The sequence below is a fragment of the Triticum dicoccoides genome, chromosome 3A (genome assembly GCF_002162155.2).
Source record: "Triticum dicoccoides isolate Atlit2015 ecotype Zavitan chromosome 3A, WEW_v2.0, whole genome shotgun sequence".
Lineage (NCBI taxonomy): Eukaryota > Viridiplantae > Streptophyta > Magnoliopsida > Poales > Poaceae > Triticum > Triticum dicoccoides.
The window spans coordinates 84,106,194-84,178,282 of NC_041384.1; the positions used below are offsets into that span (position 1 = coordinate 84,106,194).

The following is a 72,089-nucleotide window of genomic DNA, read 5'->3' on the forward strand; positions in this document are numbered from 1 at the left end:
TTGGTTATTATTATATTTCCTTGTTCATGATAATCATTTATTATCCATGCTAGAATTGTATTGATAGGAAACTCATATACATGTGTGGATACATAGACAACACCATGTCCCTAGTAAGCCTCTAGTTGACTAGCTCGTTGATCAATAGATGGTTACAGTTTCCTGACCATGGACATTGGATGTCGTTGATAACGGGATCACATCATTAGGAGAATGATGTGATGGACAAGACCCAATCCTAAGCCTAGCACAAGATCGTGTAGTTCGTATGCTAAAGCTTTTCTAATGTCAAGTATCATTTCCTTAGACCATGAGATTGTGCAACTCCCGGATACTGTAGGAATGCTTTGGGTGTACCAAATATCAGAACATAACTGGGTGGCTATAAAGGTGCACTACGAGTATCTCCGAAAGTGTCTGTTTGGTTAGCACGAATCGAGACTGGGATTTGTCACTTCGTGTAACAGAGAGGTATCTATGGGCCCACTCGGTAGGACATCATCATAATGTGCACAATGTGACCAAGGAGTTGATCACGGGATGATGTGTTACGGAACGAGTAAAGAGACTTGCCGGTAACGAGATTGAACAAGGTATCGGGATACCGACGATCGAATCTCGGGCAAGTACTATACCCTTAGACAAAGGGAATTGTATACCGGATTGATTGAATCCTTGACATCATGGTTCATCCGATGAGATCATCATGGAACATGTGGGAGCCAACATGGGTATCCAGATCCCGCTGTTGGTTATTGACTATAGAGATGTCTCGGTCATGTCTACATGATTCCCGAATCCATAGGGTCTACACACTTAAGGTTCGATGACGCTAGGGTTATAGGGAAGGTATGTACGTGGTTATCGAATGTTGTTTGGAGTCCCGGATGAGATCCCGGACGTCATGAGGAGTTCCGGATTGGTCCGGAGGTGAAGATTGATATATTGGACGAAGGGTTTTGGAGTCCGGAAGTGTTCCGGAGGTACCGGGTGATGACCAGCATGACCGAAAGGTATTTCGGGAGCCCCGACAAGTGTTGGGGGGCTTCATGGGCCAAGGGAAGGGGGCAAACCAGCCCACTAAGGGGCTGTGCGCCCCCTCACCTATTCCGACATGATCAGGGGGTTTGGGGCGCCCCATCTAGGGTTCCCACCTCCTGGCTTGGGGGCCAAGTCACCCAAAGGGGAGATCCCATCTGCCCTGGTCGCCGCCCCCCCTAGGGGAAACCCTAGGGCGCCTCCCCCTCCCCTTGCCCCTATATATAGTGGAGGTTTTGGGGCTGCCCAACACACAAGTCTCTCTCTCCCAAGGCACAGCCCTACCTCTCTCCCTCCTCGTCTCTCGTAGTGCTTGGCGAAGCCCTGCTGGAGTACCACGCTCCTCCACCACCACCACGCCGTTGTGCTGCTGCTGGACGGAGTGTTCCCCAACCTCTCCCTCTCTCCTTGCTGGATCAAGGCATGAGAGACCGGGCTGCACATGTGTTGAACACGGAGGTGCCGTTGTTCGGCGCTTAGATCGGAATCGACCGCGATCTGAATCGCCAAGAGTACGACTACCTCATCTGTGTTCTTGCAACGCTTCAGCTTAGCGATCTACAAGGGTATGTAGATGCACTCCCTTCCCCTCGTTGCTAGATTACTCCATAGATTGATCTTGGTGATGCGTAGAAAATTTTAAATTTCTGCTACGATCCCCAACAGTGGCATCAGAGCTAGGTCTATGCATAGTTTCTATGCACGAGTAGAACACAAGTTGTTGTGGGCGTCGATTTTGTCAATTTACTTGCCGTTACTAGTCTTATCTTGATTCGGCGACATCGTGGGATGAAGCGGCCCGGACCGACCTTACACATACTCTTACGTGAGACAGGTTCCACCGACTGACATGCACTAGTTGCATAAGGTGGCTAGCGGGTGTCTGTCTATCCCACTTTAGTCAGATCGGATTCAATGAAAAGGGTCCTTATGAAGGGTAAATAGAAATTGGCATATCACGTTGTGGTTATGGCGTAGGTAAGAAACGTTCTTGCTAAGAAACCTATAGCAGCCACGTAAAATTTGCAACAACAATTAGAAGTCTAACTTGTTTTTGCAGCATATGCCATGTGATGTGATATGGCCAAAAGGATGTGATGAATGATATTGTCGGCGTTCTGGGAAGGGGGGTCCCCAGACTTGCCTACCTGCGGCCTGCGGCGTGGCTCAAAGGAGGCCCGACATGGCCCATCTTCATCAACACAAGACTCAAGACCCTCGCGAGGGGCCAAGCCTCGCGGGCGGACGACGTGGAGCTTCCTCAGGGGAGGCCTCGTCAGGCTGGCTCACGAGGAGGCGGAGAAATCAAGGTGGGGTACCTCGCGAGGTGCCCGTGACGCAAGCCATGACGACTCAGGGCGCCAGGCGGGTGCCAGCTCGCGCAGCGTCCTCCTTTCCTCTTTGGTGCAAAGGGAGCAAGCGCAGCCGCGGAGTACCGAGGCATCAGGCAAAGGTTGCCATTTCGGTGCAAGGAGACCAAGACCAGGAGGACTACGAGACGGAGATCACCGTGGAGCCCAAGACGACGTCATCACCAGAGCTTTGTGCAGGCGAAGACTACTTTTGTCAGGATAGCTGATACTTGTTGTCCCCCTTCAAATTAGCCCGCCATTGTTGGCTCCGTTCCCGCTCAATATTTGGGAAGAGGACCAGGGCCTCTATAAATAGGACCAGCCGCCCACAGAGCAAAGTGGTGGAAAAAAGGAAGGGGAGGCTCGATAGAGAGGTTGGAAGCATAGAGAGAGAGAGAGAGGAAGGTGGCTGAACTCCTCCCAGCAGTTCATTGCCCCAGCCAAGAGCTGACCCTCGCGAGGCTGTTCTTCCTTGTATTGTTCATCATCATCAGCCCCAAGAGGCAATCCACCCACCACACACTGGAGTAGGGTATTACACCACAACGGTGGCCCAAACCAGTATAAACCTTGTGTCTCTTGTGCAGTTCTTTCAGTAGTCTAGATCCTTGCGAGACGGAGAGGTAGAAGACGTAATCTTCGCGCGCACCCTAGAGTTCGAACCTTAAGGGTCTGCCGGAACCCGAAATCTGACATTTGGCGCGCCAGGTAGGGGTGCACCGGAATTAGTCTTCCACCGCTCCGTGCCCCGTCGCGTCGTCATCACCATGCCCGGCGACCAGGAGGGCAGCCCCGCCCCATGGGCTGCGTGGCCCGCCTGCGCGGAACTGCTCGCCTCGGCCGACCCCGTGCCCCAGGCAGCTCGCAGTCCGCAGGGCACTGCGGGCCGCGGGCGATGCGGACAGACTTCGACAACTCTTACACCGCAACAGGCACGGTCGGCAGCAAGGGCCTCCAATCACGCCGCGACCATGACGCCGTACACCCGCCGGGAGCAGGCGAACTCGAGGGCCGCGCTCACGGTGGCCCGAGAGCTGTTGTAGTGCAGACTGCTGGAGGGCCGCCACGACGTGCTGATGGAGCGAGTGGCGGAGCTCCTGGGCTTCGCCGCCTCAGGGGCTCACCCCTTCTCCACCCAGCTCCCATCTCAAGCCCAGGGCGACCCGCGCGGGGGCTCCACGCGCGCCCGCGGGCTCCAAGGCTACTCCGACGCCAGCAAAGCTGTCAGCGCCGTACCGTCGGTGGCGCTGCCCCCGCCCCCAGCCCGCGAAGAAGGACTCAACGCGACCCGCGGCCCCAGTGGGTGGCCGCGCTGCCACCCCGCAGTGGGCGTGACAGGCAGGACCGCGTGGCATGCGGGGCATTACGGCGTAGCATTTGGGATGACGGCGCCGGAGGAATACGTGCCCCTCATGATGGACCAAGGACACCCTCACGAGAACGGACAAGGCTCGCTCCTCGGCCCAAGCTAGGGGGACGAGGCACTAGAAGCTGGGCCTTTTCAGGAGCCCCAGAACGGTCCCATTGACCACGCTGGAGGCAACGATTATCGGGCACCGTTAATTCTTCAGGAGCAGGTATACGCTAATCATGGATCGCAGGAGGTGCAGGTCACCGCAGCAAGCAGCTGCCCCGCTCCCACGGTCTCCTACCCCTCGGGAGGAGGGCGCAGGGGGCTGCAGGAGAGGGGCTGGGATCCGACATCACCACCGCGGCGTTCGGAGCAAGGTGTTCTCAGGAGGTAGGCCCTCTACTGGGGAGGTGCCTCAGGGCCTGCCCCTGGCGGAGGACCCGTGGTCGTCGGGGGAACCGCTGGCGACCGCTCTACCCCATCGGGCGGTGTCCTGGGTTCCGGTCGTTGCTGATGGCACTAGAGTGTGGCGCAAGGCGGGCCCCTCGTCTGGCGATATGAAGCAAGGCCAGTACCTGTGAAGAAGGCCCGGTGCCTGTGAAGCTCGCCGCCCCGTGACACTCTCACGTAATAATGAGTGGGGATGTACACGCCCCGGAGTCTCAGGGGTGCCGGCCTCAGGCCCTGGGGCTCCCTCCCACGCCCAGTGGACAGCACTTAGCTCCGCGCTGGTGAGAAGACGTCCAAGACTAGATTAGGTGCCGGACGCGGCCTTTTGTCTGCTTTCATTGCCTTTCCCTTTGGCTGTATCTTTTCCCCCGCTGGATTTAAGTTGGATTCGAATTTGAGATTTGCGTGTGTTCGGGGAAGGGGTGCTTATTCTCGTTCGAGCCATTTCTCGCGTTCTGGTTACAGCTTCGCCACAGCTGCCTCCCCTCGCGGGCCCCTCGCGAGTTGGGTCAGGCCTGGCTCGTGCACAACCCAAACTGCTGCTGTTGCTCCCTCTCGGGAGGATATTCAAACACCTGTGAAGCTGTCGCATTCAGGAAAAGGCCCAGAGCCTGTGAAGCTGTCGCGTTCAGGAAAAGGCCCAGAGCCTGTGAAGAAGGCAAACGCCTGTGAAGTTGTCGCGTTCAGAAAAAGGCCTAGAGCCTGTGAAGAAGGCAAATGCCTGTGAAGCCGTCGCATTTGGGAAAAGGCCCGGAGCCTGTGGAAAAGGCCAATGCCTGTGAAGCTCCCCGCCAGCGACACTCTCATACCCTACGGATTCAACTAAAGAACACCGAAGACGTCACAGGCTGCTTCGGGGCTTGCGCGAAACAAAGGTAAACCAGCCAACCATCAGGAGCGGGCGCTCGTGCAATATGACAACTGCCAATACGATGAACGCCGGTTTTACATGAGGGGCTTCCCCTCCCAAAATGCTCTCACAGCCATCAGGTCAAAAACCTGAGTTCTATTCATGCAGGGTAAAAAAGACAGGAGCGATACACACTCGGTCGGACCAATCCCCCAATGCGTCCTCGGAAGCACCTCCCGGGCCGCCGCTGGCGTCGCTGGACTCGCCATCATCGTCTGCGTCGCCACCAATGGCGTCAAGACCGTTCACCGCACCGCCCTCGTCAGCAGCCACGATCACATCGTCATCATCCGAAGCGAAGGCCCTGACGAGGGCGTCCACGTTGTCTTCCACCCAGTGCGCCAGGTCGCCTCGGACGGCCTGGGGAACTGGGGCGATGACGGCGTCAAAATCGAAGTGGGAATCCATGTTCAGGAGATGGCTGAAGACACGGGAAAAGGCGCGCCCGAGCGGAGTGCGGCTCCTCTCTTCCACCAACCTGTCGGCCCTGGCCGACCGCGCCTCCAGTTGCGTCACCACGGCGGTGAAAAACTGAAGGTTGCCGGCATAGTTGACTGTGTGCGGCTCGCCAACGGCCGCCTCACAGATGTTGCCCAAGGCTGTGCTAGCTCTCTCCAGGAGCGTGGCGAGCATGGGGCCGTGCACGTGCTCCAGGACCTGCCGCTGACATATCTCATCCGCGTTCTGGCGCGCGACGACCTCAGCCTCCTCCACCCGCTGGCGAAGACGGAGCATCTCGGCCTGGGAGGCGGCTAACTCCCCTTGCACTGCCTCAAGGGCAGCCCAGGAGGCGTCGGCCAGCCGCGTCGCCTCCTCCCGCTTGGCCCTCAAGGCTACGGTCCTCCCTTCAGCTTCGGCCCGGATCAACTCCAGCCTCCCCTCGAACTCGCGCTCAAGGTCTTGGCGCGCCATCGCCACCCGGCGTCCGACCTCCTCCAGGACACGAGCTTCCCGTGCGGCGACATCGTCCTCCGCCTGCGTCACCAAGCGCTCCCTCGTCTCCAACCGCTCGTACTCGCGGGTGCGTTCGGTGGCCTCCAGCGTCAACGCTTCTGAAGCTCAGTTGGGTCGCCGGAGGCCACCCGCATCGACGCAAGGGCCAACTCGCGCAGCTCCACTTGCTCCTCCAGTGAGTGGCACCGGGCCAGGAGCTCCCGAGCCCGCTCCTCCGCCGCCTCTCGCCGTCGGTCAGCTCCCCGGGCCTCCTCGGCAGCCTGGGATCGGGCCACCCGAGAGGCCTCTAGCGATGCCTTCGCCTCTTCATCGTCAAGATCACACTGACGGCGTGCGAGGACAATGGCGGCCTCCAGCTCGTGCCTCCGTGCAGCCAGGCGCAGGCCCTCGGCCTCCAGGCGCGCGTCTTCGTCAGCAAGCTCCTCCCCAAGTAGGTTCACCGCGTCAGTCGCCCTTCGAAGGAACCCTTGGCGGCGAGTGCGGCACTCCCAGGCGCGCTCGAGCACGTCTTCCACACCATCGTCAGCCCCAAGCAAGCGCCGGGGGCCACGAATCATCGTTCCCCCTCCGGGCAGGGGCTGGGGGCTGGCACCCTCGCGACGGCCAGGCGCGCCGCACCAGAAGCCCAGCCTGGAGCCAGCCCGTCTCCAGATGAAGGGCGCAGGGGGCGCTTCAACCAGTCGCAGTCCGCGACCAGATGAGAAGCCCACGGCAGGCTGGCTATGCCTCGAGAGGGCCCGCGAAGGAAAATCGGGGGGAATGAAGGGCCGCGGTGCACCTCGGGGAGGTCCACCCCTTCGATCGCCCTCACCACAAGGGCAGAGCTGCTCGGAGCACTTGAGGACAGTAGAGGGGGTGAAGCCAAAGGAGGCGGCACCTCGGCTACTTCCGCGAGCTCGGGCCGAAGGGGCCTGCGGAGCAAGGATCAATGAAAGCAACAAGAGGATCAGGAACCAGAAAGGGAGAAGACTTACTCGTCAGTGGCGAAGTACTTCCTGCGCTTCAGCACGCGACAAGGGAAGTCATCACCCAGGGCCTCCCTTTTCCTCCGGAGGGCCTCAAAGTCCACGCGGAAGTGGCCCAAGAGAAGAGCACAAGGATCAACCTGCGACGAAGACGGAGCATCGAAGCGATCCGTGTCAGGGGCGCCTGCCTGGCGCGTGCCGCCAATCACCTCGCCAGAAGACGCGGCTGGGGCCTCAGAGGCCTCAGCCCCGGGCACTGGGAGCGGCTGCTTGCCACCCTCAGCCTCACCGGCACGGGTCCCAGGAGTTGTCCCCTCGAGAGCACCACCCGGCGCTGTCACCTCATCGGGAGCCCCCTCGGCCTCCGGCGCCGCATGCCTCCCTGCTCCGCCACTTGAGGAGGAGTCGCCTTGGCCGATTGGAAGGGCAGTCACCACCACTGGATTCTCACGAGGTCCCTGGAGGCCGGCGGGACGCAGCCCCCACTCATCAAAGACGGGCATCTGCTTCACGAAGTCGACCCTGCTCTGGCAGAGATACAGCAAGACCCCTTCCTGTTGGACGCTGCCGGGGTTGGGGTCCCCGGCCAAGGTCAAGAGCGTCGTCTTCAACACCTCAGGAGCCAGGTCCTCTTCCTGGAGCCTCATGTTATCCTCGCGCCCACGGAAGGCCCACATCCGGCGAGAGTGGCGCTGAAGGGGAGCAACACGGCATAACAGAAACTCCTTCACCACCTTGGGTGCTGTCACGCTAAGAGACCTCAAGAGCGCGAAGCGGCGCCAGACGAAGACGAGCCGGGGGCTCTCGAGCGTCTCCTGGCCCCAACCCGAATTGGGGACCGCAGGCGAGGCCGGCTCCAATAGCAGGGGGCTGGGCACCCCTGCGTCCACATACAGCCACCGCTCGCGGAACCCAACCGCGGGTAGGGGGAGCTTGAAGTCGATCCCAGAGGCCGCAGTCTCAGGCTCGGCAGCGAAGCTCACGCACGCCCAGCATTGGGTAGGGTCGACAAGATGCAGCGAGAAGAAGTGGCACAGCAAGGCAACCGAAGGAGGGATGCCCACCATGGCTTCGCAAACGAAGGCGAAGACCGAAAGGAGGGTGATGGACTCAGGACTTAGGTGCATCATGTGGATCTGATAATGGGAGAGCACGACATTGAAGAAATCGGAAAAGGGGGAATCAGACCCGCCCACAGGGCGTCGTCAAAACATGGGACCTCGGTAGCTATCCTGTCGATGGAGAAGTGGGGTGCGGGCCAGGCCGTCGTCCTCCCGCACTCATTGAAGATGGTGGCCAGAGCCAAGCTGACCTTGCCCAGGCACTCTCGATCGAGTATGGTCGACCGGCCAACGGCGGGGGCCACCAATGGTGGCACACAAGATGGAGGCATGGGTTTCTTCCCTCTCTCCTTCTTCGTCGGAGCCATGGCGATGGGAAGGAGGGGAAGATTCGAGATTGGATTGGAAGCATGAGCTGGCGTTCGAAGGGAGGAAGAACAGGGGATGCTCGAGCAACAGGAAGGGGAGCGGCTGTGTACAACTACAAGTCCGCCTAGCAGGGCGCAGAATAAGGGGGCGTGGGGGAACAGTGCCGCCCACGTCCAATCAACCGCCACGCGGTGCCCAAGGCCGCAGGCTGTTAGGGCCCGCGGCGCTTCGCCCATGCCCTTTTGCCTCTCAGCACGGCCAAGTTCGGACGCGCCTTGGGCCCGGGGGCTACTGTCGGCGTTTTAGGAACGGGGGTCCCCAGACTTGCCTGCCTGCGGCCTGCAGCGTGGCTCAAAGGAGGTCGGCACGGCTCATCTTCATCAACACAAGACTCAAGACCCTCGCGAGGGGCCAAGCCTCGCGGGGCGGACGACGTGGAGCTTCCTCAGGCGCGGCCTCGTCAGGCTGGCTCACGAGGAGGCGGAGAAATCAAGGCGGGGTACCTCACGAGGTGCCCGTGACGCAAGCCATGACGACTCAGGGCGCCAGGCGGGTGCCAGCCCGCGCAGCGTCCTCCTTTCCTCTTTGGTGCAAAGGGAGCAAGCGCAGCCGCGGAGTATCGAGGCATCAGGCAAAGGTTGCCATTTCGGTGCAACGAGACCAAGACCAGGAGGACTATGAGATGGAGGTCACTGTGGAGCCCTAAGACGGCGTCATCACCAGAGCTTTGTGCAGGCGAAGACTACTTTTGTTAGGATAGCTGATACTTGCTGCCCCCCTTCAAATTAGCCCGCCATTGTTGGCTCCGTTCCCGCTCAATATTTGGGAAGAGGACCAGGGCCTCTATAAATAGGACCAGCCGCCCACAGAGCAAAGTGGTGGAAAAAAGGAAGGGGAGGCTCGATAGAGAGGTTGGAAGCATAGAGAGAGAGAGGAAGGTGGCTGAACTCCTCCCAGCAGTTCATTGCCCCAGCCAAGAGCAGACCCTCGCGAGGCTGTTCTTCCTTGTATTGTTCATCATCATCAGCCCCAAGAGGCAATCCACCCACCACACACCGGAGTAGGGTATTACACCACAACGGTGGCCCGAACCAGTATAAACCTTGTGTCTCTTGTGCAGTTCTTTCATTAGTCTAGATCCTTGCGAGACGGAGAGGTAGAAGACGTAATCTTTGCGCGCACCCCAGAGTTCGAACCTTAAGGGTCTGCCAGAACCCGAAATCCGACAAATATATGTGATGTATGAGATTGATCATGTTCTTGTAATAGGAATCACGACTTGCATGTCGATGAGTATGACAACCGGTAGGAGCCATAGGAGTTGTCTTAATTTATTTATGACCTGCGTGTCAACATAAATGTCATGTAATTACTTTACTTTATTGCTAACCGTTAGCCGTAGTAGTATAAGTAATAGTTGGCGAGACAACTTCACGAAGACACGATTATGGAGATCATGATGATGGAGATCATGGTGTCATGCCGGTGGCGATGATGATCATGGCGCCCCGAAGATGGAGATCAAAAGGAGCAAAATGATATTGGCCATATCATGTCACTTTTTGATTGCATGTGATGTTTATCATGTTTTTACATCTTATTTGCTTAAGAACGACGGTAGCTTAAATAAGATGATCCCTCACAATAATTTCAAGAATTGTGTTTCCCCTAACTATGCACCGTTGCTAAGGTCCGTTGTTCCGAAGCACCACGTGATGATCGGGTGTGATAGGTTCTAACGTTCGCATACAGCGGGTGTAAGCCAGATTTACACACACAATACACTTAGGTTGACTTGACGAGACTAGCATGTACAGACATGGCCTCGGAACACGGAAGACCGAAAGGTCGAACATGAGTCGTATAGAAGATATGATCAACATGAAGATGTTCACCGATGATGACTAGTCCGTCTCATGTGATGATCGGACACGGCCTAGTTGACTCGGATCATGTATCACTTAGATGACTAGAGGGATGTCTATCTGAGTGGGAGTTCATTATATAATTTGATTAGATGAACTTATTTATCATGAACAATATTCTAAGTTGTTTTTGCAAAAAGGGTTGTAGATCAATAGCTCACGTTGTAGCTCCCTGTTTCAATACGTTCCTAGAGAAAGATTAAGTTGAAAGATATTGTAAGCAATGATGCGGACTAGGTCCGTTGCCTGAGGAGTGTCCTCACTGCTACACAGAAGGCTTATGTCTTTGATGCACCGCTCGGTGTGCCAACCCCTCCAGCGTCGTCTGTGGATGTTATGAACATCTGACAGATACGTCCTGATGACTACTTGATAGTTAAGTGCACCATACTTTACGGCTTAGAATCGGGATTCCAATGACGTTTTGAACGCCATAGAACATATGAGATGTTCCAAGAGCTGAAATTGGGATTTCAGGCTCATGCCCGTGTTGAGAGGTATGAGACCTTTGACAAGTTCTTTGCCTACAAGATGGAGGAGAATAGCTCAACTAGTGAGCATGCGCTCAGAATGTCTGGGTGCTACAATCACTTGAATCAAGTGGGAGTTAAACTTCTAGATAAGATAGTGATTGATAGAGTTCTCTAGTCACTATCACTAAGCTACTAGATCTTCGTGATGAACTATGACGTGCAAGGGATGGAGATGATCCCGGAGCTGTTCGCGGTGCTTAAGACCGCAAAAGGTAGAAATCAAGAAGGAGCATCAAGTGTTGATGGTTTAACAAGACCACTGGTTTCAAGAAGGGCAAGGGCTAGAAGGGAAACTTCATGAATGGCAAACCAGTTGCCGCTCCAGTAAAGGAACCCAAGGTTGAACCCAAACCCGAGACTAAGTGCTTCTATTGTAAGGGGAACGGTCACTGGTAGCGGAATTAACCCAAATGCATGGTAGATAAGAAGGCTGGCAACTTCAACAAAGTATATATGTGTTATTAATGTGTACCTTGCTAGTACTCCTGGTAGCACCTGGGTATTGGATACCGGTTCAGTTGCTATTATTGGTGACTTGAAGCAAAAGCTACGGACTAAACGGAGACTGGCTAAGGGCGAGGTGACGATGTGTGTGGGAAGTGTTTCCAAAGTTGATGAGATCACCATCGCACGCTCCATCTGCCTTTGGGATTAGTATTGAACCTAGATAAATGTTATCAGGCGTCTATGTTGAGCATGAATATGATTAGATCATGTTCATTACAATACGATTATTCATTTAAGTTAGAGAATAATACCTTTCATGGTCATGAATAATACCTTTCATGGTCATGCACCCTATGTGAATGGTTCATTGAATCTCGGTCGTGGTAATACACATGTTCACGCCAAAAGATGTAGAGTTAATAATGATAATACCACTTTCTTGTGGCGCTGCCGCTTAGGTCATATTGGCGTAAGTTGCATGAAGAAAGTCCATGTCGATGGATGTTTGGAGTCACTTGATTTTGAATCGCTTGACACATGCGAGCCATGCCTCATGGGCAGGATGACTAAGACCCTGTTTTCAGGTACAATGAAACGGGCAAGTGACTTGTTGGAAATCGTACATGCTGATGTGTGTGATCCAATAAGAATTGAGGCGTGCGGTGGACATCGCTATTTTCTCATCTTCACTGACGATTTGAGTAGATATGGGTATATTTACTTAATGAAGCACAAGTCTGAAACGTTTGAAAAGTTCAAGCAATTTCAGAGTGAAGTTAAGAACCATCATAACAAGAAGATCAAATTCCTACGATCTGATCGATGGAGAATTTTTGAGTTATGAGTTTGGCAATCACTTAACACATTGTGAAATTGTTTCACAGTTGACACCACCTGTAACACCACAGTGTAATGGCGTGTCCGGACGTCGTAATCGAACCTTATGAGATATGGTGCGATCTATGATGTCTCTTACCGATCTACCGCAATCATCGTGAGGTTATGCGTTAAGAGTCAGCTGCATTCACTTTAGATAGGGCACCATCTAAGTCCGTTGAGACGACGACGTATGAACATTGGTTTGGCAAGAAACCAAATTTGTCGTTTCTTAATATTTGGTGCTGCGATGCTTAAGGTTTCAGCCAAAAAAGCTCGAACCCAAAGCGGACAAATACATATTCATAGGATACCCAAAGGTAATAGTTGGGTATACCTTCTATCTCAGATCCGAGGGCAAAGTGTTTGTCGCTAAGAACGGGTCCTTTCCCAAGAAGGAGTTTCTCTTGAAAGAATTGAGTGGGAGGAAGATAGAACTTGATGAGGTTGTTGAACCTCTACTTAAACCAGAAAGTGGTGCAACATAGAAAGATGTTTCTGTGGCGCCTACGTCTGTTGAAGAGGAAGTTAGTGATAGTGATCATGAAGCTTCGGATCAAGTTGCTATCGAACCTCGTAGGTCGACAAGGATATGTACTACTCCTGAGTGGTAAGGTAATCCTGTCTTAGATATCATGTTGTTAGACAACAATGAACCTACGAGCTATGGAGAAGCGATGGTGGGCCCGTATTCCGACAAATGGTTAGAAGCCATGAAATCCGAGATAGGATCCATGTATCAGAACAAAGTATGGACTTTGGTGGACTTGCCCGTTGATCGGCAAGCCATTGAAATAAATGGATATTTAAGAAGAAGATGGACGTGGATGGTAATGTTACCGTCTATGAAGCTCGACTTGTGGCAAAGAGTCTTTTCACAAGTTCAAGGAGTTGACTACGATGAGATTTTCTCACCTGTAGAGATGCTTAAGTCTGTCGGAATCATGTTAGCATTAGCTGTATTTTTCGATTATGAAATCTGACAGATGGATGTCAAAACAAGTTTTCTTACCAGTTTTCGTAAGAAAAAGTTGTATGTGATACAATAAAAGGTTTTTTCGATCCTAAGGATGCTAAAAGGTATGCTGGCTCCAGCAATCCTTCTATGGACTAGAGCAAGCATCTCATAGTCGGAATATATGCTTTGATGGAGTGATCAAAGCTTTTAGGTTTATACAATGTTTGCTAGAAACTTGTATTTACAAGAAAGTGAGTGGGAGAACTACAACATTTCTGATAAGTATATGTGGATGACATATTGTTGATCTGAAATAATTTCTGTAAAGCATAAACGGTTGTTTGAAGAGTGATTTTCAAAGGAAGACCTGGATAAAGCTGCTTACATATTGGGCATCAAGATCTATAGAGATAGATCAAAACGCCTGATGATACTTTCAAAGAACGCACACCTTGACATGATTTTGAAGGAGTTCAAATAGATCAGTCAAAGAAGGGATTCTTACCTGAGTTGTAAGGTGTGAAGTTGAGTAAGACTCAAAGCTTGACCACGACAGAAGAAAGAGGAAGGACGAAGGTCTTCCCCTATGCTTTTTCATAGGCTCTATACGGCGTGCCATGCTGAGTACCGCACCTGACTTGTGCCTTGCCACATGTCTGGCAAGAGGGTACAAAGGTGATCCAGGAGTGGATAACTGGACAGTGATCAAAATTATCCTTAGAGGAATAAGGAAATATTTCTCGGTTATGGAGGTGATAAAGAGTTCGACGTTAAGAGTTACGTCGATGCAAGCTTTAACACCTATCCGGATGACTATGAGTAGAAAAACCGGATATGTATAATGGAGCAACCATTTGGAATAGCTCCAAGTGGAACGTGGTTGCAGCATCTACAATATGACATAAAGTTTTGCGAAGTACATGCAGATCTGATTGTTGCAGACCCGTCGACTATAACCTCTCTCACAAGCATAACATGATCAAACCCAGAACTCATTAAGTGTTAATCACATAATGATGTGAACTGGATTATTGACTCTAGTAAACTCATGGGAGTTAGTCACATGGCGATGTGACCTATGAGTGTTAATCACATAACGATGTGAACTAGATTATTGACTCTAGTGCAAGTGGGAGACTGTTGGAAATATGCCCTAGAGGCAATAATAAATTGGTTATTATTATATTTCCTTGTTCATGATAATCGTTTATTATCCATGCTAGAATTGTATTGATAGGAAACTCATATACATGTGTGGATACATAGACAACACCATGTCCCTAGTAAGCCTCTAGTTGACTAGCTCGTTGATCAATAGATGGTTACGGTTTCCTGACCATGGACATTGGATGTCGTTGATAATGGGATCACATCATTAGGAGAATGATGTGATGGACAAGACCCAATCCTAAGCCTAGCACAAGATCGTGTAGTTCATATGCTAAAGCTTTTCTAATGTCAAGTATCATTTCCTTAGACCATGAGATTGTGCAACTCCCGGATATCGTAGGAATGCTTTGGGTGTACCAAACGTCAGAACGTAACTGGGTGGCTATAAAGGTGCACTACGGGTATCTCCGAAAGTGTCTGTTGGGTTAGCGCGAATCGAGACTGGGATTTATCACTTCATGTAATGGAGAGGTATCTCTGGGCCCACTCGGTAGGACATCATCATAATGTGCACAACGTGAACAAGGAGTTGATCACGGGATGATGTGTTACGGAACGAGTAAAGAGACTTGCCGGTAACGAGATTGAACAAGGTATCGGGATACCGACGATCGAATCTCGGGCAAGTACTATACCGTTAGACAAAGGGAATTGTATACGGGATTGATTTAATCCTTGACATCATGGTTCGTCCGATGAGATCATCGTGGAACATGTGGGAGCCTGTTGGAAATATGCCCTAGAGGCAATAATAAAATGGTTATTATTATATTTCTTTGTTCATGATAATTGTCTATTATTCATGCTATAATTGTGTTATCCGAAAATCGTAATACATGTGTGAATACATAGACCACAACACGTCCCTAGTGGCCTCTAGTTGACTAGCTCGTTGATCAAAAGATAGTCATGGTTTCCTGACTATGGACATTGGATGTCATTGATAACGGGATCACATCATTAGGAGAATGATGTGATGGACAAGACCCAATCCTAAGCATAGCTCAATGATCGTGTAGTTCGTTTGCTGTAGCTTTTCTGAATGTCAAGTATCATTTCCTTAGACCATGAGATTTTGCAACTCCCGGATACCATAGGAATGCCTTGGCTATGCCAAACGTCACAACATAACTGGGTGACTATAAAGGTACATTACAGGTATCTCCGAAAGTGTCTGTTGGGTTGGCACGAATCGAGACTGGGATTTGTCACTCCGTATGACGGAGAGGTATCTCTGGGCCCACTCGGTAATGCATCATCATAATGAGCTCAATGTGACCAAGTGGTTGATCACGGGATCATGCATTACGGCACGAGTAAAGTGACTTGCCGGTAACGAGATTGAACTAGGTATTGGGATACCGACGATCGAGTCTCGGGCAAGTAACGTACCGATTGACAAAGGGAATTGTATACGGATTGATTGAATCCACGACATCATGGTTCATCCGATGAGATCATCATGGAGCATGTGGGAGCCAACATGGGTATCCAGATCCGATGTTGGTTATTGACCGGAGAGGCGTCTCGGTCATGTCTGCATGTCTCCCGAACCCGTAGGGTCTACACACTTAAGGTTCGGTGACGCTAGGGTTGTAGAGATATTAGCATACGGTAACCCGAAAGTTTTTCGGAGTCCCGGATGAGATCCCAGACGTCACGAGGAGTTCCGGAAAGGTCCGGAGGTGAAGATTTATATATAGGAAGTCAAGTTTCGGCCATCGGGAAAGTTTCAGGGGTAATCGGTATTGTACCGGGACCACCGGAAGGGTCCGGGGGTCCACCGGGTGGGGCCACCTATCCCGGAGGGCCCCATGGGCTGAAGTGGGAGGGGAACCAGCCCTTAGTGGGCTGGTGCGCCCCCCTTGGGCCTCCCCCTGCGCCTAGGGTTGGAAACCCTAGGGGTGGGGGCGCCACCCTTGCCTTGGGGGGCAAGGCACCCCCTTGGCCGCCGCCCCCCCTAGGAGATTGGATCTCCTAGGGCCGGCGCCCCCCCTAGGAACCCTATATATAGTGGGGGGGAGGGAGGGCAGCGGCACCCAAGCCTCTGGCCTCTCCCTCTCCCTCCCGTGACACTCCTCCGTCTCCCTGCGCTTGGCGAAGCCCTGCCGAGATCACCGTTGCTTCCACCACCACGCCGTTGTGCTGCTGGATCTTCATCAACCTCTCCTTCCCCCTTGCTGGATCAAGTTGGAGGAGACGTCTTCCCAACCGTACGTGTGTTGAACTCGGAGGTGCCGTCCGTTCGGCACTTGGTCATCGGTGATTTGGATCACGTCGAGTACGACTCCATCAACCCCGTTCTCTTGAACGCTTCCGCACGTGATCTACAAGGGTATGTAGATGCATTCCTCTCTCCATCATTGCTAGATGACTCCATAGATTGATCTTGGTGATGCGTAGAAAATTTTAAAATTCTGCTACGTTCCCCAACAGTGGTATCAGAGCCAGGTCTATGCGTAGTTACTATGCACGAGTAGAACACAAAGCAGTTGTGGGCGTCGATATTGTCAGTTATCTTGCTGTTACTAGTCTTATCTTGATTCGGCGGCATTGTGGGATGAAGAGGCCCAGACCAACCTTACACGTACGCTTACATGAGACCGGTTCCAGCGACTGACATGCACTAGTTGCATAAGGTGGCTGGCGGGTGTCTGTCTCTCCCACTTTAGTCGGATCGGATTCGATGAACAGGGTCCTTATGAAGGGTAAATATAAATTGGCAATTCACGTTGTGGTTTTGGCGTAGGTAAGAAACGTTCTTGCTAGAAACCTATAGCAGCCACGTAAAAACTTGCAACAACAATTAGAGGACGTCTAACTTGTTTTTGCAGCAAGTGTTTTGTGATGTGATATGGCCAAAAGGATGTGATGAATGATATATGTGATGTATGAGATTGATCATGTTCTTGTAATAGGAATCACGACTTGCATGTCGATGAGTATGACAACCGGCAGGAGCCATAGGAGTTGTCTTTATTTATTTATGACCTGCGTGTCAATATAAACGTCATGTAATTACTTTACTTTATTGCTAAAGCGTTAGCCATAGTAGTAGAAGTAATAGATGACGAGACAAGTTCAAGAAGACACGATGATGGAGATCATGGTGTCATGCCGGTGACAACGATGATCATGGAGCCCCGAAGATGGAGATCAAAAGGAGCAAATGATATTGGACATATCATGTCACTATTTGATTGCATGTGATGTTTATCATGTTTTACATCTTATTTGCTTAGAACGACGGTAGCTTAAATAAGATGATCCCTCGTAATAATTTCAAGAAAGTGTTCCCCCTAACTGTGCACCGTTGCGAAGGTTCGTTGTTTCGAAGCACCACATGATGATCGGGTGTGATAGATTCTAACGTTCGAATACAACGGGTGTAAGCCAGATTTACACACGCAATACACTTAGGTCGACTTGACGAGCCTAGCATGTACAGACATGGCCTCGGAACACGGAAGACCGAAAGGTCGAGCATGAGTCGTATAGGAGATACGATCAACATGAAGATGTTCACCAATGTTGGCTAGTCCGTCTCACGTGATGATCGGACACGGCCTAGTTAACTCGGATCATGTTTCACTTAGATGACTGGAGGGATGTCTATCTGAGTGGGAGTTTATTGAATAATTTGATTATATGAACTTAATTATCATGAAATTAGTGTAAAATCTTTAAAATATGTCTTGTAGATCAAATGGCCCATGTTGTCCTCAACTTCAACGCGTTCCTAGAGAAAAACCAAGCTGAAAGACGATGGCAGCAACTATACGGACTGGGTCCGGAACCTGAGGATCGTCCTCATAGCTGCCAAGAAAGATTATGTCCTAGAAGCACCGCTAGGTGACGCACCTGTCCCAGAGAACAAAGACGTTATGAACGCTTGGCAGTCACGTGCTGCTGATTACTCCCTCATTCAGTGCGGCATGCTTTACAGCTTAGAACCGGGGCTCCAAAAGCGTTTTGAGAGACACGGAGCATATGAGATGTTCGAAGAGCTGAAAATGGTTTTCCAAGCTCATGCCCGGGTCGAGAGATATGAAGTCTCCGACAAGTTCTTCAGCTGTAAGATGGAGGAAAATAGTTCTGTCAGTGAGCACATACTCAAAATGTCTGGGTTGCATAACCGCTTGACTCAGCTGGGAGTTAATCTCCCGGATGACGCGGTCATTGACAGAATCCTTCAGTCGCTTCCACCAAGCTACAAGAGCTTTGTGATGAACTTCAATATGCAGGGGATGGAAAAGACCATTCCTGAGGTATATTCAATGCTGAAATCAGCAGAGGTGGAAATCAAAAAGGAACATCAAGTGTTGATGGTGAATAAAACCACTAAGTTCAAGAAAGGCAAGGGTAAAAAGAACTTCAAGAAGGACGGCAAGGGAGTTGCCGCGCCCGGTAAGCAAGCTACCAGGAAGAAGCCAAAGAATGGACCCAAGCCCGAGACTGAGTGTTTTTATTGCAAGGGAAGTGGTCACTGGAAGCGGAACTGCCCCAAATACTTAGCGGATAAGAAGGCCGGCAACACTAAAGGTATATGTGATATACATGTAATTGATGTGTACCTTACCAGTACTCGTAGTATCTCCTGGGTATTTGATACCGGTGCGGTTGCTCACATTTGTAACTCAAAGCAGGAGCTGCGGAATAAGCGGAGACTGGCGAAGGACGAGGTGATGATGCGCGTCGGGAATGGTTCCAAGGTCGATGTGATCGCCGTCGGCACGCTGCCTCTACATTTACCTATGAGATTAGTTTTAAACCTCAATAATTGTTATTTAGTGCCAGCTTTGAGCATGAACATTGTATCAGGATCTCGTTTAATACGAGATGGCTACTCATTTAAATCCGAGAATAATGGTTGTTCTATTTATATGAGAGATATGTTTTATGGTCATGCTCCGATGGTGAATGGTTTATTCTTAATGAATCTCGAGCGTAATGCTACACATATTCATAGTGTGAATACCAAAAGATGTAAGGTTGATAATGATAGTCCCACATACTTGTGGCACTGCCGCCTTGGTCACATAGGTGTCAAACGCATGAAGAAGCTCCATGCAGATGGACTTTTAGAGTCTCTTGATTACGAATCATTTGACACGTGCGAACCATGCCTCATGGGTAAAATGACCAAGACTCCGTTCTCAGGAACAATGGAGCAAGCAACCAACTTATTGGAAATCATACATACTGATGTGTGCGGTCCAATGAGTGTTGAGGCTCGCGGTGGCTATCGTTATGTTCTCACCCTCACTGATGACTTGAGTAGATATGGGTATGTCTACTTAATGAAACACAAGTCTGAGACCTTTGAAAAGTTCAAGGAATTTCAGAGTGAGGTTGAGAATCAATGTGACAAGAAAATCAAGTTCTTGCGATCAGATCGTGGGGGAGAATACTTGAGTCACGAATTTGGCACACACTTAAGAAAATGTGGAATAGTTTCACAACTCACGCCGCCTAGAACACCTCAGCGTAATGGTGTGTCCGAACGTCGTAATCGCACTCTATTGGATATGGTGTGATCTATGATGTCTCTTACCGATTTACCACTGTCATTTTGGGGGTATGCTTTAGAGACTGCAACATTCACTTTAAATAGGGCTCCGTCGAAATCCGTTGATACGACACCGTATGAATTATGGTTTGGGAAGAAACCTAAGCTGTCATTTCTAAAAGTTTGGGGATGCGATGCTTATGTCAAGAAACTTCAACCTGAAAAGCTCGAACCCAAGTCGGAAAAATGCGTCTTCATAGGATACCCTAAAGAAACTGTTGGGTATACCTTCTACCTCAGATCCGAAGGCAAGATCTTTGTTGCCAAGAATGGGTCCTTTCTAGAGAAAGAGTTTCTCTCGAAATAAATAAGTGGGAGGAAAGTAGAACTTGATGAAGTATTACCTCTTGAACCGGTAAGTGACACAGCTCAAGAAAATGTTCTTGAGGTGCCTGCACCGACTAGAGAGGAAGTTAATGATGATGATCATGAAACTTCAGATCAAGTTACTACTGAACTTCATAGGTCCACGAGGACACGTTCCGCACCAGAGTGGTACGGCAACCCTGTCTTGGAAATCATGTTGTTAGACAACGGTGAACCTTCGAACTATGAAGAAGCGATGGCGGGCCCGGATTCCGACAAATGGCTGGAAGCCATGAAATCCGAGATAGGATCCATGTATGAAAACGAAGTGTGGACTTTGACTGACTTGCCCGTTGATCGGCGAGCCATAGAAAATAAATGGATCTTTAAGAAGAAGACAGACGCGGATGGTAATGTGACCATCTATAAAGCTCGGCTTGTCGCTAAGGGTTATCGACAATTTCAAGGGGTTGACTACGATGAGACTTTCTCACCCGTAGCGAAGCTGAAGTCCGTCCGAATCATGTTAGAAATTGCCGCATTCTATGATTATGAGATATGGCAAATGGACGTCAAAACGGCATTCCTTAATGGTTTCCTTAAGGAAGAATTGTATATGATGCAGCCGGAAGGTTTTGTCGATCCTAAGAATGCTGACAAGGTGTGCAAGCTCCAACGCTCGATTTATGGGATGGTGCAAGCATCTCGGAGTTGGAACATTCATTTTGATGAGATGATCAAAGCGTTTGGGTTTACGCAGACTTATGGAGAAGCCTGCATTTACAAGAAAGTGAGTGGGAGCTCTGTAGCATTTCTCATATTGTATGTGGATGACATACTGTTGATGGGAAATGATATAGAATTCTTGGAAAGCATAAAGGCCTATTTGAACAAGTGTTTTTCAATGAAGGATCTTGGAGAAGCTGCTTATATATTAGGCATCAAGATCTATAGAGATAGATCGAGACGCCTCATTGGTCTTTCACAGAGTACGTACCTTGACAAGATTTTGAAGAAGTTCAAAATGGATCAGTCAAAGAAGGGGTTCTTGCCTGTATTGCAAGGTACGAGATTGAGCACGGCTCAATGCCCGACCACGGCAGAAGATAGAGAAAAGATGAGTGTCGTCCCCTATGCCTCAGCCATAGGGTCTATCATGTATGCTATGTTGTGTACCAGACCTGATGTAAACCTTGCCGTAAGTTTGGTAGGAAGGTAGCAAAGTAATCCCGGCATGGAACACTGGACAGCGGTCAAGAATATCCTGAAGTACCTGAAAAGGACTAAGGAAATGTTTCTCGTTTATGGAGGTGACGAAGAGCTCGTCGTAAAGGATTACGTCGATGCTAGCTTCGACACAGATCTGGATGACTCTAAGTCACAAACTGGATACGTGTATATTTTGAATGGTGGGGTAGTAAGCTGGTGCAGTTGCAAGCAGAGCGTTGTGGCGGGATCTACATGTGAAGCGGAGTACATGGCAGCCTCGGAGGCAGAACAAGAAGCAGTCTGGGTGAAGGAGTTCATTACCGACCTAGGAGTCATACCCAATGCGTCGGGCCCGATGACTCTCTTCTGTGACAACACTAGAGCTATTGCCCTTGCCAAGGAGCCCAGGTTTCACAGGAAGACCAGGCATATCAAGCGTCGCTTCAACTCCATTCGTGAAAGTGTTCAAAATGGAGACATAGAGATTTGTAAAGTACATACGGACCTGAATGTGGCAGATCCGTTGACTAAACCTCTCCCTAGAACAAAACATGATCAACACCAGAACTGCATGGGTGTTCGATTCATCACAATGTAACTAGACTATTGACTCTAGTGCAAGTGGGAGACTGTTGGAAATATGCCCTAGAGGCAATAATAAAATGGTTATTATTATATTTCTTTGTTCATGATAATTGTCTATTATTCATGCTATAATTGTGTTATCCGGAAATCGTAATACATGTGTGAATACATAGACCACAACATGTCCCTAGTGAGCCTCTAGTTGACTAGCTCGTTGATCAAAAGATAGTCATGGTTTCCTGACTATGGACATTGGATGTCATTGATAACGGGATCACATCATTAGGAGAATGATGTGATGGACAAGACCCAATCCTAAGCATAGCTCAAAGATCGTGTAGTTCGTTTGCTGTAGCTTTTCCGAATGTCAAGTATCATTTCCTTAGACCATGAGATTGTGCAACTCCCGGATACTGTAGGAATGCCTTGGGTGTGCCAAACGTCACAACGTAACTGGGTGGCTATAAAGGTACATTACATGTATCTCCGAAAGTGTCTGTTGGGTTGGCATGAATCGAGACTGGGATTTGTCACTCCGTATGACGGAGAGGTATCTCTGGGCCCACTCGGTAATGCATCATCATAATGAGCTCAATGTGACCAAGTGGTTGATCACGGGATCATGCATTAAGGCACAAGTAAAGTGACTTGCCGGTAACGAGATTGAACTAGGTATTGGGATACCGACGATCGAGTCTCGGGCAAGTAACGTACTGATTGACAAAGAGAATTGTATACGGATTGATTGAATCCTCGACATCGTGGTTCAACCAATGAGATCATCGTGGAGCATGTGGGAGCCAACATGGGTATCCAGATCCCGCTGTTGGTTATTGACCGAAGAGGCGTCTCGGTCATGTCTGCATGTCTCCCGAACCCGTAGGGTCTACACACTTAAGGTTCGGTGACGCTAGGGTTGTAGAGATATTAGCATACGGCAACCCAAAAGTTGTTCGGAGTCCCGGATGAGATCCCGGACGTCACGAGGAGTTCCGGAATGGTCCGTAGGTGAAGATTTATATATAGGAAGTCAAGTTTCGGCCATCGAGAAAGTTTCGGGGGTAATCGGTATTGTACCGGGACCACCGAAAGGGTCCCGGGGGTCCACCGGGTGGGGCCACCTATCCCGGAGGGCCCCATGGGCTGAAGTGGGAGGGGAACCAGCCCCTAGTGGGCTGGTGCGCCCCCCTTGGGCCTCCCCCTGCGCCTAGGGTTGGAAACCCTAGGGGTGGGGGGCGCCACCCTTGCCTTGGGGGCAAGGCACCCCCTTGGCCGCCCCCCTCCCTAGGAGATTGGATCTCCTAGGGCCGGCGCGCCCCCTAGGCACCCTATATATAGTGGGGGGAGGGAGGGAAGCGGCACCCAAGCCTCTGGCCTCTCCCTCTCCCTCCCGTGACACTCCTCCGTCTCCCTGCGCTTGGCGAAGCCCTGCCAAGATCACTGTTGCTTCCACCACCACGCCGTCGTGCTGCTGGATCTTCATCAACCTCTCCTTCCCCCTTGCTGGATCAAGTTGGAGGAGACGTCTTCCCAACCGTACGTGTGTTGAACACGGAGGTGCCATCCATTCGGCACTTGGTCATCGGTGATTTGGATCACGTCGAGTACGACTCCATCAACCACGTTCTCTTGAACGCTTCCGCACGCGATCTACAAGGGTATGTAGATGCACTCCTCTCTCCCTCGTTGCTAGATGACTCCATAGATTGATCTTGGTGATGCGTAGAAAATTTTAAAATTCTGCTACGTTCCCCAACAGAGCCAACATGGGTATCCAGATCCCGCTGTTGGTTATTGACTAGAGAGATGTATCGGTCATGTCTGCATGATTCCCAAACCCGTAGGGTCTACACACTTAAGGTTCGATGACGCTAGGGTTATAGGGAAGGTATGTACGCGGTTACCGAATGTTGTTTGGAGTCCCGGATGAGATCCCGGACATCACGAGGAGTTCCGGAATGGTCCGGAGGTGAAGATTGATATATTGGACGAAGGGTTTTGGAGTCCGGAAGTGTTCCGGAGGTACCGGGTGATGACCAGCATGACCGAAAGGTATTTCGGGAGCCCCGACAAGTGTTGGGGGGCTTCATGGGCCAAGGGAAGGGGGCAAACCAGCCCACTAAGGGGCTGTGCGCCCCCCTCACCTATTCCCACGTGATCAAGGGGTTTGGGGCGCCCCATCTAGGGTTCCCACCTCCTAGCTTGGGGGCCAAGTCACCCAAAGGGGAGATTCCATCTGCCCTGGTCGCCGCCCCCCCTGGGGAAACCCTAGGGCGCCTCCCCCTCCCCTTGCCCCTATATATAGTGGAGGTTTTGGGGCTACCCAACACACAAGTCTCTCTCTCCCAAGGCGCAGCCCTACCTCTCTCCCTCCTCGTCTCTCGTAGTGCTTGGCGAAGCCCTGCTGGAGTACCGCGCTCCTCCACCACCACCACGCCGTCGTGCTGCTGCTGGACGGAGTCTTCCCCAACCTCTCCCTCTCTCCTTGCTGGATCAAGGCATGAGAGACCGGGCTGCACGTGTGTTGAACGCGGAGGTGTCGTTGTTCGGCGCTTAGATCGGAATCGACCGCGATCTGAATCGCCAAGAGTACGACTACCTCATCCGCGTTCTTGCAACGCTTCCGTTTAGCAATCTACAAGGGTATGTAGATGCACTCCCCTTCCCCTCGTTGCTAGATTACTCCATAGATTGATCTTGGTGATGCGTAGAAAATTTTAAATTTCTGCTACGATCCCCAACACGACGGAGGGCGTCGGCATCTGGGCGGTGGCGGCGCCGGAGGTGAGCAGCGGCACGGATGGGAAGGGCAGCGGTGCGGTGGTGGCGGACGGCAGCGGAAGCGACAGGGTTGGCGGCGGGGAAGACATGATCGAACCGAAGTTAGCTGATACCAAACTGTTATGGCGCTGTTAGAAGGAGCGAGAGGGCCGGCCGGGGACCTTTTGCCCACGGTCGGGCAAGATGGAAGGGATTTCCTTCTTAATTCTTGCTTGATTAGATTGATACATCTTCTCTCTTTATATAGAGGTTTACTTGACTTCCAAGTAAGGCTTACTTGACCCCTAAGCAAGTGGCCTTTATCTCTAATTAACCCTAAGACTAAAGGGCTATACCGCCAGCCTAGGCCTATTAGCCTCATTACATACTCTAACAAATGGCTTATTTTCTACTAGCAAACTACTTTAGTATTTTTGTTCCTTTGTTGTTAATTACATTACATATGTTTTCCTTTATTTTATACAGATTGAAGCCAAGGAGAAAAGGCTAAGAAGTATTTTCGTGGTAATGGCATATCGTTAGTTGTGTGGTATTACTAGTATCATTTGTACACAGTAGCGCTATATGTTGGTTACTTGTTTGCTCACTCCTGGCTTATGTATTTTCTTCAGGGTTTTGATGATCCAGAGTTTATGAGAACTATGAACCCAATTGTTCACACCCACGGGAGTAGCTAAGAAGCCCGCTTGTGGAAGACTAGGGGGGCTTGAAACGACACGCCGCAACACTCTGCATTTTCTTCTGACCTAAGATCAACTTCGCAATCACCAAACCTTTTAGTTGTATATCGACTTTCTTAAGTTCTTTTTTCAGAAACTTGATCTTAATAAGATGTAACGCAAGTATCGCTATATCATGTTACCAAGACAATAAGAAAAGGAGGCATCTTACAATGTCATTAAGAAAAAAAAAACATCTGGGGTGGAAGAACGACATATAGAAGGGGACAGAGCGAGCATTAATATTTTGCTACCTTTGAGGACTTGAATGGATGGAGTTGATAGTTGGTATAGCACATCACATTTAAACTTTCACATCTGCACATCACTTTGTTCCGATTTTACTATTTATAATGGTTACGCGTGGAACCATGCTCCAAAATCCGTGTCCAAGAGACAGAGATGGAGATAAAAATCCCTGCATATCAAAGCTTAGGTTCTGCTAACATCACGATAACGAAACAATCGTAAAACAGCTTCCAGGTGCAAAGACCAAAAGATTGTGTCAAATTACTTTGCACAAGATATACTGCAACAGGAAAATAAACAATACAAATTGACTGACACAAACATTTGAATAACTATTACTGCTGAAAATCATGGTCGGAGTGCATCATCATTTTCAAGGTTTTAAGCAATGCTATATTTAACTGATTGATCATCCAAAATGCAACACTAGGCTTGATTACAGGGGAGAGAGTAACAACCACAGCAATACATCTTCGTTTGAGAGAGTAACAACCACATGCTTGTTTGACTATTGCATACATATCACGTGTTATTCATGATTACAGGAGATCGCATAGAAATGCAAATATCCACAGCTTAAGCACCAGAGTTGAATGAAGTAGTACTGAAAAATATTGAAGGGCAAGAGAAGAGGATGGAACCTTGAAACGAAACATCAATCAGTGGCTCGGTACAAATAGCAGTAACACTAACAAAGTACGGTTCTGAGTATTTTGTCCGAACTAATAATACCCATTGTTAGTTATGCGAACAACACATACAGATGATGTTAGTAGTACAACATATGGTAATGGAAGATAACAGAGATAAAACGAATAACGTGATAGCAACATTAAGGGTAGCCCAAAAGTATAAGCTCAGACCTGGTGAGGTGATCATCTGACTGTTACGAGGTACACACATTTACATGGAGGATTTCGGAAACATAAAGCTAGCAGAGTGAACTAAAAGCAGCATGGATCATATGTAAAGCAAGAATGAGTTGAATCAGAAATTAAATAGGAGGAGAGGAAGGAACTAAGACATAACCGCCAGCATCTCCGCAGCTCCTCTGTCTTCAGCTTGAATAGTCACTGATTTTTGTTGTTGCTCCGAGGGTAGCGAGCTCATCTGGTATAATGTTATTAGTGGAACAAGTGGTTGTGGCTTTCGGAACCGCGTCGCCTCCACTGATTCTCACCATTGTTATTCCTACACATGCAAAAGCATTCCTCAGCGCAGACTTCGCAGCTGCTGCGTCGCGTCCATTGAGCCTCTCTCTGAAGTGGTCAAACTGCATTGGACTAACTTCTGTGAAGCCAGGTGGCAGGTGCTTGATGCCAGCGGGCAGGCACGCACTGCTGCCTTGTTGCCATCCCTTTATACTGAACCGCAGCTCGAGTCGCTGGAGCCTGGGCACGGCTCCTGCTTCAAAGGCCAGCAGCAGCTTAGGACAAGAGAACTTCAGGTGCTTGAGTGTTTGGAACGCTGTGCCGCTGCCGGTGATGATGACCCTTTCTTCTGGGCATTTTTCGATCTGCAACTCGAGGTGGATAAGAGAGGCCAACCGTGCAAGAATATCGACATCACCATCGTCCTTGGAAGAGACCACCTTCTCAACCCTAAGAACCAACCTGTAGAGGTCGCTCAGTTGAGATATCCACTTGGGGATCCTTGGAAAAACACAACCAAACAGATCAAGCTTCTGAAGACGGCGAGGTGGAGGGGACAGTGTGCTCCAGCCAACCAGCGGCGTCGAAGAAAGATTCTGCAGGACAAGACTCTTTAGGTTGCTGGAATGTGAAAGCCTTTCAAGGGAAGAACGCAAGGCATCCATACGATTCTCTGCTTCCTCCAAGGTCTCTGTCCTTGACCAATAGAGATCAAGATCTCTCATGTTGTTCAACTCACCAAGGCACTTGACATTGTCTATCGAGTTTTCCGATACATCAAACCCATGTAGAGTGCGCAGTGACTTCAAGCTGCCAATCCCATCAGGCAACAAAGTACATTTTGGGACGGCCAAATGCGACAACCGGGGCAAACCAACGATATCTGGTGGAATGCTCACCAGCGGTGACTACTGTAAATCAAAAGTCTCCAACTGCCTTAGCTCCCCGATTTGACTAGGTAGCTGCAAACTTGTATTGTAATCACAGGCAATCTTTACATATCTTAGTAGAAACAACCCACATATACCAGTAAGATCCAGCCTTCCACTTTTTGGATATTCAAGGTGTAGAACTCGAACATACTTGAACCCCAGTAAACTAGGCCAGAAAACGGTTCTGAAAACTGCGACTGAGCGAGCTTTTGATAGTGACTCGCTGGTTATTGCCGGCATCACATCGCGTTCTTCACCGCCGTTGCAGAGTGATATTCGACGGATCTGCTTGTTCATCCCTGTCACAATTTGTTGGTGATCCATTACAGTAATAAAATTCTCTTCTGTGCTTTTGGATCTGATAAGATCAAGCATTACATCATGTACTCTGCACGACAACACCTCATCATTACAGTCCTCCACAGGCTGGATCATGCTCCTGTTGATGAGCTCGTTGAAGTAGCTCCCTGCAACATCCTCTGCATCTAGCCCATTGATTGAACTCACGAAACCTTCAGCCATCCATTGCCTCGACAAATCATTCTTCATTATCTCGTAATCCTCTGGATACATACCAAGATAAAGCAGGCATGTCTTTAGATGGTGAGGAAGATTTCTGTAGCTAAGGTCCAGTATTTGTTTCATTTCTTCTAGAGTAGGATTGCCTTCAAACATGGATCCCAAGGAATTCCTTACATATTCCCACATTGGCTTTGATTGACCTGCTAGAAGGCTTGATATACTGATAATGGCAAGTGGCAAACCACCGCATCTTTTCAAAATGTCTGTCGAAAACTCCGCATATATGACAAGGCAAGGTTCTCCAAAACCAAATACTCTACTAAAAAATAGTCTTCTTGACTCCTGGTCATCCAATGATTTCATCTTATAAACATACTCTTTGCTATTAGAGCAACAAGTAGCAGCAACAGAGTAAATCCTTGTAGTTGTTAGCACTCTACTGCCACGACTGTTTTCTGGAAAAGCGCATCTAACAACCTTCCATGCAAGCGAATCCCATAAATCATCAATTATGATTAAGTACCTGCGAATAAAATCACAGACAGTAAAAAGTTTAGCTAATATTAAAATTGGAAGCAATGCTTATATAAGAACATCTCCTGCAAGGTTGATTGCATTTTTCTTAAAACACGGTAAATTTTATCAGTCATTGAATGGAATCCAACCATCCAGACAGCCTACTCAACTCATACATTTTAAAAAACAGAGAACAAAAAAATCAATGAAATATAAATAAAAAACTAAAGAAAGAGTGAACCCTACTCAAGACATCAACAAAAATACCAAAAAAATGAGCATTGCATAGTCAATGCAATAATTGCATATGTAATAATAAATGTGCAATTTTAGTAAAAACACTTACTATAACTAAGTCGGCTTGCACTTAAGGAAACATGATATGTTTTAGCCCTGTTTCATCTATATCTATCTGAAACATAAGTGCAAAATTACAGAATGTGCACGCCTCTTCTCACAATTAGAGATAAAAAATGTGTCTCCTCTAAAAAGCATGGCCACTAGAGTGCAAAAAAAGCTAGGGCCTCTTTAGAATACGAAAAAAGTTAGTGTTGGGGATATCACTACTGGGCGTAAACCGGCCTATCTGGGCCGGGTTAACTTCGTCAGTAGTTAAGTATGTTAAAGCCCAAGAAGGCAGATGAGGGCTCAAGGCCCATAGTCGGTTCAAGGCCTGTAGCCGTAAACCGGCGTTGGTATTTAACTTGTATTGTAAGTTAGGAATAAGTAGAGACCAAACCGGACACATCTATGAACCGGTATTGGGACTCTGTGAACCGACGGGCGTCACCCGTGTATATAAGGGGACGACCCGGCGGCGGCTCAAGGACAACAGACAACAACTCGAGACATAGGCGAAGCTTGTTTGCTCCCTGGTCATCGAAACCCCATCAATTCCATCACAACTAGACGTAGGCTTTTACCTTCATCGAAGGGGCCGAACTAGTATAAACTCTCTTGCTTCCCTGTGTCCGCTTTAACCCCTTCAAGCTAACCCGTCGCGATGGCTCCACGACTAAGTCCTTTCTCTAGGACATCTGCCGTGACAAAACCACGACAGTTGGCGCCCACCGTGGGGCTATCGCACGATGGTTTCAAGTTCTTGGAGGGCCGCTTTGAAGGACTCGAGGGCTACGCCGTAGGCCGGATGACTAAGAGTCGTCGCGGCAAGCTTTACATCGATGATGCAGGCTGGGGCCCCGAGGCCGGCTCAGTTGAGTACGGGTACCGGGTCCCCTTTGGTGGCATACACGTTTTCATCGGCAAGATCGGAGAACCGGGCCCTGAGCCGGATATCTGCACCGACCTCGTCGAAACGGCTCAGCGTGCGCGATCTGCCCGGGTTAAACCGGCCATGAAGCGTGCCTTCGTGGGAGTCATCCATGGAGGAGGTCATGAGGATGGATCGGGATCTGGCGGCGAGACCGTCATTTACTCCGGCGATGAGTCATTAACCGGAGAAACCGAATCTCTATATCAGCTACAAGATGGCCGGATTGGGGGCTGTTCCGACGGCGACAGTATTCCGGACCCCTCTGATCTGCCCAACCGAGTTGGAATATTCATGGCCGGCACACAAGCAACGCTTCATTCTTCGACCGCTGCGGCAACAACCTCTGGTTCAGCAGCGGCGACGGCTGCCGGGGCAGGAGGCCCTGTGCGCCCGCCGGCTCAAGTTCTATCAGAGCTATTTGATGCATTGGCTGTGCTTATGGCGGAAGCTAATCCGGCGGATCAGGACGTCCACAACGCGGAGATTGCAAAGGTAAGGAAACAGATCACCCAGGCCAAGGCGGACCTGGCAGCTGAGGATACCAGGATGGCCACAGAGCGGGCCGCTCTAGACGCACAAGCCTACAGGCTCATGTTGGACCAGAACGCGTCGCATGAAGTCATGAGGAGGAAATACCGATCCCGTTTGCCTCCGGTTTTTGAGGCCAGAGACCTTTTCAACACCCCAGGAGCAGGAACCAGTAATCCGCTGAAAGGAAACCGGGCGGAAGCTCCTGGGACCGGTGCGCAGGTTCAGCCTCGTCAAAACACCATTATACCTCAGACTGTTTCAACACCTCCGGGTCACTACTCCAACCCAATGGACAATCTCGTCGCCGCAGGCGATAGAGACGCGACGGGTCAAGGAGCTTCTTAGGACAGCTTTGGACCAACAGGAAGCATACTCGTACAGCCGCGACCGGATCCACTCGACCCCTCGCCCAAGCCGGAGCTATAGCAGGCGTATGGAGGAACCGGCAGTGTCAAGTAATGAACGACGTGGAGCACCCCGCGGCAACAACCCGGCGGGTGGTGCTGATAACGCTTAGGAAGTGGTGGACCGGGCCCGAGCACGCAGGGAGGCCGAGTTAGCCGCGCAATATCAGGCTCGGCAGCTTACGCCGGTTTGTCCAACTATTTCGGTCGAACCCGATGTTACGTCTAGCTCTTTGGGGGTGCCTTGCCTTGTCCCCGCTTTACGGAATGTGCGCCTACCCAAGGATTTCAAGGGCCCGCGCAAGGTACCAAACTACACGGCGGATCAACCCCCAGAGACATGGGTGGAGAGCTATGAGATGGCCATGGAGATGCTGGATGTGGATGATGCGGCATGTGCGAAATACTTCACCATGATGCTTGAAGGAACGGCCCGCACTTGGTTAAAAAGCTTACCGGCCAATTCTATCAGTTCATGGGCCCAATTACGAGCCCGGTTTATCAATAATTTCAAGGATACATGTAAGCAGCCCATGTCGATAGTAGACTTAGCTGCCTGTGTCCAGGAGGAAGGAGAATCGACGACTCATTGGGTGCGCCGGGTCTCACAAGTGTTGCATTCATCAGACCGCATCAACGCTGACACCGCAGTCTTAACCCTAGAAGGCAACTGCCGGTTTGGGCCCCTAAAGCTGAAGTTGGGACGGATGAAGCGCCATTGCACTGACATGGGGACCCTCATGGCTGCTTTGGTAAAGTATGCTGATTCTGATAGTACCAAGGATCCCGAATCTGATGATGAGAAGGCAGGGAAGGGAAAGAGGAACATCAACTCCAAAGGTCAGCAGCATCACTGGGCAGGCAATGGTGGTGGAGGCAAGCGTAAAGCGGATGGTAACATGGACTTTGTGGCTAATACCAGCGCGCAGGACAATGGCCAGCGACGCAAGGGTAAACCGAAAAATCGCAGTGGGGCACCCAACCCTAACCCGGATCGCCTAAATTATCTACTGAGCCAGCCGTGTCCAAGACATGGGATGAAGGAGGTGCCAGCAAACCACCTTTGGAAGGATTGCTTTATTATGCAGGAGTTCAAGAATTCTAATGCTTTCCGGTATGATCACGGCTCCGGCGGTGGCTCAGGATCCGGGCCGGGTTACGGTGGAGGAAATTCCGGTTCAGGATTTAATGGTAATCCGGTCGGACATAACAATCAAAATAATCAGAACAACCAGGGTGGTTATAACCAGCAGCAGCAACAATCAGGTTACCAGAGCAACCCAAAGCAGTTGAATAGTGGGCAGTACCATGTCTTCACCACTAGCTTGGACAAGCGAGACCGGAAGGTTCAGAGACGGGCAGTCAACTCTGTTGAACCGGCCGTGCCCCGTTATCTACGCTGGTCTGAACAGCCAATCATATGGAGCAGAGAGGATCACCCTCCCCAGATTGATAATCCGGGTCAGTTGGCTCTGGTGGTGGCACCTTAGGTGGGAGGTTACAAGTTCACCCAAGTGCTCATGGATGGAGGGAGCAGCATTAATATCTTATACTATGAGACCTTCCGTCGTATGGGACTAACAGATAAAAATATCAAACCGTCTAATACGGTGTTCCACGGTGTAGTACCTGGCAAGTCAGCATATCCCGTTGGTAAGATAGCTCTGGAAGTGGCCTTTGGAGATGATCATGATTCCAGGTCGGAGACATTGACGTTTGAAGTGGTGAAAATCCAAAGTCCATATCACGCCCTGTTTGGGCGACCGGCCTACGCCAAGTTTATGGCACGGCCCTGTTATGTATTTGCAGCTCAAGATGCCAGGTTACAAGGGGACAATAACGGTTCACGGAAGCCGTAAAATCGCTTTGGAGTGCGAGGAAGGAGATGCGGCTTACGCAGAGTCGGTTTGTGCCACCGAGGAGCTGAAGTATTATAAGGACAGTGTTGATCCGGCGGACATGACTCCATTAAAAAGCCAACAACGGAGCATGATCCGACCCTGAAGTTCAAATCGGCAGCAGAAACTAAGCTTGTTGACTTCGTACCTGGCGATTCGCCCAAGCAGTTCAGCATCAGTGCCAACTTGGATCCGAAATAGGAAAGCGCGCTCATCAAGTTCATCCGTGAGAATCGGGACATTTTTGCATGGAAGCCTTCTGACATGCCAGGTGTACCGAGGCAACTCACTGAGCACACCCTTAATGTGGATCCTAAATACAAACCGGTGAAACAGTTCCTCCGCCGGTTTAACGAAGAAAGACGCAAGGCGATTGGAGAAGAGGTAGCCAGGCTCTTAGCAGCTGGTTTTATTGTTGAAGTTTTTCACCCTGAGTGGCTTGCCAATCCGGTGCTAGTCCTTAAGAAAAACGGCACCTGGCGCATGTGTGTGGATTACACAGATCTTAATAAGGCTTGTCCAGCAGATCCTTTTGCCCTCTCCCGTATTGATCAAATCATTGATGCTACGGCGGGTTGTGAGCGTTTAAGTTTTTTGGATGCATATTCTGGCTATCATCAGATTAAAATGGCAGTTAAGGACCAGGAGAAGACGGTATTCATAACTCCCTTTGGAGCCTTCTGCTATGTGTCTATGCCCTTTGGGCTCAAAAGTGCCCAGGCAACTTATCAACGGTGTGTACAAAATTGTCTTCACAAGCAGATTGGCCATAATGTACATACTTACGTGGATGATATCGTGGTTAAGTCCAGGGAGAAGGAGACTCTGGTTGACGATTTGAAGGAAACCTTTGATAACCTAAGGACGTACAAGATGATGTTTAATCCGTACAAGTGTGTCTTTGGTGTATCGGCGGGCAAGTTATTGGGTTTTCTGGTGTCCAACAGGGGAATTGAGGCTAATCCGGAAAAGATCACAACCATCACCTCCCTGGCTAAACCGAAGCGTATCAATGATGTTCAATGCCTGGCAGGCCGGATTGCCGCGTTAAGCCGGTTTATCAGCCGCCTTGGTGAGAAGGCAATCCCTTTGTATCAGATGTTGAAGAAGACGGATCAGTTCGTTTGGAGTTCTGCTGCTGATGAAGCATTTGAGGACTTAAAGCGGCAATTGGCCAATCCGCCTGTGCTCGCCGCTCCCATTGACAAAGAGCCGTTACTGCTATATGTTGCTGCTAATGCTCGTGCGGTCAGCGTGGCTATTGTGGTGGAGCGAAAGGAGGCAGGTAAGGAGCATCCGGTTCAACGTCTGGTCTATTATATCAGCGAGGTACTCATTGAGTCCAAGCAAAGGTATCCGCATTGGCAGAAGCTGGTGTACGGAGTTTTTATGGCAAGCCGGAAGCTTAAGCAATACTTCCAAGGGCACCCAATTACGGTGGTCAGTTCTGCTCCTTTGGGGGATATCATCCAGAACCGGGAAGCGACTGGCCGGATTGCCAAGTGGGCTATAGAACTTGGGCCGCACGGATTGAAGTATGTGCCTCGGACGGCGGTGAAGTCTCAAGCACTGGTTGATTTCATCAATGATTGAACGAAAATGCAAGCACCTGAGGAAAAGCCGGATCACACATATTGGACCATCCATTTTGACGGATCCAGGCAATTGGAAGGCTCGGGGGCTGGAGTCGTATTAACTTCCCCACGAGGTGATAAGTTTTGTTACGTTCTCCGCTTAATGTTTCCTTGTACTAACAATGCAGCTGAGTATGAAGCCTTGCTCCATGGTCTCCGGATGGCTAAGGAGATGAACCTAAGTCGAGTTAAGTGCTTCGGTGACTCGGACCTCGTGGCTCAACAAGTGTCTGGCACTTGGGACTCCAAGGACCCACTCATGGCAGCATATCGTCGTGAGGTGGATATTGTTGCAGGTCATTTTAAAGGCTATCAGGTGGACCACGTGGACCGACAGAAGAATGAAGCGGCGGACGCTTTAAGCCGGCTAGGCTCTCAGCGCAAACCGGTCCCGCCCAATGTTTTTCTGGATGTGCTGCATAACCCGTCGGTCAAGCTCCCTGGTGAAGCGGATTTGGCTATTCCTAATCCGGAGGCTCAATTGATGGCAGCTCTTCATGTCATTCCGGATTGGACGCTTCCTTACCTGGCGTACATGAACCGGGGCGAGTTATCAGAGGATGAGATTCTGGCCCGACAGATAGTTCGGCGGTCCAAGTCCATGATTATTGTCAATGGCGAGTTGCATCATTGCAGTATATCAGGGGCATTTCAACGCTGTGTGTCTCCTGAAGAAGGCTGTGAAATTTTGCGTGAGATCCACGAAGGAGATTGTGGTCACCACGCCGGTTCAAAATCTTTGGTAGCTAAAGCGTTTCGCCATGGCTCAATACAAGTATTAACTTGGCACTTGGGGGCTAATGGCTATTTGTTCAAAAAAGTTCTGATGCGGAGATATTAATTACTTAAGTCCCGGTTTAACTACACTAAGTTGAACCGGCCCTTGAGGGCTACATCAGCGAATTTCGAGGCATTAAGATTTATATTAGTAAGTCCCGGTTTGAAAGAAGATTACAAACTGGCCCTTGAGGGCTAGGAGAGTTAGCAAGAATTGAAGCATACAAGCAGGAAAGAGCATATGGAAGTTACCTCATATTTATCTTTCATCATGTTAACCAGACCGACTTCATAGTCACGACTGGTATACAACCGGTTCAGATAGCCGGAATGGATGTCTTGGGCGTTCAGAGCAGCGTAAGTCGCCAGATCAACATTCCACTTGCCTTTACCAAAAGCAGCAAATTCTTCCTTGGCAGTATGTTTAGACAAAGCGACAGGATTGCCTGGCTCTGTGCGACCAATGCCAGTAATGACAACCTCATCATCCTTGGCATCACCGGTTTGAACTGGGGCCGTTGGCTTATCAGTAGGCTTTGTTGGATTAGTGGATTTCTCAATCCGGATGGGGCTTGTGGGCTGGTTGACAGGACTTGAGGTATCAATAGGCCTCTCTTCAGCAATAAGATCGTCATCTCGCTGCGGTGGATCATTGGGTATGTCTTCAGGAATAGCTGCTTCAAAATCTGGTGTTTTGCCCGGTTCAGGGACGACATCCTCCTCGGCCGCTTTATCCAGGCGAGCTTTTTTGCTCGGCCTAGGCTTGGCCCTGAAAGGAATAACAAAGTCAAATATAGCATATGTTCCAAGGTGATGTACCGGACATATTAAGATAAGTATGGCTTACCCAAGCACCGTTTTGAGCGGTGGCACCTGAGTAGCCGATGACTCGCCAGAGGATGAGTGGGAAGTAACCTGATAATCGGAGTCAGATGGATTAAGAGGTTGACGAAAACAACCCGCTTTAGGACAAGCACCGACAAGCAAATTAGAGACCTCTGAACGGCGTTTCTGAACCGGACTGTTCGGTAAACCGGTGGAGGTAACTACCTGGCCGCTGTGCCGGGTTGTGCGGCGAGCTTCGTGCTGTTGGGTCTTCATAAAAAATTTGGGATCCAAATAAGCAAGAGGATGAGAAAATTTAACTTTCCGGTTTGCCTGACGAATTTTTAGTGAAGGCAAAGGTTCTGAATCGGAAGAGAGAATAATTACCTCTGCAGCATCAGCATGGCTGGCTTCGACATCATCCTGACAAATATCACCATCAATAAAATGCATGAAAAATAAGCCAAGTGAGTCAAGCCCTACCTCAAGGTCCGGATTATCCACATCATCATCAGGGGCCGAATTAGAGGATGCAGTGGTTCTTTTCCTGTGGGCAGTCTTCTTCACAACTTTAGTCTTTTGCCGGGTTGATCTTTCCGGTTTGTCTGGTTTTTCTGGTTTCTCCTGCGGCAGTTTCTTGCTCCAAAACGGATCATTGCCCTGGTTACACAGACACTGATATTAAACAATGACCAGGTATATCAATAACAGGTTCAGCAAAAAGAAAAATCAAACTCTTACAGTTGGCGGTTTGTTGGTGGCACAGAAGGGAAGCAGGCCGGTTTTAGCACAGATGTGTTCCGGTTCATTCAGCATCTTGTTCACAGCCTCTGTGATTTCTTCGTCGGTGAGCTGGATGTTAGCATGTCGCAGTGGGTCATCAACACTGCCAGTATACTCGCACATCAAACCGGAGCGCTGACTAAGGGGTAGTATGCTCCATGATATCCAACAGCGAGCGAGATCAACCCCTGTTAAACCGTTGGCCATAAAGGCTCTGAGCTTGGATAGTTGAGGAGCGTATTTGCTTCTCTTCTTGGCAGTCAACCTTTGCGGAAAGGGGTGTGTATTGCTAAGCCGCTCTGGACAAAAGCCAGGCAAAGGATTTTCACCAGCAGGGGAGGTGTCTTTGCAATAGAATCATGTTTGATTCCACTCTTTGGGGTGGCTATGCAGTTTGGCATGAGGGTATGTGACCTCTTTCCTTTTCTGAATCGCTACACCGCCCAATTCCGTATTGGGACCATCAGAAAACTCAATACGGCGGTTTAGATGGAAACAGTCTCTAAACAACTCCACTATGGGCTCCTCTTGAAAGAACGCCTCACAGAGCACTTGGAAGTGACACATGTTTGTAACAGAGTTGGGACCAGTGTCTTGTGGGTGGAGTTGAAAATCGGCTAAAACGTCCCGGTAAAATTTAGAACCGGGCGGTTTAAAGCCCCGGGCTAAGTGATCTACGAAAAGGATGACCTCTCCTTCTTGAGGTGTGGGAGGGCATTCTTTGCCAGAAACCCTCCAATGGATGGTATCTTTGCTGCCTAAGGCGCCGATCAGGACTAAATCGTCCAGTTGAGCCTCTGTGACGCGAGAAGGAACCCAGTTGCACTCATATACTTGCTTGGCAATGATGAAATCTACAAGGTAGGTGATCCCGGCTCAAAAATGCATTGATTAAGGTACATTGGTATGTGCAATGTTAAACCAGAGACAGATCTATCTAAACCGGAGTTTTATGAAGCAACAACATCTGGCGGTTCAACAAGGGGACTAATGGTATATACCGGTTTGGCAATTTTTTCTACAAAGTTAAACCGCCTGGTCTAAACATTGAAGCAGATGAGTAAGTTTACAGAAACAGATTTCATAAGACTTCTCTACAGCGACGGATCTGAAGCAAGTTCAGAAAATAAGGAAAATATTCAAGGTTCAAAAAAGAACAGTACTGAATCAATGGGCAGAGATACATATAGATCTATGGTCTTGAGGCATGAAACTGAAAGCAGATGCTAAAAACTACCGCTACACAGAGTAAGGATTCACAGATGCATCTAGGAGTTATCGTATGAACACGAAACAGGCGATGAACACTAGAAGAACATGAAACCCTAGAGCAGATCTGTGTTGAAAAGAATAGAAGACTTACTGGAGATGAGAAAGACGCGGAAGGTTGCCGCGGTGCTCTGGTGCGCTCAGGTTGATGCAGCGGCCAAGGTTGATGCAGAGGTTGACGGTGGCGGCGGAGCTCCGAAGCTGGGCGACGCGAGGAAGACGAAGCACAAGGGCACGAAGGGGAAAAAGAAATGACCCTTCGGTCCTATTTATAAGGCAAGGGACAGGAGTCAGGCGCGAAAATCAAGGGACCGTGGGTTTGGAAACGAAGATGTCGCCTTAATTGTCGCAGACCTATTAAGGTCCTTTATAATAGGTGACGTCACGCCGGTTTACAACGACCAGAGAAGATGACATCACGGCGGTTCAACAAACTACAAGAAGATATTGAAGATGAAGATTTTTGCTAAAGGATTGACATGAACATGTTCAAATCAATCTGGGGCCTAATGTTGGAGATATCACTACTGGGCGTAAACCGGCCTATCTGGGCCGGGTTAACTTCGTCGGTAGTTAAGTATGTTAAAGCCCAAGAAGGCAGATGAGGGCTCAAGGCCCATAGTCGGTTCAAGGCCTGTAGCCGTAAACCGGCGTTGGTATTTAACTTGTATTGTAAGTTAGGAATAAGTAGAGACCAAACCGGACACATCTATGAACCGGTATTGGGACTCTGTGAACCGACGGGCGTCACCCGTGTATATAAGGGGACGACCCGGCGGCGGTTCAAGGACAACAGACAACAACTCGAGACATAGGCGAAGCTTGTTTGCTCCCTGGTCATCGAAACCCCATCAATTCCATCACAACTAGACGTAGGCTTTTACCTTCATCGAAGGGGCCGAAATAGTATAAACTCTCTTGCTTCCCTGTGTCCGCTTTAACCCCTTCAAGCTAACCCGTCGCGATGGCTCTACGACTAAGTCCTTTTTCTAGGACATCTGTCGTGACAAAATCACGACAGTTAGGATTGAGATACCATGACTTGCCAAATCCTATAATAAATCAGAATACAGAAATTTGCAAACATGGCTCTTTGGATGCTCCACAGGAATTTGAATAGAGATAAGGTCCATGCAAGACAGAAAGGAAAATTCCCATGAGGTAACTTCTTGCTACAAATCCTATGGAATTAGGGTGTCAGGGCAGATATCATTCCTTTGATCCAAAGGACCTGTATATAAAAAATTCCAATGCATTGGGATCCTACAAAATTCATATGAAAGTTCTTCAATCTAAAGGGGCCATAAATAAATCACACATCGGCACCACATTGCTTTGAGTCCTTTGTGATGAGTTAATAAAATGATAACAGGTACATGACAGTTCGACAGTATATGTAACTTGTTGTGGTAAGTTCTATTTTTTTGAAGCAAAGTGTTGAGCTCAATGAAGGACTCAATGGATGAAATAAACATGAAAGGGAACAAAGTAAAGTATAAAAATGTAGATTCTCACCAGCAAAAGCTAACAAGAAATCAACTTGATACACATCCAGTCAAAGACATGACTGTAATGACTGTGTAAAGCCAAATGCTTATCAGGTATCGCAGATCAATGTCTTAGCCAGATAGATTATTCTGGATGGCAATTTCTGTGCCAACCGTTCCAACATGATTGCGTACCAAGCTGCGGTACGGGGAGTGATTAGAGATGGTGCTTGTGTATCTTTTATGTACGACACACACATGATAGTAGCGCTTGGATAACCAAAAGCCTTACCATCCCGAACTGGAGCAAAGCTGACCACTGAATGGGCCTACAGAAAGGTGATAATCAAAAAAGCCTTACCATCACTTTGTACTAAATCAGCCACAACTAATATGGAATGGACGGAGTAATAATCAAGTATGTGTTGCTGTGCTGCATCATGCAGCACTGTGGCCCTAAATTCTTTTAAAACAATGTGGCCCCTGTTATTTGCAATCTATAACATATTAGTAGCAAAAAAAAAGAAGAATATTGGACATAGAACTCCAAAACCCATGCAGACCTGAACCAAATTACTGAATAACCATTTACAGAAAGTTAAGTGAATGAGCAAATGTTAGGACCTCACCTAGCTAGTAACTCCATTCATGATGACAACAACTTGTCATGCTTGTAAAGATTTTCTCTAATAATAAACTAAGCTACTATGCTAAGGTTGTTTCAAAAGTGGCTAATCTGGAGAGTTCTGACCCTAGGCCCACCAAAAGAAACTCCTCAAAGTTCTCACCAATGTCCAACAAATTCAATTTTATTTTCTATGTTTTCAAGGCGTCCAGGCGCTTTAAGGCGCTGGGGGGGCGCCTCAACGCCTAGGCGCTCAAAGCGTGAGGCGAGGCGACGCCTTAGACACTTATTATTAGGCGCTAGGGGTACTAATATGGCAGCCATGAGTGGACATGTAACTGATTCATACCTTGAATTTCCTGGTTGTTGAGCCCACATAGCATCCATTCCTCCCATCTTGTTTCCCATTTCTGCCTTCCACAATAGAAATCTGCATAAAGATGAACATATATCATATATGGTTAAAACTAAACTTAATTAATAGATCACCATTGGTAAAAAAACAGAGTAGATGACAGAGCAAGTGCAAAACATGATGACAAACATGAGTGCATTACATATTACATAAACTAAGTCCACAACACAATAATTTAGGTTCACAAGTTCACAACATAAATTTAGGTTCCAAACAGGCAAACACATGATCATAAGCAAGGCTGGCCACACTCAATTCTCAATAGCCATCATCGAACTCATCGATGGTAGTATTTGTGTTGTCTTTGCCATCTTGGTCAGCACTAGTTGGATCTTCATCATCATCGGTCACATCAACATCATCTTGAAGAAAGTCTGAATCATCATCCTCTCCATTGGGGATACTTGGTTGTTGTTCTTGGTCATCCTCTTCGTCATCTTCATGAAGAAATGTTGGTGACGGAGCAGCCCTTTTGCGCTGCCTTTGGTACTGGACATTAACATTTGAGGCCCCCCTTGCCATGGTGCTAGCTCTAGGAAAGTTGCGACCTTGCAGCGACGAACTTGCACCAACAGCCTCATCAACAAGCTCCCATGAAATGTCATCGGGACACCCTCGAGCACCTTGGGGTGGAGGTATTGTTGGGTCAACCCACTCATTGCCCCAATCAAAATCCTCAATGACTAGAGGGTCATAGCTATTGCCACCCATCTTCTCACGCCTCTTTTGAAACCTATCCAAGTTCTTCCGGTTGTATGAAACAAAAACATTGTCATTCAAGAGTCGGTGTTGTAACCGGTTCCTTTTCTTGGTATGGATCTACAAATAGCAAATAGAGTGAATAAATAACTTGCTGAGATTACTTGCTGAAACTAACTTTCTCTTGATGAAATAAAGACAAAGAAGTTACTCACATGTTCAAATGCGCTCCAATTCCTCTCACAGCCGGATGATGAAGCACAAAGACTAACAGTACGCTTTGCAAACCTTTGTAGCTCAACTGCCCGACCACCATATGAACGCCACCAATCAACTAAAATGGTAAAATAAACACACACATGCATTAGGAGTTTATACTTTGTACAGAAAATAACAAGCTGAAATTAACTTGCTTGTTGCTGAAATTAACTTTAGTTCACTTACGAGGGTTTTTCTGGACCATGTTATCGATTGCCATCGGATTAGCAAAGGGTCCTCTCTTGTCCTCATAGAGAACAGCTTGTGCATCAATCTTGTTGCGAGTATTGACATCAAGTACTGTTCGTGCAAGGACATCATTAAAACAACTTCTTAGCTCCCCAATTAGGGCATCATCACCACTCTCAGCAATAGAGAAGTATTTTCCAGGGTTCAAAAACAAAGCAGCCCCATATAATGGATGATCCATTTGATTCTCCCAACGTTTGTCAACAATGTCAATGATCTTCTTGAGCAAAGCTTGCTTGTTTTGGTGGGGGAAACCTTGATTGATCTTCTCCTTTGCAAACCTCATTAGTGCTGTCATTTCTGGCATGGCAGGAATCTCATCACCATCCGCTACCCTAAGCACTCGAAGTAGTGGACCTGAAGCTCTAAGGCAGTCCTCAATTGCATGCCACCAATCTGCTGAAAGCACAATGTCTTGCACATTCAAACCGGCTGCAGTTTTGGCCAATTTGTTTCCAACCCATGCTTGACATGTAAATAGACTCCTCAATGCTTGCTTGTGCTTGACCAAACTCTTAAGAGCAAGAATGGATGTGGCAAAGCGAGTGGCTGCGGGTCTCACAAGATCCAGCCCACCCGTTGCCTTCCTCATTAGACTAAGAATTCTGCCATGCCTATAGATGAAAGTGGTGACTCGTCTACCCCGTGCAATAGGCCTCTTAAATGGCTTTAGCTTCCCTATATCTTCCAACATCAGGTCCAAGCAATGGCATGCACATGGACTCCAATATAGTGTAGGAATCCTTTCCATTAGTATCTTACCCGCTGCCTTGTAGTTAGCACCATTGTCGGTGACAACTTGGACAACATACTCTTTACCGACATCCTCGATTCTCTTCTCTAGCAAATCTGCTATCATCCGAGCATCTTGGCATTCACTTGATGCATCAACCGACTCCAAGAAGTAAGTGCCCGCCGGGCTGTTTACAAGGAAGTTGATCAAGTGGCGTCCCCTTTTATCGGACCAGCCATCTGACATTAGTGTGCAGCCATATTGCTTCCATGCTACCTCGTGCTTCACCCTCAACTTTTTTGTTTCCTTGACACAATCCCTAAGCAATGGCTCTCGCAGCTCATGAGGAGAAGGAGGCTTGTAACCTGGGCCATATTGACAAGAGGCTTCTATTGCAATCTGGAATTGCCTACAGCTTGCAACATTGAAAGGAATGCCACACTCATAGAAAAACAATGCCCACTGCATACTCACATAGTGCCTCTCTTCCGGTGTTTTTGTGCTGGACTCCATGGTGCTTTGAGAGCAACCGGAGCGTCTTTCATCGACAACATCCTCAGGTTTCTTCCTAAGCATGGAAACAATTGACTTGAGAGCAACAGATTGACACTTTTTGCCTGATATTTTTACTGCAAAGGCTTTCTTGTTCTTCTTGGCTGCTGTCCCTGAACTTGGTCTTGTAGCGAAGCATTGAGCTGTTGCTTCATTAGTGGAGCTTTGAACTGTCCCTGCTACATCTACCTCCACTACATCATCATCATCATCTGGCTGTCCTATGTTTCTCCTGTTCTTTTCCAAATATTCTAACATCTCCCTCCTAAGCTGTGTGGTAGCCTTTGGACAACCCGTTGCATCCCCACCGGTGCCAGCAAGATGCTCTTTGTGTCTCTTGATCCCTCCTTTAGTTATCTTGCCACAAAGATTGCACACAACATTATTGCTGTTGCCAGGTGTCAACCAATACCCATAATTCCAGCCTGGATCATTTGACCTCCGTGGCCTGCATTCTGGATCTTTCATTGGATCATAAGCATCACCACCCCCATCAGCTCCTGAATCTGCCATTGTGGGACTGCAAAGTGCAAAGTGCAAACAATTAACAATATAATACAGCCATAGAGGGCAGAGCCACAGAGGACAAACAGCTACTATTCTAATAATAAGCTAGTATAAAGAAGATCCACTAACCTACTATTCTAATCAGCTAACAAGGACAATCAGCATATATTTTAATCACAACTTGCAACTAACACTACTATAATAGAGGGCAGTGGGCAGAGGGCAGAGGCACAGCACCACATCTACACATGCATATACTAAACAGAGGGCTAGCTTAGAGGCAAAGCAGTGAGGCACAAGCAGCAGCACCATCAGAAAACATGGGCAGGTGAGGGGAAAAGAGAGGCAGAGAGGAGCCGTACCTTGGGAGAGGGCTGCCGGCGGCCGAGGAGCTTGGCCGGAGAGGGGGATGGCCGACGGAGATGGATCTTGGCCGGAGAGGGGAAGGGCCTGCGGAGGAGGAGCTTGGCCGGACAGGGGGAGGCCGGCGGAGGAGGAACGGATCTGGGCCGGCGGCGTGAGAGACTGAGAGGAGAGAGCTCCTCTCTCTTTTCCCCTCGATTTGGAGTCACAGGTGTGTTCCCCTCTCTCTCCTGCCTCTGTTTACCCCCTCTCTCCCACCCAATTTCTCTTCCCTCCCGCCAATTCCTCTTTCTGGCGCGCGCCAGCTGCTGGTTCCCGCTCAACCTGCCCGCGCATGTCCAGGGCGTCCAAAATCAAGCAAAGCGGCGCCTTGGACGCCTAGGCGACGCCTTGGACGCCTCAACAGCACAAGGCGGACGCCTTAGACAAAAAACTAAAGCGACGGCGACGCCTTGACGTTCGCGAGCGCTCTGACGCCTAGGCGTCGCCTAGGCGACGCCTTGAAAACATAGAGGATCCACAATGCCGGATGATGGAGCGTACTCATCAATTTTGTACCTCGTGCGCCGGTCATGCACTTCACTTACACGAGTCTCGATCCTATGGATCATGTTGGCCATCTGATGGCGCACCCTCAGCTTCTTCAGGCGTTCGGCAGTCTTCTTCAGAAAGCCGGTGGTTGCGCATTTTTGTCCGAGGTCACGCATGAAATCGTCAACGCAGTCTTCAATGTCGTATGACATCTCCCTGACTTGGTCCCTCCACTCCCTGGCCTGAACGTCAAGCTCGTCCATGCCTGCGAGCTTCACAAGCAGATCACTCATGCTACTGAACTCGTCCAGAAGGGACGCCACCTTGTTCCGGACGCCTTTGATCTTGCGGTACTCATCCCCCATCAGCGTGGCGAGCTTCCCGAGGAGGGAGTTCATCACACCGGTGGAAACGCTCGCCATGGTCACCGCCATCTCTTCGCTCCCAGTGCGCCGCCGCACTTACTTCGATGCGTCTGTGTGGGTGGGGGGTGAGGGTCAGATCGCCGTGCTTGCGGGTGGAGAGCCGCGGGGTTAGAAGTGGCGGCGGCGCAGATCGACGATTGAGGCTGGATCCTTAAGAAGGCGAGGTGAGCTCAACCGAGTTAGTTCAACCGCCTAGTGGCTCCATTGCAGGGTGGGGGTGGGGGATGAGAAGGAATCATGGAGCAGATGGATGACTTGTGCTGAAACCTGAAGGAGGCGAGGTGAGCTCGCCGGAGTTGACCGGGATGGTCGCTCCGTTGCAGCGTGGGGCGGGGGAGCGAGGAGGGATTGCAGAGCAGATCGACGACCGAGGCTCAAGGATGCGAGCTCGCCGGAGGTCACCAGATTAGTGGCTCCGCTCTGTTGCAGACTGGCCCGCGCTAGCGACCAGGATGGGGAGTTGGGCGGAATATCAGGAAAAGAATTTATATGAGACCAGGTCTCACGTGAGACCCATCCTGATGGATGACACGTGGCATTTACAAATCATAAAGTATCCTTCACCCCCACTTAAAATCAGGGGAAGAGAGATTAGATGCTTTGTGATTTGTGAATGCCACGTGTCATTTATCAGGACGGGTCTCACCTGCTAATCATGAGACCTGGTCTTATATAAATTTTTTTCGGAATATCAGCTGAACTGGAACACGAGATGTTAATGTGAACGGTCCTCGGAGGATCTCTAGCGGATCCTGCGAAAACTGGCCTGCTCTTAAAATCTCGGTAGTAGAATTTCCGTTTTTTCAGCATAAATAGATCCGCTAAGTGAAGGTTGACCTAAATTTTGGACACCGATAAGTGCCACGCGTGTGGGCGTTAGGAGGTCTGCCCACACATTTTGTGTGGTGTATAAGAGGAACACCCACACACCTACGTGTGGGCAAAACAAGTAATGCACACCCATCTTTTTTTCCCTCCCGATCCCTCTCACACGCGTGCATGTGGGCAAAATAGATAACGCCCACACGCCCCGTACGTCAGGTCTCGTACCTCATGGTCCCGCACGCCCGCGTGACAGTCACCGCGCGTCCCGCAGTTGCCATGGTCCAGACACTCATCCATGTTCGTTTAACTGTAGTTGCCATGTCGCTGAACTTCGGTTGCCATGTCAGACAACTACAGTTACCATGGTTGCTCAACTGCAGTTGCCATGTATGGTCTGGTCTACTGCGGTTGCCATGATTTTAAAATTTTAGGAGTTGCCATCCACTAACACTAGGCAGTTGCCGTGTAGCACTAAAAAGGGCATGGCAAAAAAACATGTTCGGGTAAAAGAGAGAGTTGACATGTAAAGAGAAAGAGTTGCCATCTACTTACGTGCACGCTAGGGCAGTTGTCATGTACCATGCAAAAACACATGACAACTCGGGTAAAAGAGAGTTGCCATTTGCTTACAAGTAAAGCTAGGGCAGTCGTCATGTACCCTGCAGAAACACATGGCAACTGCCAACTTTGGGTGTGGGCGAGAAGACGGGCGTGTGAGCGAAGTGATAAACGCCCACTGCGTGCGTGAAAACTGGTGTGTGGGCGAATTGCTAAACGCCCACACACCAGCCCCCCCTCCCCCCGTGTGGTGAAAAAGGACGTGTGGGCGACCGGATGATGCCCACACACTAGCTTAGTCCTACGTGGCACATAAAAACTGCTAGAACGCGCCAAGATTCGTGCAGAATTGGTTGGACGAGGATCCATGCATGTGGGCGAGTTGCCAGACGCCCATACGTGTGGGCGTTAGTGTTTTCGTAAATTTTTGATAGACAGCCTGCAAATGCTTCCTTCTACCCATGTATGTACGGGGTCGGCCGGGTTTTAGGGTTAGCAAACCCTATCACCTCCGTCGCAATCCGCCCGCGTCGCCACTATACCTCCCCAACTCCAACGACAAATCACGCCGCTTCTCCTCCTTTTTTTTCTTCTTCATGATGACCGATGGTGCTGACAGGCGTGACGGGCGTGGCGGGTCACCTCCACACAATCTCCCACGGCACGACGCGGAGTCCGGCAGCTCCAGCCAACCCGCCATCTAGCCATGATGCTCGAAGCAAGCACACGACCACACCGACTCTCCCGGAGTGGCGGGTGGATCCCTTGGGCCGGCTTCCACGAGCTTCACGACCAACTCTTTCCGCATTTCCAAAGTTGTCGGGAGGCTGATGTGGAGCTCGTCGCCACGGAGAAGGCTTTAGCGGTTGGAGAAGAAGGCATCATTGACCGTCTTGACGCCATCAAGGAGGAGGACGACCTCGCCAACGCGATTTGCAAGTCCGAGGTGAAGTTCTACCTTGGCGTCGACGAGTGACCTTCGACTTTATGTTTAGTTTGTAGGGCAAAGATGTTTAATTTTCTATGTATGCACTATGGTTGTGATGAACTATTTGCTAGCACGAAGATGTATTTAAATTTGCAGTACGAGATTTACATGATTTGTTCGGCCGGGGCCTTTGCGTTCCCGCAAAATCATTTTTCAGGGAGACCCTAAAACGATTTTGTAGTACCGGATTATAGCAAATATACTAGAGATGCTTAGAGTATCTCCAATAATTTTCTTATCTCTAAATTAACCGTTGTTTACAAGAAGTTAAGGGCAAAAAATCTCTCCAACTGTTCCAGTAAACTGGCCTTAATTTTAGAGGATCCAGTAAAATAGGTCTTTTCTCATCGCAGGTTTACGGGAAGATCACCTTCCCGTATTGGTGGGTTGAAATTTCACCAACTTCCACCCGCGCCCCTGCTCTACCACCGCCACCACCCATTGTCGCCGCGACTGGTGCCTGCCTGCCGCCGGTGTCGGTGTCAAAACCGGCGGATCTCGGGTAGGGGGTCCCGAACTATGCGTCTAAGGTCGATGGTAACGGGAGACAGGGGACACGATGTTTACCCAGGTTCGGGCCCTCTCTATGGAGGTAATACCCTACGTCCTACTTGATTGATATTGATGAATACGAGTAGTACAAGAGTTGATCTACCTCGAGATCGTAATGGCTAAACCCTAGAGGTGTAGCTTGTATGGCTAAGGTAATGAGTATTCGGCCTATCTACGGACCTAGCCCTCCGGTTTATATAGACATGGGAGGGATCTAGGGTTACACAAGGTCGGTTACAGAGAAAGGAATCTACATAGTTGGCCGCCAAGCTTGCCTTCCACGCCAGGGAAAGTCCCATCCGGACACGGGTGCAGTCTTCGGTCTTCATATCTTCACAGCCCATCAGTCCGACCCATGGCTAACAGGCTGGACGCCCGAGGACCCCTTAATTCAGGACTCCCTTAGTAGCCCCCGAACCAATCTTCAATGACGAGGTGTTCGGCACATAGATTATCTTTGACATTGCAAGTCGGGTTCCTCCACTGATGACTTCCGAGTAGTGTGCTCGGCCTTCTGTGCATCAACAACTTCAGTTTCCACGTGTCGAGCGAATGCGAGAGGTCAGGGTATTTTTTTGCATATACCACCCCGACCGTACCACAAAGGTGCTTATTTAAAGAGAATAGATCTCAGATCCATTCCACACCCCGCGAAAAATCCTCAGAGCTTGTTGAGAAGAACCGCTCCAACATGGCTAGCGCTCCCAGCTCTTCCTCTCATCCCCACGACTCCAAAGAGGGTGATTGGGGGAGATGTTCCGTATCCCACAGTCAGCTGGCGAAACTGCAAACACATGGCTTTCTTTCCCCTGCGGACTTGGTCCTCGTGCGAGCAGGGATGACGTCCTTCAAGGGCGGGGCTCAAACGGACAACTTCCCCAATCCGTCTAGGGGAGAACAAGTATGCTTCGTCCCCTTCTTGTTAAGAGGTGTCGGATTTCTGATCCATCCCTTCCTCCGAGGTCTGCTGGAGTATTACGGCCTCCAACTGCACAGTCTCACTCCTGCCTCTATCCTTCATACTGCGGGTTATGTCGCTCTATGCAAGCTATTCCTGGGATGCGAGGCCCATTTTGATTTATGGAGAAGACTGTTCTGCCTCGTCCCTCACAATCAAGGCGGGTCAATTTTTGAAGTGGGAGGATCCGAAGTGTGGCGCATCGTCGGGACCGGATACCTGTCCGGCACGCCGAAGAAAGCTCCCGAAGAGTGGCCTTCCGAATGGTTCTACATCGACAACGTTGCTCTACCCGACCCCGTGCGCATGGGCCTCCCCGAGTTTTCAAATGCTCCACTGAAGAAACGCCATAGCTGGCATCCTCGGAGCCTCGAGGAAGAGGATAGTGCAGAGATCAGCCTGCTGCTAGGCAAGATTAAGACGCTTGCCCAGTCTGGATTGTCAATAGTCGAGGTAATGGCGATCTCTATAACGCGCGGGGTCCAACCACTCTAATACAGAGGGCTGCCCATGTGGCATTATAATGGGGAAGACGATGCCTCATGCTATGGTCGGAAGGGCCCGAAGACCCCCGCCGTCCTGGCCAAAATACTGGCCGAGCTGTATAAAGGGGAGAAGAAGGAGTTCACCCGTCTCCAATATCGAGACGGATTTTCCATGTATAATCCTCCCAGCTGGGTAAGCTTCAGCTCCACTATTTTACTACTGTCCCTGAATCATTCTTGACAGGCAGTATCTTATCCGCTTATAACAGGAATGGCAAAAGGCTGTCGAGGGGATCCATGACCCTGCCCCTCAGTCGGAGAATCGCAACCGGGATCTTGACCCCGGATATGAGGAATATCCGGACATATTTGTGGAGCTCGAGGATGGAATATTCTATCAGATGAGTTATGACGGTACAGATGTACCCATCATCGCCGATTACCCCGGCCTCCTTCCTGCTTCACATGTAAGTAATCCAGAGATACCTTGTCCAAGAGAGTTTTCTCATTTCCCCTTACCCACCGCACTGTCATGTGCTCAAAAGGGGAAGCGTTCGGTGCGCCACGCTGCCCCGGGGGCATCTCCGAAGAGAGCGTCCCCCACACCAGGCAAGCCTTCGAAGAGGAAGGCAAATGAAGATACGGATGAGCCTTCATCAAAGAGGTATGAATTTGCAAATATGCACCTTGGCAGTCACATCCAACTGTGAGCTTTCCGTTTACCCTGTATCAGGAAAAAGGTGTGCCGGACTATATCCGGGGGTTCGGCAGGTCATAGTTCCCGCAGCCAGGATCCAGATCCTGCCGTGAAGACGGGGGCTGATGCGGGGGTGACGCCGGACCGTCCTCCAGCCGAGGATTCGGATGATGTATCCGTCACCAGCTCGGAAGTGGAGAGTGCCATGAATCATCGGTGCCGCAGGGCCGTTTTACAAGACCTTGGCTTTTTAGAAGAGGCATTTAACGCCTTCAGCTCGACTGATGCATATATCCGAGCTACTCGAGATGGGCTTAACAGAGCCACAAAGCAGCATTTAAAAGATGTGCAGGTAAGTTTACTTTGTCTGACTATGATAATCATATGCCAGTAGCCCCCAAAACTTAAAGGAGTTGGGACAACTGATTTGAGGATCGCTGCATGACCAGGCTCTGCCAGAGAAGAACGACGTGCTAGCCCAAGAGCTAGAAAAGTGCTAGACGCAGTTAAATGCGGTGACCGCCAAACTGGAAAAATCCAAAGAGATGTCTTCTGGTGATATTTCCCTCCATCGAGAAACAGTTATTGCATAGCGATCGTGTTAACACTGCGGCTTTATCTCATAACAGGATCTTCAGATCCATTGGAGGAAAAAGAGTCGAAAAGACTGCATGCCGCAGGCGAGCAGGTTTTGACCCATCTCAGACAGGAGAAAAACAAACTCCAAGATGCAAACACCCAGCTGGGCGAAGAGCTGAAGGATGTGCGGGCCTAGCTAGCCGACTCTGTGAAGGAGAACAAAAAACTGCGAGGCATCATATTAAGTATGTGGCCGTATTTACCTTATAATAGTTTGGAAGTAAAAGTAGCTGATATAGCTCTGATTGCAGATATACTGACGAGCCGTCTCGAAGAGTAGGTGTCTGGATCATCAAGTGATCTTCTGCAAGGGCTGTCGCCGTTGCACAAGCAAGTTCGGCAGACAATGCAGAGTGTAGCCAAGGCCTTATGGCCATCCGACTCCCCTCTAGGAAGTATGGATAAGCTTGTAGAGCTGTTCAAGGGAGCGCGGCGGCGTATCCGACTATGGAAGATATCGGCCTGCCGAGAGGGTGCGCGAGAGGCTTGGGAGATGGTAAAAACACGATATACCAAGCTGGATCCGAATCACATGGCCCGGGTCGGACCGCTAGGGTCAAATGGGGAAGAAATTCCCGTTTGTTTAGTATATGGCCAAGTAGAGGTGGCTGCTAGATACTCTCAACAGGATTGTAAATTAGACCGCCTGTTCGACGGTATAGAGGAGGAAGTTTTTAAGTCCTAAGTGATGATACATCCATTTTGCATCATGCTTTTATATCGACATTTATTGCATTATGGGATGTTATTACACATTATGTCACAATACTTATGCCTATTCTCTCTTATTTTACAAGGTTTACATGAAGAGGGAGAATGCCGGGAGCTGGGATTCTGGGCTGGAAAAGGAGCAAATATTAGAGACCTATTCTGCACATCTCCAAAAGTCCTGAAACTTCACGGAAGCTATTTCCAGAATATATAAAAAATACTGAGCGCAAGAAGTTCTAGAGGGGGGCCACACCCTGGCCACGAGGGTGGGGGGCGCGCCGTACCCCCTGGGCACGCTCCCTGCCTCGTGGCCCCCCTGGTGGCCCTCTGATGCTGATACGTCTCCAACGTATCTACTTTTCCAAACACTTTTTCCCTTGTTTTGGACTCTAACTTGTATGATTTGAATGGAACTAACCCGGACTGACGCTGTTTTCAGCAGAATTACCATGGTGTTATTTATGTGTAGGAGCAAACGTTCTCGGAATGACCTGAAACTTCACGGAGTCACTTTTCAGAAAATAAGAAAAATACTTGCAAAAGATGAAGGCCAGGGGGCCCACCACCTCTCCACGAGGGTGGGGGGCGTGCCTGCCCCCCTACCACGTGGGCCCCCTGTTGACTCTCCGACTCCAACTCCATATATTGAGTTTCGGGGAGAAAAAAATCAAGGAGAAGAAATCATCGCGTTTTACGATAGGGAGCCGCCGCCAAGCCCTAAAACCTCTCTGGAGGGCTGATCTGGAGTCCGTTCGGGGCTCCGGAGAGGGGAATCCGTCACCATCCTCGTCATCAACCATCCTCCATCACCAATTTCATGATGCTCACCGCCGTGCGTGAGTAATTCCATCGTAGGCTTGCTGGACGGTGATGGGTTGGATGGGATCTATCATGTAATCGAGTTAGTTTTGTTAGGGTTTGATCCCTAGTGTCCACTATGTTCTGAGATTGATGTTGCTATGACTTTGCTATGCTTAGTGCTTGTCACTAGGGCCCGAGTGCCATGATTTCAGATCTGAACCTATTATGTTTTCATCAATATATGAGTGTTCTTGATCCTATCTTGCAAGTCTATAGTCACCTATTATGTGTTATGATCCGTTAACCCCGAAGTGACAATAATCGGGATACTTGCCGGTGATGACCTTAGTTTGAGGAGTTCATGTATTCACTATGTGTTAATGCTTTGTTCCGGTTCTCTATTAAAAGGAGGCCTTAATATCCCTTAGTTTCCGTAAGGTCCCCGCTGCCACGGGAGGGTAGGACAAAATATGTCATGCAAGTTCTTTTCCATAAGCACGTATGACTATATTCGGAATACATGCCTACATTACATTGACGAACTGGAGCTAGTTTTGTGTCACCCTAGGTTATGACTGTTACATTATGAACCGCATCCGGCATAATTCTCCATCACCGATCCATTGCCTACGAGCTTTCCATATATTGTTCTCCTCTTATTTACTTTTCCGTTGCTATTGCTATCATCACTACAAAATACCAAAAACATTACTTTTACTACTGTTACCTTTTGCTACCGTTACCACTACTATCATATTACTTTGCTACTAAATACTTTGCTGCAGATATTAAGTTTCCAGGTGTTGTTGAATTGACAACTCAGCTGCTAATACTTGAGAGTATTCTTTGGCTCCCCTTGTGTCGAATCAATAAATTTGGGTTGAATACTCTACCCTCGAAAACTATTGCGATCCCCTATACTTGTGGGTTATCAAGACTATTTTCTGGCGCCGTTGCCGGGGAGCATAGCTCTATTCTTTGAGTCACTTGGGATATATATCTGCTTATCATTATGAAGAACTTGAGAGATCCAAAAACCAAGATCTATCCCTCAACTACGAGGGGAGGTAAGGAACTGCCATCTAGCTCTGCACTTGATTCACCTTCTGTTATGAGTAAGTTTGCGACACCTACACCTGCTTCTGCTATTCGTTCTGATATGTCGCATGTTATTGATGATGCCACTTCTGCTATGCATGATACTTATGATAAAACTACCTCTATGCCTGATACTACTGTGCCACTTAGTGATTTTCTTGATGAACAACTTGCTAGGGCTAGAGAGATTGAAAATATTGAATCTGATGATAATGATGAAAGTGATGATGAAGAATCACCTGTTATTCCTAAGGGTTATGTTTTTGATCAAGAAGCTTCTTTAGCTATTTTAGCTTGCAAAAATAGAAATGAACTCAAAAGGTTATTAGCTAAATGGAGTAAGCAATCTCTAAATGGTAGAATGAAACCTGACCCTGCTTTTGCTACTTCACCTATCTTTGTTACTGATAAGGATTATGAATTCTCTGTTGATCCTGATATAATTACTTTGGTTGAATCTGATCCTTTTCATGCTTATGAATCTGAAACTGTTGTGGCACATCTTACTAAATTAAATGATATAGCTACCCTGTTTACTAAAGATGAGAGAACTCGCTACTTTTATATCCTTAAAATATTTCCGTTCTCATTAAAGGGTGATGCTAAGATATGGTTTAATTCTCTTGATCCTAGTTGTGTGCGTAGTCCCCAGGATATGATTTATTACTTCTCTGCTAAATATTTCCCTGCTCATAAGAAACAAGCTCCTTTAAGGGATATATATAATTTTGTGCAAATTGAAGAAGAGAGTCTCCCACAAGCTTGGGGGAGGATTCTCCAATTACTTAATGCTTTGCCTGATCATCCTCTTAAGAAAAATGAAATACTTGATATCTTTTATAATGGACTAACCGATGCCTCCAGAGATTACCTGGATAATTGTGCTGGTTCTGTTTTCAGGGAAAGAACACCGAATGAAGCTGAAATTCTATTGAATAATATGTTGACAAATGAAAATAATTGGACACCTCCGGAGCCAATTCCTGAGCCTATTCCTAAACCAACTCCGAAGAAGAGGGGTATTCTATTTCTCAGCCCTGGAGATATACAAGAGGCAAAGAAATCTATGAAAGAAAAAGGTATTAAAGCTGAAGATGTTAAGAATTTACCTCCTATTGAAGAAATACATGGTCTTAATTTACCACCTGTTGAAGAAACATATAATCTTAATACTTTACCTATTGAAGAAACACATGGTATTGATGTAACGCCCTCGATGCAGCTATATCTCCCACGTGTCGAAGCACGACTTAGAGGCATAACCGCATTGAAAGCAATGTCGCAAGTGAGGTAATCTTCACAAACAACCCATGTAATACAATAAAGGGAAAAGGATACATAGTTGGCTTACAATCGCCACTTCACACAATACATGAATATAACATTACATCAACCAGATAAACACAAGGTCCGACTACGGAACCCAAAATGAAGAAGACTACCCCAAATGCTACACAGATCCCCGATCGTCCCAACTGGGCTCCACTACTGATCAACTGGAAACAGAAACAACATAACAAACACGATCTTCATTGAGCTCCTCCTTGAGCTCGGTTGCGTCACCTGTACGGTTTCATTGGCACCTGCAAACTGGTTTTGGAAGTATCTGTGAGTCACGGGGACTCAGCAATCTCACACCCTCGCGATCAAGACTATTTAAGCTTACAGGTAGGGAAAAAGGTATGTGAGGTGGAGCTGCAGCAAGCACTAGCATATAAGGTGGCTAACATACGCAAATGAGAGCGAGAAGAGAAGGCAAAGCACGTTCAAAAAACTATGATCTAGAAGTGATCCTAGAACAACCTACGTCAAGCATAACTCCAACACCGTGTTCACTTCCCGGACTCCGTCGAGAAGAGACCATCACGGTTACACACGCAGTTGATGCGTTTTAATTAAGATAAGTTTCAGGTTTTCTACAACCGGACATTAACAAATTCCCATCTGCCCATAACCACGGGCACGGCTTTCAAAAGTTCAAATCCCTGCAGGGGTGTCCCAACTTAGCCCATCACAAGCTCTCACGGTCAACGAAGGATATTCCTTCTCCCAGGAAGACCCAATCAGGCTCGGAATACCGGTTACAAGACATTTCGACAATGGTAAAATAAGACCAGCAAAGCCACCCAGATGTGCCGACAAATCCTGATAGGAGCTGCACATATCTCGTTCTCAAGGCACACCGGATGAGCCAGTCGTCGGGTGGGCCAGCCCAGAGTTGCCCCTGGTAGCTCGGACATCGCTCAGTTTGGACCAACACTTAGAGGAGCACTGGCCCGGGGGTTTAAATAAAGATGACCCTTGGGCAGGCCTACCTAAGGGAAAGAAAAGGCTAGGTGGCAAATGGTAAAACCAATGTTGTGCCTTGCTGGAGGAGTTTTATTCAAGGCGAACTGTCAAGGGGTTCCCATTATAAGCCAACCGTGTAAGGAACGCAAAATCCGGGAACATAACACCGATATGACGGAAACTAGGGCGGCAAGAGTGGAACAAAACACCAGGCATAAGGCCGAGCCTTCCACCCTTTACCAAGTATATAGATGCATTAATTAAATAAGAGATATTGTGATATCCCAACAGCAATCCAGGTTCCAACATGGAACAACTCCAATCTTCACCTGCAACTAACAACGCTATAAGAGGGGCTGAGCAAAGCGGTAACATAGCCAAACAACGGTTTGCTAGGACAAGGTGAGTTAGAGGTTTGACATGGCAATATTGGAGGCATTATAAAGCAAGTGGTAGGTATCGTAGCATAGGCATAGCAATAGAGCTAGCAACTAGCAAGCAAAGATAGAAGTGATTTCGAGGGTATGGTCATCTTGCCTGCAAAGTTCTCCGAGAAGACAAAAGCTTGATCCTCGTAAGCGTACTCAACGGGTCCTCAAACACGAACTCGTCTCCCGGCTCTACTCAAGCAAGAACAACAAGCAAAGGGAGACACAATCAAGCACGTGCAATGCACAAGCAACATGATGCAAAACATGGTAGGATATGCGGGATGCGATATGTGATGCATATGCAAGATTTGGAAAGGAATGATTGAACCTGGACTCAACTTGGAAAACCAAGAGTGCCACTGGAAAGAGGAGTTTATTTCGGTCGAAATCGATATAAAGATCGCCGGAATCGGATGCACGATTTGGAAATGACACGCAAAACGAATATGGCAACGGTCTGTGATTAACAACACGTGGCCATCTAAATGCATCAAGATAAATAAGCTACTGCACTCAAACATAGCAACAAAATACATGGCAGGGATCCACTCAAGATGCTTGACAAAATATGAACACTGAGCTACGGCTAAATCACTCATTAACAGGTTCAAACAAGCATGGCAAAAGTGCAAAAGATATCAGGTTTCAGACTTAGTGAAATTAACAGCATGTCAGGAATTTAACATCAGGAAGCAATCTTCAGAGCAATGAAATAACATGCTACAGGAACATATCATGGCAAAGCAAGGCATGTCATGAAGCTACTCGAAGCATACAACAAAAGTCCCTTACTGACCATAAGCCAAAAGGGATCAGAAAATACAATTGCAACCATGCGAACATAGCAATTAACGATAACAGATTCAGACTTGGTGAAAAACTGGAGCATGGCAAAACAGATATCATGTAGGCATGTTTACGAGCTCGATGCACTCCCCACGAGGCATTGCATGATAAACTAAGCATACACCCAGCAAGTAGACATGGCATAGAAGGTAAACATGGCAAGAACAACAACATAACATGCATGGATCAACAACAACAAGCTCGGCAAGATTGCTAAACATGTTAACAATCCGCCAGGAACATTTTATAGCAAAAGTAGAGCTCGATTGACTCAAGCTAGGGTGCTCCATAAATGCAAACAAAGACATGGATGGATAGAGCACCACAATATCTACAAAACATCCTTACTGATCATGCTCAAAAGAGGCACGGATCACTAGGAATCAACATGAACACATGACAAAAATTACAGCAGGACAAGGACTTGGTGAAATTCTAAGTCCTTGAAATCAGCAACATTAAGTAAGCTACTTTGCATGCTTGTGCTAGTCACCACAAAGATCACAAAAATACATGGCATACACCCCTGTAAAGATGGCACGACATACTTCAAAACACATGTAGAGCTCGGGATCATATCATGCACACATAAATCATGGCAAAAATGACAAAAGTGCATTTGCTGATAAGGATCTGAAACTAACATCACATAGCCCTCTTCCAATAGCATTTCGGGCATCAAGATGAGCTCAAATGACAATGATGCAATGAGATGAAATGGAGTACTTGTCGAGACGAACATTTCGATATGCTACACGCGCGAATCGGAGCAACGGTGACGAAGTTATGATGCGATGAATATGCTCAAAAAAATACTGAAATCTGGGGGACTTAGTGAAATTTAGACCTCTCGGGGAAAGTCAACGGGATCGGACGGAGCGGGATGACGAGATCCGGGACGCGTTTGGTTCGGGGGAGTGGTGGATCTGGTCCACCCTCACTAGATCCGGGCGGCGGAGCTATCCGGCGAGCTCGCAACTCCGGCGAGGCAGAGTTCTTGAGCGAGTCCATGGCGGCGAGGTGGGGCGGAGCAAGACGAGACCGGCGAGGTCTGGATGACGAGCGGCGCGGCTGGGGCGCGTCGCGAGGTGCATGGCGGTGCTGGTGGAGCTCGCTGCTGCTCCGGCGAGCACGAAGGGACGCGGCGGTGAACGGGGCCGCGCTGGCGAACGGTGACGGGAAACGGCGGCGGCGCGGGGCACCCGAGGCAGCGAGGACGCCCAGGTGCGGGGGCGGCGACCAGATGGGCCGGGCGGGCCGGCCGTGGGCCCTTAGGGGTGCAGCGGCACAGCCGAGGAGAGAGAAGTGGCGGGGACAGGTGGCGAAGCGGGATTGGTCCGGCGTGGAGGCGCGGACATGTATGGGCGCGGAGATAATTGTCCGGTGGCGCGAGGTAGAGGAAGGCTAGGGTTAGACCGCGAATTTCGGAGGGGATCACATATTTATAGGTAGAGGGAGCTAGGAGAGTCCAAATGAGGTGCGGTTTTCGTCCACACGATCGTGATCGAACGGCCTAGGTGATGGAGGGGGTTTAGGTGGGTTTTGGGCCACTTGGGAGGGGTGTTGGGCTGCAACACACACAAGGCCTTTTCGGTCCCTCAGTTAACCGTTGGAGTATCAAACGAAGTCCAAATGGCACGAAACTTGACAGGCGGTCTACCAGTAGTAAACCAAGACCGCATGACAAGTCTCGGTCCAATCCGAAAACGTTGAACACCCGCACACAAAAAGAGGTAGAAAGGGATACTGGAGGACATAGGAGCGCCGGAATGCAAAACGGACAACGGGGAAAATTCTCGGATGCATGAGACGAACATGTATGCAAATGAAATGCACATGATGACATGATATGAGATGCATGACACACCAGCAATGACAAGGCAACAACAGCGAATAACTGGAAGACACCTGGCACATCGGTCTCGGGGCGTCACAACACTCTACCACTACGAGAGGATCTCGTCCCGAGATCTAGAATGGCACCAGAGGGAAAACGAAAGAGAAAGAGAAGAGGTAAAACTAAGTTGCCTCTTGACTAATGAGTGAAACCAAAGAACCTTGAGAAGGTTAAGCCATTTCGGGAAAAGAATACAATGGAGATGAACAAAGTTGAAAACACTCTGTTAGAAAAGAGGAACAAGGAAGAACAACTTTGGGCAGCACTCCGATTGAAAAGAAAAGGAATTGAATAAGAACTTGGTAAGATGAGAAGATACTTGATGAAATCACAACATACTGCCTCCGGAACTATTGAATGAATGGAACAAGGGGTAAGAAAGATCTTAGACAGCACTCCGGTTGAAAAGAGATGCAAGGCTTGATAAGGCGAAAAGAACTTGAGCAAAAGGGCACAACACTCCGGTTAAATGGATAGGCATGAAAAGAACATGATCCTCACAACTCGAGAATATGAGAGAAAAGCTAAACATCACAATGCCTCCGTAAGAAGAAAGAAAAAATAGATCATTGAAAGGTTGGAGAAGAAAAGGTCAACTAATGCCACAAATGAGCTTGAAAAAGGCATCCGTAGGATAAGGGTCGAACGGAGTTTTTGGAAAAACAACAACGAAAAGAGTAAGCTTGTTGTGGGATTATGGAAGACATCTCAAAATTATGAGGTGAAATTCTGCCACAAAGGGAAACAATGGATTGGATTGATATCAACAAGGAGACGGGAAACTTATTCCGCCGGGAGGATAAAAGAAGAACTTGGGTCATTTATAAACACCATAAATAGCAACAATCCTTAGGGAAGGCTTTAAGTGAAATTTAACCCAAGATAACTCCGATGACGAGATTGATGGATTTAAAATACCTAATTCTTAACAACATGTGAATCATGAACTCAAATTATCAAGAATGACATAATACCACCACAAAAGATAAGATAGAATGAATTGGACTTTGAGATGCAAGATGAAGAATGTTTGAGCTCCTCTAAAAAGAATCTTGATGAACACTTTGAGAGGGAATTAAATCCTTTATGAACCCTCATGTGGAGCCTGCATGAAGAACTCCGGTAACAAAAGAAATGATCAATCGAAATGAAAGAGAAGTTGAAAACACAAGGTGAAGACTTGCAATGATTAGATGGATCTTTATGACGAGAAAATCGAGAGAGCTTGGAACTCCGGGAAAAGAAAGATGAATCAAGTGAAACCAAGAATTTGATGAACCCCCGAAATGATTTGAAGAACGAGAGCTGGAAGCTGAGAATGAATAAGTCTGAGATGATGGGCTTCAAAGAATCAAATTGAAAAGAATCTTGAATTGCTCCGGATGGGTGAAAAGGATTCCCACAATCGAAAATAATTATGAGAGGATGGCATAAGGCTAGCACCATGAATCTCTGGGATAACGGGTAAGGATTTAAGAGGAACTCTTCTTCGGTCTTCAAAATCTGAGAATTACGACGAGAAAGACCACCTTGAATTATTGAGATACTCCGGTATGAAAAATTAGAAATTTTGAACCAACAATGAAAAGAATTTGAAAGATCTTGGAGAAAGACATTTGATTGATGATAAATCATTCTTACGTCACACTATGAAAGATTTGAGAAACTCCGGGAAAGTTAAAAGAGTCAGGTAAGATCCTGGGAAAAACCTGTGGGTTAGGGGCCACTCAAAATAAACACCGTTGAAAAGGTCGCTTGGAAAGAGAGATTGCACCGATTGAATTAAATGGCTTGAATGAGATAACAACCTGGAAGTAAGTTGAACGGATCTTGAATGACAAGACGAGCCTTCTGAGATGTCCTCAACACTCCTGAACAAATGAGTAGCGAGAAGGGAATGATTATGAGGTGCACCGGTATGGGAAAATATTTGAAATGTGGAAAAGGGATATGATCCACACCAAAAGCTTGACTTGGATCCACCGGAGAAGAAAAATAACGAAGAATGATGAACTTGAAGCTATGTTAGAATCTTCCTGAGAATCACCGGATTAGAATATTGACGGAAGAGAATGGAGATACTTCACATCCATAAGATGGATACTTGATTAAGAAATCTGAGTCCTTGAAGAAAAAAGGGTGGGAGGGCGGGAAAACAAAGGCAACTTGGACAGATGAAACAAACACCGTTGACGAAAACTGAGATTTGATCTTGCAAATGTTGAAATGATCGGATCCACTTGACGAGAAGTGCGCCGGTTGAAAAGGATTGACACGACAATCTCGATTATCAAGAAGGATTAGTACTTAGATAGGAGTATGAGAACACCGCTTAGGAAAGGTATGGAATCAACATTTGACTTCAAAGCAACTCGAATACCACAATCAAAACAAAACAAGGATTGGCTTGCAAAATAAGCCAGAACAAACATATGATAGAGATTTTGTCCGAAGTTTTTGTGGTGGGGCCCACACGGGCTCGATCGTACAGCACCATCATGTACAAGGCAGTGCACATGACATATGAAGCGTCCCCGAGTCAGCATAGCCAAGGACTCTTTAAGACACAACGAGACCACTGTAAAACCAACCGTGGATAGGCGGACCACTAGACGTCGAACCCCAATTTCATATCATACATCTGTCGGAAAGATATCCTAAGAGCTACTTGAATTCCCACTTATAAACTCCCGAAATTCTCCGGTTATGCAATCAGGTGTTGGGGATACAGGGGAAGCATAATATCTCACCCAAAACTAGCAAATCCTACATCCAGCTGTATCCATCCTTCAACACATAACCAAGAAACCTTCGGAAATCATTTACCTCAACCTTCAAAAAGCATCCATTATACGAGTTATGGCAATACTCCCAAACTCCCGCCCTAGTACTGGGTGGCGTCGAGGTTATCTCACCAACAACTGCATAAAAGAGATTTTCGATGTCGGGGAAACTCAGGTATTCCAGAACTGCAATGATAAAATTATGACGACAACACCTCGGAGCTCAACTCCCCGGGACACTGCCACAACCCCTAAATGTTAGGAGGCACCAAGAACAATGTTCTCATCACAAAACCATCGGAACGATTCCAAGATACCCGCGTGATCCTAACTTTTTTTTAGTGAAATTTGAGAAGAGAAGAGTCAAAACTCTACGTCAGGATGCCTCACCAGAGCGACGAAGGGACTGAGGAGTAAAAAGAATCCTACTCTCCGATATATATAATCGTAAATGACTCAAAACATTTTTTCTAGACTCAACAACGCTAGCGATTCGATCAAGCAGGGGCTCCTAAGTCAGGGAAGGCTCTGATTACCTACATGTAACGCCCTCGATGCGGCTATATCTCCCACGTGTCGAAGCACGACTTAGAGGCATAACCGCATTGAAAGCAATGTCGCAAGTGAGGTAATCTTCTCAAACAACCCATGTAATACAATAAAGGGAAAATGATACATAGTTGGCTTACAATCGCCACTTCACACAATACATGAATATAACATTACATCAACCAAATATACACAATGTCTGACTACGGAACCCAAAATGAAGAAGACTACCCAAAATGCTACACAGATCCCCGATCGTCCCAACTGGGCTCCACTACTGATCAACTGGAAACGGAAACAACATAACGAACACGATCTTCATTGAGCTCCTCCTTGAGCTCGGTTGCGTCACCTCTACGGTTTCATCGACACCTGCAAACTGGTTTTGGAAGTATCTGTGAGTCACGGGGACTCAACAATCTCACACCCTCGCGATCAAGACTATTTAAGCTTATAGGTACGGAAAACGGTATGTGAGGTGGAGCTGTAGCAAGCACTAGCATACATGGTGGCTAACATACGCAAATGAAAGCGAGAGGAGAAGGCAAAGCATGTTCGAGAAACTATGATCAAGAAGTGATCCTAGAACAACCTACGTCAAGTATAACTCCAACACCGTGTTCACTTCCCGGACTCCGCCGAGAAGAGACCATCACAGTTACACACGCGGTTGATGCGTTTTAATTAAGATAAGTTTCAGGTTTTCTACAACTGGACATTAACAAATTCCCATCTGCCCATAACCGCGGGCACGGCTTTCGAAAGTTCAAATCCTGGCAGGGGTGTCCCAACTTAGCCCATCACAAGCTCTCACGGTCAACGAAGGATATTCCTTCTCCCAGGAAGACCCGATCAGGCTCGGAATCCCGGTTACAAGACATTTCGACAATGGTAAAACAAGACCAGCAAAGCCACCCAGATGTGTGATGTCTACTACACAACCATCGTCTTGTAGACGTTGTTGGGCCTCCAAGTGCAGAGGTTTGTAGGACAGTAGCAAATTTCCCTCAAGTGGATGACCTAAGGTTTATCAATCCGTAGGAGGCGTAGGATGAAGATGGTATCTCTCAAGCAACCCTGCAACCAAATAACAAAGAGTCTCTTGTGTCCCCAACACACCCAATACAACGGTAAATTGTATAGGTGCACTAGTTCGGCGAAGAGATGGTGATACAAGTGCAATATGGATAGTAGATAAAGGTATTTGTAATCTGAAATAATAAAACAACAAGGTAGCAAGTGATAAAAGTGAGCGTAAATGGTATTGCAATGTGTTGAAACAAGGCCTAGGGTTCATACTTTTGCTAGTGTAAGTTCCCTCAACAATACTAACATAATTGGATCACATAACTATCCCTCAACATGCAACAAAGAGTCACTCCAAAGTCACTAATAGCGGAGAATGAATGAAGAGATTATGGTAGGGTACGAAACCACCTCAAAGTTATTCTTTCCAATCAATCCGTTGGGCTATTCCTATAAGTGTCACAAACAGCCCTAGAGTTCGTACTAGAATAACACCTTAAGACACAAATCAACCAACACCCTAATGTCACCTAGATACTCCATTATCACCTCAAGTATCTGTGGGTATGATTATACAATATGCGTCACACAATCTCAGATTCATCTATTCAACCAACACAAAGGACCTCAAAGAGTGCCCCAAAGTTCTATCGGAGAATCACGACGAAAACATGTGCCAACCCCTATGCATAGGTTCATGGGCGGAACCCGCAAGTTGGTCACCAAAACATACATCAAGTGGCACGTGGTATCCCATTGTCACCAAAAATATCCACGACAAGACATACATCAAGTGTTCTCAAATCTTTAAAGACTCAATCCGATAAGATTACTTCAAAGGGGAAACTCAATTCATTACAAGAGAGTAGAGGGGGGGGGGGAGAAAACATCATAAGACCCAACTATAATAGCAAAGCTCGCGATACATCAAGATCGTATCATCTCAAGAACACGAGAGAGAGAGAGATCAAACACATAGCTACTGGTACGCACCCTCAGCCCCGAGGGAGAACTACTCCCTCCTCGTCATGGAGAGCACCGGGATGATGAAGATGGCCACCGGGGAAGGATTGCCCCCTCCGGCAGGGTGCCGGAATGGGTCTAGATTGGTTTTCGGTGGCTACGGAGGCTTCTGGCGGCGGAACTCCCGATCTATGTTACGTTCTGGAAGTTTTAGGGTACGTGGAGTTATATAGGCGGAAGAAGCACGTCAGGGGAGCCACAAGGGCCCCACGACACAGGGGGCGCGCCCTAGGGGGGTGGGCGCACCCCCCACCCTCGTGAGCACCTCGTTCCTTCCTTGACGCAGGGTCCAAGTCCATCAGGTGTGTTTCCTTCCAAAAATAACTTCTCCAGTTGATTTCGTTCCGTTTCGACTCGTGTGGTATTCCTTTTCTTGACAAAAGTGCATTTGCTGATAAGGATCTGAAACTAACATCACATAGCCCTCTTCCAACAGAATTTCGGGCATCAAGATGAGCTCAAATGACAATGATGCAGTGAGATTAAATGGAGTAATCGTCGAGACGAACATTTCGATATGCTACACGCGTGAATCGGAGCAACAGTGACGAAGTTATGATGCGATGAATATGCTCAAAAAATACTGAAATCTGGGGGACTTAGTGAAATTTAGACCTCTCGGGGAAAGTCAACGGGATCGGACGGAGCGGGATGACGAGATCCGGGACGCGTTTGGTTTGGGGGAGTGGTGGATCTGGTCCACCCTCACCAGATCTGGGCGGCGGAGCTCTCCGGCGAGCTCGCAACTTCGGCGAGGCGGAGTTCCTCCGGCGAGCTTGAGCGGGTCCATGGCGGCGAGGTGGGGCGGAGCAAGACGAGATCGGCGAGGTCCGGACGACGAGCGGTGCGGCCGGGGCGCGTCGCGAGGCGCATGGCAGCGCTGGTGGAGCTCCCTGCTGCTCCAGCGAGCACGAAGGGACGCGACGGCGAATGAGGCTGCACCGGCGAACGGCGACGGGAATTGGCTGCAGCACGGGGCACCCGAGGCAGCATGGACGCCCGGGCACGGGGGCGGCGACCAGATGGGCCAGGCGGGCCGGCCGTGGGCCCGCAGGGCCGCGGCGGCGCATGCGAGGAGAGAGAAGGCGGCGGGGATAGGTGGCGAAGCGGGATTGGTCCGGCGCGGAGGCGCGGACATGTCCGGGCGCGGAGATAATTGTCCGGTGGCGCGAGGTAGAGGAAGGCTAGGGTTAGACCGTGAATTTGGGAGGGGATTACATATTTATAGGTAGATGGAGCTAGGAGAGTTCAAATGAGGTGCGATTTTCGGCCACGCGATCATGATCGAACGACCTAGGTGATGGAGGGGGTTTAGGTGGGTTTTGGGCCACTTTGGAGGGGTGTTGGGCTGCAACACACACGAGGCCTTTTCGGTCCCTCGGTTAACCGTTGGAGCATCAAACGAAGTCCAAATGGCACGAAACTTGACAGTCGGTCTACCGGTAGTAAAGCAAGGCCGCATGACAAGTCTCGGTCCAATCCGAAAGCGTTTAACACCCGCACACGAAAAGAGGTAGAAAGGGACACCAGAGGACATAGGAGCGCCGGAATGCAAAACGGACAACGGGGAAAATGCTCGGATGCATGAGATGAACATGTATGCAAATGAAATGCACATGATGACATGATATGAGATGCATGACATGCCAGCAATGACAAGGCAACAACCGCGAATAACTGGAAGACACCTGGCACATCGGTCTCGGGGCGTCACACTTGATAACCCGATATAGGTAGTAAAGGTAAATTCTCTCTATAGATATGATAAAGCTGAAATCTCATTTACTAATTTGCTAGCCCATGCTTAGATGAGTTTGATATATTTATGGCTAAGCAAGAAGATTTTAATGCTTATTTGGTAGACAATTGAAATACAATTCGAATATGCTTGAACACTTGGGTGATTATATGGCTAATGTTAAAGGTGAACTTAAACTTATTAGTAAACATGCTTCTATGGTTACCACTCAAGTAGAACAAGTACTTAAAGCTCAAAATGATTTTATCAATGAATTGAATAGTAAAGATAATGATAATGCTGTTAGAGTGGCGACTAGAACTGGTAGAATGACTCAGGAACCTTTGTATCCTGAAGGCCACCCTAAGAGAATTGAGCAAGATTCTCAGAGAATAACATAGATGTACCTAGTTCTTCTAAAAAGTAGAAAAAGAAAAATGATAGGACTTTGCATGCTTCTAGTGATCCTATTGTTGAAACACCTAAGAATCCAAATGATATTTCTATTTCTGATGCTGAAACTCAATCTGGTAATGAACCTGAAACTAGTGATAATGTTAATGATAATGTTCATAATGATGCTCAACCTAGTAATGATAATGACAAAGAAATTGAACCTGCTGTTGATCTTGATAACCCACAATCAAAGAATCAATGTTATGATAAAAAACCTTTGTTGCTAGGAAACATGGTAAAGAAAGAGAACCTTGGGTTGAGAAACCCATGCCTTTTCCTCCCAAACCATCCAAGAAAAAGGATGATGAGGATTTTTGAGCGCTTTGCTGAAATGATTAGACCTATCTTTTTGCGTATGCGATTAACTGATATGCTCAAAACCAATCCTTATTCTAAGTACATGAAAGATATTATTACAAATAAAAGAAAGATACCGGAAGCTGAAATTTCCACCATGCTTGCTAATTATACTTTTAAGGGTGGAATACCAAAGAAACTTGGAGATCCAGGAGTACCCACTATACCATGCTCCATTAAAAGAAACTATGTTAAAACTGCTTTATGTGATCTTGGAGCCGGTGTAAGTGTTAGGCCTCTCTCTTTATATCATAGACTTGATTTGAATAAGTTGACACCTACTGAAATATCTTTGCAAATGGCTTATAAATCAACTGCTATACCTGTCGGTATTTGTGAGGATGTGCCTGTTGTAGTTGCAAACGTTACTATTTTAACGGACTTTGTTATTCTTGATATTCCCGAGGATGATAGTATGTCTATTATTCTTGGAAGACCCTTTTTGAATACTGCAGGGGCTGTTATTGATTGCACTAAAGGCAATGTCACTTTTCATGTTAATGATAATGAGCATACGGTACACTTTCCGAGGAAACAACCTCAAGTTCATAGTATCAACTCTATTGGAAAAATTCCATCGATTATATTTGGAGGTTTTGAATTTCCTCTTCCTACTGTCAAGAAGAAATATGATATTCTTATTATTGGGGATGTGCATATCACCGTTGAGGTAACATAGTGTTATTCGAAATTTCTCCGGTTCCATATTATTCAGAATGAGTTCGTTAACAAGACTTGATCAACCTTGTTATTGGATTCCTTTTGATGATCATGAGATAGATGAAACTAGAAGGCACAACCTTCTGCACCCTCCTTTTACTTTCCGTTATTTATATTAAATGAAATAAAATAAATATTTTTCTATCTGTTATCTGATTATCCGTGCAATATAAAAATACCTCAAAAATAAAAGTTCTCCAAATGCCCTGAAATTTAATATGTTTTTCCAGAATATTTGAGAATATTTGGCACTGAGAACACAACAGGGGGGTCAACCACCTGCCCACGAGGGTGGAGGGCGCGCCCCCCTGCCTTGTGGGCCCACGGTGGCCCTCCTTCACTTATTCCTGCACCCACACACTTCATCTTCCTCCCACAAACATGAATATCCAGCTCAAGCACGAGTTCTAGCTCACTTTGCTGCCATTTTCGATCTCCTTGCTCAAAGCACCTCTCACAAAACTGCTTGGGGAGATTGTTCCTTGGTATGTGACTCCTCCATTGGTCCAATTAGTTTTTGTTCTAGTGCTTTATTCATTGCAAATTTTTGCTGCTTAGGTGACCCTGTTCTTGAGCTTGCATGTCAAATTTATATGGTCAAGAGTAGTTTTGATGCATGATATAGGCCCTAGGCACTTGTAGGAGTTGTTGCTATCAATATTATTGAGTTTGGTTTACTTTTATTTTGAAGTTACTAAAAATTTCAGAATTTTTCAGAAAATGATGAGGAGACTTTTGAGGGGCTCATCGAGCCAAAGCTCGAAGGAAAAGGCACCGAAGCCTAAGTATAATCTGCCTCGCACCGCGGAGGTTTGGGTGTGTGAATGGCCTTCTGAGGATTTCTTGAGAGCAGCCGGGATTTATGAAGATTTTCATGAATTGGCCCAGAATGCAGGCCTTACCGCTTTCCTCCAAAACCAATGCGATCAGTATCTCTTACTCACAAATATCTTTGTGCAAATCTTTCATTTCCATTCTAGGAGCTCACCACCTACGGTGGAGTTTTATTTATATGACGAGCATAAGGAGATGTCACTTTATGATTTTTGTTGGGTTTGTTTAGTCCCTTTTGAGGGCAAGACAGAAGAACCACATCGCGATGATGTGGAGGGGTTTATCGATACTATCACTGTAGGGGAAATAAGGAAGGTTTCCGATGCACGAATCACTAGCATACATTTCCCTGTTTTACGTTATTTTGCGTTATTTGCTAGTCATTGTTTAATTGGTCACGGAAACTGTGGAAACCTTAGTATCCCTGATATTATTATTTTGCTCCATGGTTTATACGGTGATAACTCTGTTAGTATGGGCGGCATTATTGCCAAACGGTTAAGTCTGAACCGTACAAAGGGCCCCATCTTTGGAAGCATCTATGCTTCACGGCTAGCTGCACATTTTAACATACCTATTAGGCATTATGAGAAGGAAGAAAAGGTGCCGCCTCGTGTTTATCTAGATTATAAAAGTATGCTGGCACATGATTTTATTGTTAAGAATAGGGAAGGAGAGCTTAAATATCAATTGTTCTTTAATAAACACCATCCTGAGACTATTACCCTGCCTGCTCCTTCTTTGTTTGATTTATCTGTAGGCACGTACCTTGTTCCATTGAAGGCTATTCACGCCTACCAGAACCCTGCACGAGCTGAGGAGCCAGATCCAGAACCACAAATTGATCCTTCACGTCAGTCTAATTATCAGTGGGATCCGGAGATGATTGTCAGCCAGTGGCAATCGGAGTCTTCCTCTTCTTCTTCTCAGTACGACCCCAACTACTATTATGGATATCCGCCAGGCCAGCCGTGGCCATAGACCAACTTAGGCCAAAAGCCTAAGCTTGGGGGAGTACGTATTTCCCACTGACATTACATTTATGTCCACACACTCATTGCTAGATGTCGGTGCTCATACTTTTTCATTGTATCATCCATGCTAGTTTATTTTCCTTTTTTATGCTTTCTTCTTGTGTGTTTAATAAACCTTAAGAAAAAAACAAAAAAAAATTAGTTGTAGCTTTTAGTTAATTTAGTTTCCATGCTTGTAGTAGTAATTAAAAAGAAAACCCAAAAAGATTTCCTGTTCTTCTTTTGCTTGTTGGGAGCTTTCTCGTGTAAATAGTTTTATTTCTTTTCTTTTCTTTGGGGGTCGATAGGAGAAGACCATAATTAACTTGTTGAAGTGGCTCTTATATGCATTATTGTTTATCTGACAAAAGAGCCCATATTGCCTTGTCTTCTCCTGTTTATTGAATGCTTGCAGATTCCAGCTTAGTCCAATGCACATGCACTATTATTATTATTCACATCATTCGATCATGCAAGTGAAAGGCAATAATGATGATTATATGATGAACTTATTGAGATGAGAATAGCTGGTATGAACTCGACCTCTTTTGTTTTTGTAAATATGATTAGTTCATCGTTCCTGATTCAGCCAATTATGAATAAACATGTTTGCAATGACAACTAGAGATCATAGTTTCTTATGCCATGCTTGATTAGCTATGAGTTATAATGGTTTACCTTGCGTGCCAACATGCTATTAAAATGGTTATGATGTGGTATGATAGGGTGGTATCCTCCTCTGAATGATTTAAGTGACTTGACTTGGCACATGTTCACGCATGTAGTTGAAACAAAATCAACATAGCCTTCACGATATTTATGTTCATGGTGGATTATATCCTACTCATGCTTGCATTCGGTGTTGATTAATTTTAATGCATGTTCATGACTGTTATCGCTCTCTAGCTGGTCGCTTCCCAGTGTTTTGCTAGCCTTCACCTGTACTAAGCGGGAATACTGCTTGTGCATCCAAACTCCTTAAACTCCAAAGTTATTCCACATGAGTCCACTATACCTACCTATATACGGTATCTACCTGCCGTTCCAAGTAAATTTGTATGTGCCAAACTCTAAACCTTCAAATAAATATCCTGTTTTGTATGCTCGAATAGCTCATGTATCAACTAGGACTGTCCGTATCTTCCATGTTAGGCGGGTTATTCTCAAGAGGAGTGGACTCCGCTCCTCACTCACGAGATAAATGGCTGGTCAACGGGATGCCCAGCCCCATGCTTTATGCAAACTAAATCAAAATAATTGCAAACAAAACTCCCCCTGGGACTCTTGTTAGTTGGAGGCACTCGTTGTTTCGAGCAAGCCATGGATTGATGCTTGTTGGTGGAAGGGGGAGTATAAACTTTACCATTCTGTTTGGGAACCGCCTATAATGTGTGTAGCATGGAAGATATCGCCATCTCTTGGTTGTTATGTTGACAATGAAAGTATACCGCTCAAAATATTATTCACCTCTATTTCAAAACTGAGCTCTGGCACCTCTACAAATCCCTGCTTCCCTCTATGAAGGGCCTATCTATTTACTTTTATGCTGAGTCATCCTCCTCTTATTAAAAAGCACCAGTTGGAGAGCATCGCTGTCATTTGCATTCATTACTGTTAGTTTACGTTGAGTATGACTTGACTGGATCTCTTTTACCATGAATTACAATGTCTAGTCAGTCCTTGGTCTTTAAAGGTGCTCTGCATTTATGTTTTGCGGTCTCAGAAAGGGCTAGCGAGATACCATCTTGTTATATCATATTATGATTGTTTTGAGAAAGTGTTGTCATCTGAGATTTATTATTATGGCTCGCTAGTTGATTATGCTATTGATATGAGTAAACTTGAGACCTAAGCGTTATTGTGAATGTGGTTAGTTATAATCTTTGCTGAAAACTTGAATGCTGGCTTTACATATTTACAACAACAAGAGGAAACAGAGTTTGTAAAAGTTTTTCTTTATCACTTTCAGTTTATCAACTGAATTGCTTGAGGACAAGCAAAGGTTTAAGCTTGGGGGAGTTGATACGTCTCCAACGTATCTACTTTTCCAAACACTTTTGCCCTTATTTTGGACTCTAACTTGTATGATTTGAATGGAACTAACCCGGACTGACGCTGTTTTCAGCAGAATTACCATGGTGTTATTTATGTGCAGGAGCAAACATTCTCGGAATGACCTGAAACTTCACGGAGTCACTTTTCAGAAAATAAGAAAAATACCTGCAAAAGATGAAGGCCAGGGGGCCCACCACCTCTCCACGAGGGTGGGGGGCGCGCCTGCCCCCCTAGGGCGCGCCCCCTACCTCGTGGGCCCCCTGTTGACTCTCTGACTCCAACTCCATATATTGAGTTTCGGGGAGAAAAAAATCAAGGAGAAGAAATCATCGCATTTTATGATACGGAGCCGCCGCCAAGCCCTAAAACCTCTCGGGAGGGCTGATCTGGAGTCCGTTCGGGGCTCTAGAGAGGGGAATCCATCGCCATCGTCATCATCAACCATCCTCCATCACCAATTTCATGATGCTCACCGCCGTGCGTGAGTAATTCCATCATAGGCTTGCTGGACGGTGATGGGTTGGGTGGGATCTGTCATGTAATCGAGTTAGTTTTGTTAGGGTTTGATCCCTAGTGTCCACTATGTTCTGAGATTGATGTTGCTATGACTTTGCTATGCTTAAT

The 72,089-nt window shown here is 47.8% G+C and overlaps 1 protein-coding gene and 1 pseudogene across 1 annotated transcript; both read right to left on the bottom strand.

The window, feature by feature from the left end:
* Window positions 1–26,493: 26,493 nt before the first annotated feature.
* On the bottom strand, window positions 26,494–35,728 carry LOC119267292 (annotated as a pseudogene).
* Window positions 35,729–40,941: 5,213 nt separating this feature from the next.
* LOC119267293 lies at window positions 40,942–44,430 on the bottom strand. The gene is made up of 4 exons (XM_037548662.1): window positions 44,180–44,430; window positions 41,963–43,830; window positions 41,734–41,852; window positions 40,942–41,638 (listed from the first exon to the last, which is right to left on the bottom strand). Exons 2-4 carry the CDS (start codon window positions 43,821–43,823, stop codon window positions 41,078–41,080), a joined length of 2,541 nt encoding a protein of 846 aa, XP_037404559.1. The 5' UTR covers window positions 43,824–43,830; window positions 44,180–44,430; the 3' UTR covers window positions 40,942–41,077.
* Window positions 44,431–72,089: the final 27,659 nt, after the last annotated feature.

Bases quoted from the DNA above. Each gene is read 5' to 3' on its own strand.
- LOC119267293 (XM_037548662.1), bottom strand. From the start codon at position 43,823: ATGGCAGATTCAGGAGCTGATGGGGGTGGTGATGCTTATGATCCAATG. The intron at 41,853-41,962 runs GTAAGTGAACTA...TTACCATTTTAG, and splicing joins CATGGTCCAGAAAAACCCTC to TTGATTGGTGGCGTTCATAT. The intron at 41,639-41,733 runs GTGAGTAACTTC...TGCTATTTGTAG, and splicing joins ATTGGAGCGCATTTGAACAT to ATCCATACCAAGAAAAGGAA.